Below are 72089 nucleotides of genomic sequence, written 5' to 3'. Positions count from 1 at the left end.
GACTTTAATTCTTTAGAATAAATACTGAAGAGTGGTATAGCTGGGTCATATGGTGGCTCTATTCCTAGTGTTTTCAGAAACCTCCATTCTGAAGGAAAATTATTTCCTTTCATATGGAAAGAATTGATTGGTGGTGATGGCTAATTATCTTCTCTCTATTTTCCAAACCTTTTGAGCAAATTATTCTAAATTTTTTTTGAAATTTTATTACAATTTACTTTCAATCATATGTACATAAGAGTGCAGTGTAATAACTGAAGAGAATTAGCAATGACAGTGAAATTACTTAGTTTTTATCCAAGAAGCTCTAGGAACTCAATCTACTCTAAGGTTCCTGAATCTAGCTAGGTTCAAGAGGACTTACACAAATGGGTAGAAAAATTGTTATTCCTTTAAACCTGATTTGGAAAGCAAAAACATAGATAATTTGATAAAACTGAAAATATATTTGTTGTAAATTTGTAACTTTCTTTTCTTCCTGGTAACGTGGATTGTATTGAGGAATTAATTTTGAATATATCAGTTTTCTGACTGATGTATCTGCTCTATTACTATAATGAAGAGAACAAAAAGGGCACAAATAGTGTGCACAGATGATGGTCACAACATTTGAATTAGAATTTTTAAAGCAGCAAGAAGAAACATAAGTATCATATAAAATATAAAATACTTTGTTTTGGCCACATGACCCAAATGATAGATGAGTAGTTTTTACAGCATTCCTTATGGGAATTTTATTCTTTATTTTCAATCCTAAGTGGTTGTTCTCTTCCTGTATACTCAAATTTACAGGATTAGTCTTCTTAGCAAGATCCAAATTCCTTGAAAAAAAGTTATTTATATTAACCATCACCAATTTCTCTCTTTACCTTTCTTTTGTCACACTCTACCACTAGTCCACCACAACTGTCCTTCCTAAGGTCACAATAACCTCCAACTTGTTACATCCAATGGCCAATTTGCAGGCCTCATCGATCTTCACTTATCAGCAACATTTGATACAGTTGTCCATTGTGCCTTAAAAGGAATATACTTGACTTATAAGATACCAAATGTTAATGGGTTTCCTTCTATAATTTTAGCAGATACTTTTCAAACTTCTTTGCTGGTTTCTCCCAGTCTACTCAATGTGCAAAGGGGATTTAGTCCTTAGGCCATTTTATTTATTGTAAACAAATGAGATGCATGATGTTTCTCTGTTTGTACATGGCGTAAAGGCATACCATTTGTGTAATCATAAATTTACATAGGGTAATGTTGTTTGATTCATTCTGTTATTTTTCCCCTCCCCCCCCACTCCTCCCACCCCTCTTTTCCCTCTATACAGTCCTTCCTTCCTCCATTCTTGACCCCCAATCCTAACTCTAACCCTAACACTAACCCCTCCCACCGCCCAGTATGTGTCATCATCCACTTATTAGCGATATCATTCGTCCTTTGGATTTTTGAGATTGGCTTATCTCACTTAGCATGATATTCTCCAATTTCATCCATTTGCCTGCAAATGCCATAATTTTATCATTCTTTATGGCTGAGTAATATTCCATTGTATATATATACCACAGTTTCTTTATCCATTCATCAATTGAAGGACATCTAGGTTGGTTCCATGATCTAGCTATTGTGAACTGAGCAGCTATGAACATTGATGTGACTGTATCTCTGTAGTATGCTGATTTTAAGTCCTTTGGGTATAGGCCAAAGAGTGGGATAGCTGGGTCAAATGGTGGTTCCATTCCAAGTTTTCTAAGGAGTCTCCACACTGCTTTCCAGAGTGCCTGCACTAATTTGCAGCCCCACCAGCAATGTATGAGTGTACCTTTCTCCCCAATCCTTGCCAACACCTGTTGTTGCTTGATAATCTTGATAATTCTTGATAATCGCCATTCTAATTGGGGTGAGATGGAATCTTAGGGTGGTTTTGATTTGCATTTCTCTTATTACTAGAGATGTTGAACATTTTTCCATATTTTTGTTGATTCTTTGTAGGTCTTCTTCTGTGAAGTGTCTATTCATTTCCTTAGCCCATTTGTCGATTGGATTATTTGCATTCTTGGTGTAGAGTTTTTTGAGTTCTTTATAGATTCTGGAGATTAGTGCTCTATCTGAAGTATGATTGGCAAAGATTTTCTCCCACTCTGTAGGCTCTTTCTTTGCATTGCTGACAGTTTCCTTTGCTGAGAGAAAGCTTTTTAGTTTGAATCTATCCCAGTTATTGAGTCTTGTTTTTATTTCTTGTGCTATGGGAGTCCTGTTGAGGAAGTCTGGTCCTAAGCTGACATGTTGAAGTTCTGGACCTACTTTTTCTTCTATAAGATGCAGGGTCTCTGGTCTGATTCCGAGGTCCTTAATCCATTTTGAGTTTAGTTTCGTGCATGGTGAGAGATATGGGTTTAGTTTCATTCTGTTGCATATGGATTTCCAATTCTCCCGGCACCATTTGTTGAAGAGGCTATCTTTTCTCCATTGCATATTTTTGACCCCTTTGTCTAGTATGAGAAAATTGTATTTATTTGGGTTTGTGTCCATGTCCTCTATTCTGTACCATTGATCCACCTTTCTATTTTGGTACCAATACCATGCCATTTTTGTTACTATTGCTTTGTAGTAGAGTTGAAGATCTGGTATTGCGAAACGCCCTGCTTCACTCTTTCTGCCAAGAATTGCTTTAGCTATTCTGGATTTTTTTGATTCTTCCAGATGAATTTCATAATTGCTTGCTCTATTTCTGTAAGGTACATCATTGGGATTTTAATTGGAATTGCATTGAATCTGTATAGCACATTTATATATATTGGTAGTATAGCCATTTTGACAATATTAATTCTTCCTATCCAAGAACATGGGAGATCTTTCCATCTTCTAAGGTTTTCTTGAATTTCTTTCTTTAGTGTTCTGTAGTTCTCATTGTAGAGGTCTTTCACCTCTTTTGTGAGATTGATTCCCAAGTATTTTATTTTTTTCGATGCTATTGTGAATGGGGCAGTTTTCCTAATTTCTCTTTCTGAAGATTCATCACTTACATATACAAATGCATTAGATTTATGTGCATTGATCTTATATCCTGCTACTTTACTGAATTCACTTATGAGTTCTAAAAGTTTTCTGGTGGAATTTCCTGGTTCCTCTAAGTATATAATCATATCATCAGCAAATAGGGATAGTTTGAGTTCTTCTTTTCCTATTCGTATCCCTTTAATTTCTTTGGTCTGTCTCATTGCTCTGGCTAGAGTTTCAAGGACGATATTGAAAAGAAGTGGTGAAAGAGGGCATCCCTGCCTTGTTCCAGTTTTTAGGGGGAATGCTTTCAGTTTTTCACCACTTAGAATGATATTAGCCATGGGCTTAGCATAAATGGCCTTTACAATGTTAAGGAATGTTCCCACTATCCCTATTTTTTCTAGTGTTTTGAGCATGAAGGAGTGCTGTATCTTATCAAATGCTTTCTCTGCATCTATTGAAATAATCATGTGATTCTTGACTTTAAGTCTATTGATATGGTGAATTACATTTATTGATATCCTGATGTTGAACCAACCTTGCATCCCTGGGATGAAACCCACTTGATCATGGTGCTCTATCTTTTTAATACTTTTTTTATGCGATTTGCTAAAATTTTGTTGAGAATTTTTGCGTCAATGTTAATTAAGGATATTGGTCTGAAATTTTCTTTCCTCGATGTGTCTCTGTCTGGTTTAGGTATCAGGGTTATATTGGCTTCATAGAATGAGTTTGGGAGGGTTCCCTCCTCTTCTATTTTATGGAATACTTTGAGAAGTATTGGAATGAGCTCTTCTGTAAAGGTTTTGTAGAACTCGGCTGAGAACCCATCTGGTCCTGGACTTTTCTTTGTTGGTAGGCTTTTTTTTTTTTTTTTTTTTTTTTTTTTTTGCAGTGCTGGGGATTCAACCCAGGGCATAGTGCTTGCGAGGCAGGCACTCTACCAACTGAGCTATATCCCCAGCCCTGTTGGTAGGCTTTTGATGACTTCTTCTATTTCATTACTTGAAATTGGTCTATTTAAATTGTGTATGTCCTCCTTGTTCAGTTTAGGCAATTCATATGTCTCTAGAAACCTGTTGATGTCTTCGAAATTTTCTATTTTGTTGGAGTATAGATTTTCAAAATAGCTTCTAATTGTGCTTTGTATTTCACTTGTGTCTGTTGTGATATTTCCTTGTTCATTCCGAATTTTAGTAATTTGGGTTTTCTCTCGTCTTCTCTTTGTTAGTGTGGCTAAAGGTTTATCAATTTTGTTTATTTTTTCGAAGAACCAACTATTTATTTTGTCAATTTTTCGTATTGTTTCTTTTGTTTCAATTTTGTTGATTTCAGATCTGAGTTTAACTATTTCCTGTCTTCTACTACTTTTGGTGTTGGTCTGTTCTTCTTTTTCTAGGGCTTTGAGCTGCAGAGTTAGGTCGTTTATTTGTTGAGTTTTACTTCTTTTATTAAATGCACTCCATGAAATAAATTTTCCTCTAAGTACTGCTTTCATAGTGTTCCAGAAATTTTGATATGATGTTTCTTTGTTCTCATTTACTTCTAAGAATTTTTTTTATTTCCCTCCTGATGTCTTCTGTTATCCATTCATCATATAATAGTGTATTATTTAGTCTCCAGGTATTGGAGAAGTTTCTGTTTTTTATTCTGTCATTTATTTCTAATTTCAATCCATTATGATCTGATAGAGTACAAGGTAGTATCTCTATCTTCTTGTATTTGCTAACAGTAGCTTTGTGGCATAAAATATGGTCTATTTTAGAGAAGGATCCATGTGCTGCTGAGAAGAAAGTGTATTCGCTCTTGGTTGGATGGTATATTCTATAAATGTCTGTTAAGTCTAAATTATTGATTGTGTTATTGAGATCTATGGTTTCTTTGTTCAATTTTTGTTTGGAAGATCTGTCCAGTGGTGAGAGAGGTGTGTTAAAATCACCTAGTATTATTGTGTTATGGTCTATTTGGTTTCTAAAGTTGAGAAGGATTTGTTTGACATACATGGATGAGCCACTGTTTGGGGCATAGATGTTTATGATTGTTATATCTTGCTGGTTTATGCTTCCCTTAAGCAGTATGAAATGTCCTTCTCTATCCCTTCTGACTAACTTTGGCTTGAAGTCCACATTACCTGAAATGAGGATGGATATTCCAGCTTTTTTGCTGAGTCCATGTGCATGGTATGTTTTTCCCCATCCTTTCACCTTTAGTCTATGGGTATCTCTTTCTATGAGGTGAGTCTCTTGCAGGCAACATATTGTTGGATCTTTCTTTTTAATCCAATCTGCCGTTTATGTCTTTTGATTGATGAATTCAGGCCATTAACATTCAGGGTTATTATTGAGATATGATTTGTATTTCTGGTCATTTGGTTCATTTTTTAAATTTTATTTATTTATTTATTTTTTTGACACAACTTGGTTCCTCCTTTATTTGACAGTTCCTTTAGGATAATTCCTCCCTTTGCTGATTTGCTTCTTTGTTTTTTATCTCTTCCTCATGGAATATTTTGCTGAGAATATTCTGTAATGCTGGCTTTCTTTTTGTAAATTCTTTTAGCTTTTGTTTATCATGGAATGATTTTATTTCATCGTCAAATTTGAAGGTAAGTTTTCTGGGTATAAGATTCTTGGTTGGCATCCATTTTCTTTCAGAGCTTGAAAAATGTTGTTCCAGGCTCTTCTAGCTTTTAGGGTCTGGATTGAAAAATCTGCTGATATCCGTATTGGTTTCCCCCTGAATGTAATTTGGTTCTTTTCTCTCACAGCCTTTAAAATTCTCTTTATTTTGTATGTTAGGTAATTTCATTATAATGTGCCTTGTGTGGGTCTGTTGTAATTTTGTGTATTTGGAGTCCTATAAGCCTCTTGAACTTGATTTTCCATTTCATTCTTCAGATTTGGGAAATTTTCTGATATTATTTCATTGAATAGATTGTTCATTCCTTTGGTTTGTTTCTCTAAGCCTTCCTGAATCCCAATAATTCTCAAATTTGGCCTTTTCATGATATCCCATAGTTCTTGCAGATTCTGTTCATGATTTCTTACCATCTTCTCTGTTTGTTCAACTTTGTTTTCAAGGTTAAATATTTTCTTCAATATCTGAGGTTCTGTCTTCCAGGTGTTCTGTCCTATTGGTTATGCTTTCTATGGAGTTCTTAATTTGGTTTATTGTTTCCTTCATTTCAAGGATTTCTGTTTGGTTTTTTTTCAATATCTCTAACTCTTTATTGAGATGATCTTTTGCTTCCTGTATTTGCTCTTTTAACTGTCGATTGGTGCAATCATTCAATGCCTGCATTTGCTCTTTCATCTCATCGTTTGCTTCCCTGATCATTTTAATTATGTACATTCTGAACTCCCTTTCTGTCATTTCTTCTACCATGCTGTCGTTGGATTTTATTGATGTAGCATCTAGATTTGTTTGGGGCATTTTCTTCCCTTGTTTTCTCATACTGTTCAGGAATCAGTGGATCATTAAGATATTGCAGATTTCCTCTATTCACTTATAATGTCCCTGAAGATGTCTAGTTTATTCCCTCTTATCCTTCAGTAGCCTGAAGTCTTGGAGGAAGTTAATAATGCGGTGCTCCACAAGGAAGCTGCCTCTCTAGGGGTGGTGACCTTCAGGTGGGGTATATTCCCTGATAGTGGGCAGAGGTGCCTCCACTTGTTGACCAATGGTCATCCAAAGGGGAACTAGGCTACGGGCTGAGGCAAGGCCTGTTTGTGCCTGTGTCTCTGGTTTTACCATCCTTGTGGTAAAACCGCACCCGGCGGGGAAGACTCACCCAGTGGGGAGGTCTTGCTGGTCAGTTCCCCTCCTAGAGGTTCCCCTCAATCTACAACTACTGCCTGGGCTGGGCTGCCTTCCTCTGCAACGTTCCCAGGGTCCTGGACCTACCTCCTGGGCCTGGGAGCCTCACCCTTCGCAGACGAGTCTCCTTAGGCTGCCTCTCCTCAGAGAATCTGCCCGCAGTCCTGGAAACTTCGCTCTGCCCCTAGGTGTGTCTCTGTGTGGCTCTTCCACCAAGAAGCTGCCTAGGTCCTGGCACCCTGCTCTGCACCTAATCGCCTGGCTATTTGGCCCCTCCTCTGAGCCGCCACCTGGAGCCCTGTACAATAGCTCCGAGACCCAGAGACCCGCCACACACCTCCTCCTCCGGACAGCAGCCCGGTGTTCCGACGCAGTCACTAGGAGTCCAAGCAACTCACTTCACCTCTCCTCCTCCCGCCAACCGCCCGTAGCCCTAGGCAGTCACTCTGAGTCCAAGTGACCCGCCCTGTTACTCCTCCTCCTCGGAGTAGCCCCCTGGGTGTTCAGGAGCGGTCACTCCGATACCAAGTGACCCACCGCGCTCCTCCTCCAGGCAGGCCACCGGTGTTCAGGAGAGGTCGCTTTGAGTCCAAACAACTCACCACTCGCCTCTTCCTCTGGCAACCGCCTGTGGCTCTGATGCAGTCACTCCTAGACCAAGCATCCCGCCGGGCCTCTCCTCTTCCTCCGGGCAACCCCCCGGTGTTCAGAAGCGGTCATTCTGCGTCCAAACAGCTCGCCACGCAGCTCCTCCTCAGGCAGCCGCCCGGAGCCCCAGTGGTTGCTCCGAGTCCAAGCGCTGTGCTGAGCCGCCTCCTCTACGATGATCCCAGTTGTCTGTGTTTACCGCTCCAGCAGGGGGAGGGGTGTCTCGTTGGGCAACTCTACTTCACAAAGTTCCCTGCATTCCGGGGCTACCACCCCATCCTGGACGCCTCCCCAATGGGAGAGACTCACCTGGCGGCTTTGAGTTGGTCCCAAGTCTCTCACTATCTCCTCTTTTGAATCCTGCATCCTGGAGCAACGTGAAATGCAGCCGCCCTCTAGTCCGCAGCCTTTTTTTCTTACTGCATACATTATCTCTCTTGGAGATATCAAATATCTATCCTATGACTTTGATTGTCATCTAAAATGACAATACTGAAGACCTCCAAATTTGAAGCTCAAGCAAGGATCTCTGATTTGAATTAGAAACCCATACAGAATTATTTAAACAACATCTACATTCGGATGCCTAGTGGGCATTTCAAGCATAACATATCCCAGACTTAACTCCTGATATTCTCTACTAAACCTTTTTCTCTCAGACCTTCAACCTATTTTTAAATATGCAACCTTTATTGATTTCTTTAAATATTTTTGTGTGATTAAATAGAGACAAAGAAAGTATATAGCCATAGACTGCTACATAACTCTTTAGGTAAGTTATATATAAGATGTGTATCTGGCAGTACCTTTCTATATAAATAACTTTATAAAAGGAACAGTTTGTTCTCATTGCCAAAAGATCATACAACATAAATTGAAAGATTGGAAATTTTTAAAAAGAACACAAACAAGTTACTACCATGGATAAATTCAAGAATTTTAGTTCCCCAGATATTTTCTATGCATATTTTTGCTAGGTCTGTTTGTTTGTTTATTTCGATACCAGGGATTGAACCCAGGGGAACTGAACCACTGAGCCACATCCACAGCCTTTTTTTATTTTTTCTTCTGAGACAGGGTCTTGCTAAGTTGCTGAGGCTGACTTTGAACTTTTGATCCTCCTGCCTCAGCCTCCCAAGTTGCTGGGATTAAAGGTATGTGCCACTGTGCCTGCCTGCTGTGTCTATTTATATGCATAACTTTAAAATTAGAAATTAAGTTTAATTAATAAACTGTATTATAAATCTAACAATTTAGACATTTCATCAATATAGGATTTTCTCAATATTGTTTTCTTGGATATATTCAGATAATTACTGGTTGAAAACTTACTTAGAAATAAAACATTATTATATTATTATTGGAGAAAGGAAATTTTCTTTATTCACAAATGTTAAGATTATCTATTAGAAAATCTATAGAAATTTGGCAAAGTTACAATTTACAAAGTTATTTATATCAACAAGGAATTTGAGAATGTTTGAAGATATTCTCAAAACTTCAAATACCATGTATAATAGCCTCAGTAAACAAAATATCAGGGAGAAATATAACAAAAAATGTGCAAGATCTCTACCGTGAAAACTATAAAATATGGTAAGAGAAGTGAAAGAAGATGTAAATAAATGGATATAATAAGTACATGAGAAGATGCACATCATTAACTGACAATAAAATGCAAATTAAATCATAATGAAATACTTCATAATGAAATACTTCATATTTACTAGAATGGCTAAAATCAAACACACTAACATAACCACATGTTGGTGAGGACATGGAACACCTAGAACACTCATACATAGCTGGCAGGACCAACTTGAAAAACAATGGCAGTTTATTATGAAGTTAAATGTACAGTTATTCTTTTCTTTCTTTCTCTTTCGTTCGTTCTTCTTTCTTTCTTTCTTTCTTTGGTACTGGGGATTGAACCCAGATCTTTTTTTATTTTTTATTTTGAGACAGTGCCTCACTAAGTTGCTGAAGCTGTCCTCAAACTTGCAATCTTCCTGCCTTAGTCTCCGGAGTTGCTGGGATTATAGGCTGCACCACCAGGACTGGTTAATGTGCCCCAATTCTATAACCATTATTCTACTTCTCAGTATTCACGTGGGAATTTAGATAGGAAAACACAAATCCATAAAAAGGCTGGTATAAAAACGGCCACAGCAACTTAATTCACAATAGCCCCAAATGTGAAATAGCTCAAATGTCCCAGCAGGAGGTGAGTAAATACTCTGTGGTATAGTCATATAATGAAATAAAATTAAGCAGTGATAAAAAGGAATCAAGTACTAATACACACAGCAACACAACAATACAGGTGAATCTCAAAATTCACATTGGAAAAAGCTAGAGAGTATACACCCAACAACAGCATTTACAGGAAGTTATAGAACAGCAAAACTAGTCTTATGATAAAATCAGAGGTGCCTGAGATGGTAAGTAAGGAGGGATTCACTTCAGAAAGAATAAAGGAACTTTCTGGGTGATGGAACTTCTTTATACCTTGATGGGAATATTGGTTACATGGGTGCATACACATTTGTCCAAATATATTGAACCAGTGTAATCTACATCAGTTTTGCTCTAAAATACTGTGGCATTAAAGAATTCTTAATAAAATGTGTTCATTTTATTGTATGAAATTACGTTTTAATAAGGTTTTTTTCTGTTTTTCTTTCTTTTATTCAGTGTGGGGGATTGAACTCAGGGTCTCACACATGCTAAGCATTCACTTCGCCACTGAGCTACAATTGCCAGCAAGGTCTATTTTAATACAAAAGCATTTCAGTGTTCTTTCAGACCTTTGTTTGTTTGTTTTGGATTTGGTGAGGGATACAAAAAATACTTTAACTCAAAGGCTTTCAACTGTCTTTAATTATGTACACAGTACATGCAAGTAATGTAACTTGAATCTTTCTTTGTTTGATACCCAAATCTCTTTCATTGGGCGAAATGGGCCTCAAGGATGGGCCTGAGGCCCTCACTGCACAGCTTGTTCATTGGCGCTGCCTCCGGAATTCTGGGGCTTCATCACATCTGGAAGCTCTGGCGGGCTAGAGAAGGGCTCCATGCGCAGGGCCTCAAAGGCATCATCGGCCCTTCATGAAGGCCAGCCCCACTGTGACTGGGGCGTGTGGTCGTGCTGTTTGGCTGGTGAAGCCACACTTGCCCAGAGTTTTGCCATCATCGAGTAGCTGGTCATCCTTGTAGAGCCGCTGCTCGTCGGGCGGCAGCTTGAGGATACCCTCGACGATGTGCTTCAGCTCGAACATGGTGCTCGACTCCTTGGCGTCCATGAAAATGGTGGTCTTGTGGCGGCCAAATCATGAGGAACACGTCCAACGCGGTGACTGCCTCTGGCTCGATGCGCCAGCGCGGCCTCCTGTAACTTGAATCTTAAAGCATCAGTTCTAAGTTCATATTTTACAATGAGAAAACTGGGTAACTACCCTGATTTCAAGTCCAGTGTTCTTTTCATTAATAATATTGATGTCATAAAAACTATACAGCAACTTACATCATTGCTATTGCATGGTTACAGTGTTCAGAATAAGCAGTTAAGATTAACATGTGGAACACTCCCTGAAAGAATGACAGAAAATTACTATTTTGAAGTTGCTAATGAAGTAATGCATTCTATATAATAATCATTGGTGAAAACTACAATCATTAAGTGAATGTTAGGGAAACTACAATATTAAAGCTCAAACTGACAAACTCCTAAATGCACCCATAAAGCATAACATATGTTAGGTGGGAAACCCAGATATCAGGGCCCTCCTGATAGGATGGAATAGGAAGCAGATAGTACCATCAATGCCAAACTTTAAAAACTCCAAACCCCAAATTGATCAACAGTGTAATCAAGTTGCTACATCTAAATGACAGTTTTCAGGAATTACTGGGGGATAGAGGAGACAGTTAACATAACAAGGATAGAGTCCAACAAGATCATGAATGGAGATAACTTTCCAAAACAAATGATGCAGTGTTTCTTTCACAAATAAATGGCATTAAGAAGAAATGGGGCTGGGAGTGTAGCTCAGTGGTACAGAGCATGCAGAGCATGTACAAGGCCCTAGTTTTGAGCCCCAGCACCAAAGAAAAAAAAAAATTAAAAAGAGGAAAAAGAAGAGGAAGAAAAAAGAGAAAGAAGGAAGAACAAGGAAGATAAAGATGAGAAGAAGGGAAGAAGAAATGGAGAGGAGAAATGAACTGTGAGTTATAAGTGAGATTTTCAGGTCAAATGCAAAGTATGGACCTTGGTTGGATATTAATTGAACAAAGAGAAGACATTTTTAAGATAAAAGGAATAATCTTAACATATTTTTTTGTTGTTGAGTGTGATAATGTCATGGTTGTTTGTAAAAAGTCCATATCTGATAGAGATACAGAATGAAATATTTAAGAGTAAAATGATAAACTGTCTTAGATTTGCTCTAATGCTTCAGAAGAAAACATGGATAGATATGGAGATAAAACAAAAATTTCAGGAAATTGACCAGTGTTGAAGGTAAGTGACTGTATTATTCAATTTTCATGTGCATTTGAAATTTTTATGTATACAAAATTTGAAATTTTTGTATTTTTTAAATTCCAAGAATTGGGGCCAGGGGTGTATCTTAGTGGTAGAGCATTTGCCTGGCATGAGGCTCTTGGATCCATCTGCAGCACCACAAAAAAACAAACAAATCAAAAGTAAAAAAAAAAAAATTAGTTCCCAAAAATTTATATTCAAATACCCCAGGTAATTAGAAACTAGAAAGAGGTAGAGGCAATTTAGATGTGAGGACTTTTGAATATGTCTTCTTAAATTAGCAAGAGTGCTACCTTCCTCCCTCAGGGACAAAGAGAAACTTTCATTCTAACATAAAGTTGCCACCCAGTGATATTTGCACCCCACTGCTCACTGGAGTTTTTAGATCCTACCAGTGTAGACACAAGAAAAGGAAATCAGGCTTCTAGCTCTGCTGTTAAGATTCTCATAGCTGATAGGCAGCAGTGTGCTCAGCTCCAGAGGGATGATCATCTGCCAAGGTTCTGCCAGCAAACACTGAAGCTTATCTGTGGGCAAAAAGTCATCCTTTTTGTTAAACAATGCTACATCTTTGTTGATTAACAAACCCTTGGATGAGTTCTTTTTACCAGGAGGGGCCTCTGTCTCATCATCTCTTGGGGCAGTTTTGAAGAACCCAAACAGTGAGAATGCTGGATGGCAATTAGGTGTTCCATTCAGCGGAACCGGCGTGGAGAAAGGAGACACCACCAATCTTTAGTTGACCAGATTTATTGCGTCCTCCCTGTTTTTCTGTCTCCTTTGTTCTGCCACTATCTCCCTTCCCCTACCCTCTCCCTCTCTCCTCCCCCAGGCTCCTAGATCATCAGCCAATTATACCAAAGCTTTCTCTCATGCAGGAGAGCATCTAGAGGAATGTCAGCATAGCACTATATGAATCACGAGCTGTCCACGCGTGGCAAGATATTAGATAGCCAATCCTAGAGCCTGGCATTAACACGTCATAAGTCTCCAAGGAACTAGTAGGCAAGCAACCTTTTTGGGTACTTCCTTATTTTGGTAGCCAGTGCCCTTTGGCTCACTGCCAGGTGCCATCTTGTCCAAGACAGCCCTCAACAGGCTCCCCCTCTTTGTTATAAAAAGAAAAGGGCAGCGACTGTGCCTGTCTTAGGTGCCAGAGTCAGACTTTATCCTCACCCACGTCATTGGGAGTCAAAGAGCTGTTGGCATGCTGTGATCCCTGTCTTAGGTTGGTATAAAGTCCACCCTGTGCTTACCCATCATTGACTACCTTTCCTGTAATTGGGAGAGCCAAATCTGCGGATCAGAGCCTTGGTCCATGGCCATAAGGGCTTGCCACACCACTAAGGCTTGCCGTCTTTGATGACTCCTTAGAGACAATCAATATCTGAGCAGCAACAATAACAGCAAGAACAACAACCACATCATAGCAAAACCTCCCATCCATTGTTTACCAAATAGTAACGCTGACTGTAAGAAACTAATGGCTTCTGATACACTGGGGACCTTGACCTGAGTACTATTTACCACAAATATAGAATTTCTTAATGGGGTAGTCAAATTAGTAAACTCTTTAGTCCATGTCCCATTAAGCATGCTTCCAAGCTGTTTGGACAGATTTGTAGCAGCAGTAATATTAGAATAGGGTATAGGGGTAACACATAGTGCTTGGGCGTGCACTAGGCAGCCTGTCTGTGTGGTAACAGTCAACATGTCCACTTATTCTTGTAGTAAGTCCACTCTTTGGTTTAGAATCAGGGTTCCCGTGGCGAGATGCGCATTGATGTTTTCCTGGGCTGTCAATGTTTTGGCAGTGGCTTGTGACAGATTGTTGAGCGCGTGAGCCGTAGGAATAGCAGTTCCTAGGGCAAATCCAGCAGCAGTGGCAGCAGCCGCAGCAGCCGCCACAGCAACAGCGATGGCTATTATGGCTGAGATACCAAAATCTCTTTTTGCTTTCACGGGTAGGAAATTCCACTCACTATGAATTAAGGTCACTGGGACTGGAATGAATTTTGGAATCCTGGCAATCACAGCCAGAGGAAATAGTGAAGCATCCCAACAACTAGACACATAACACTCTTAACACATAACACAGTTAAGGATCTCAGTATCATTATCATTGTTATTAGTAATGTTAATATTAAACTTAGAACTGTTAGACAGAATGAACACAAATGGAGTCGTGACACATACGGGAATAGGGGGGAAAGCCTGATAAAAGGAAGAGTAATTGGCCTCGCACCCTGTATAACTATAAACAGGTGTATTACTTCCCTTTATATAGGCTTGCTTTAGACTCCACCTTTATTGAATGAGAGAGAGATTGCCTCCCTGTATCACGGCAGTTTCTGAGGTGGCTAACCAGAGGAAGCAAAGAGTACCTCTTAACTTGAAGTTTAGACTAGTAATAAGTGGCTTTACAGTGGAACCAGCTGGTAGGTAAGGAATACCTAGAAGTTCTGTACTAGGAAATAATTGAGGGAAAACTTGTGTGCCATGAGTGATATATCCCCAAAAGTTTTAGGAAGAGCTAACAACAGCAGGCTTACCACCATCACCATCATTTTGTGTTTCAGTGCCATTTTCTTTCTTATGGATAGTTCTTACCAAGCGCTCCGGGACCCAGATAGGTTGTTGTTGGTCCTGAAGAAAAACACAAACAGATCCTCTCCCCCAAATTAATACTGGGTCAGGTCCTTTCCAGGACCCAGTCAAGATGTCTTTCCACATTGCTTGTGGGTGGCCACCAGACTTTCCACTAAAATGTCGATCAGCCGCAGTACGGCCCATAGCATCCAAATTTTAAAAATTGAGGGTGAATAAAGCAAGGTTAAGTCTGTTCTTGGGAGGGGCTAATGCCCCTATTCCCCCTTTTTGTTTAGTTAAGTAGACTTTTAATGTTTGATTAGCCCTTTCCACGATAGCTTGTCCTTGTGGATTGTAGGGCAATCCTGTAGAATGATAGATATTAAACTTTGAGCAAAACTGTTGAAATGAAGAAGAAGTATACGCAGGCCCATTATCTGTTTTATCTGATTTTGGCCTTCCCATAGTAGCAAAGACTTGAAGGCAATGACTGATTACATCTTTTGTCTTTTCCTCTGTATGGGCGGTAGCAAATATATATCCTGAGTAGGTATCTACAGTTACATGTACAAATCTTAAAGTACCAAATTCAGGGATATGGGTGACATCCATCTGCCATAGATGATTTGGAAGGAGTCCTGTAGGATTGACTCCAAAATGAGGAACAGATAAATGAGGCACACAGGCAGGACACTGTTTTACTATATTTCTGGCTTGTTCTTTTGTAATGTTATATTTTATTTTGAGAGTAGTAGCATTGACATGAAAATTTTTATGGAAATTAATTGCTTCTTGTACAATATTAAACACATGAGGATCTCGAGTAGCTGAGTCTGCAGTAGAATTTCCTTGAGCTAAAGGCCCAGGTAAGCCTGAATGTGCTCTGATATGGCCTATATATAAAGGTTCTTTGCGAGCCCACAGAAGAGTTTATACTTGACAAAAGCATTGTTGTAGGTAGATTGAGGACTAATGGGTCCAGCTGTCTCAAGCCAGGGCACAAGCTGGGCAATATAGAGACTGACAGTATAAATATTTAAAGGTTCCTCAGAAAATGTTTGTAAGGCAGTTATTATTGCTTCAGGTTTTTGAGCAGACTTATGAGAAGTAATAATAGTCTGTGCTTTATCAGAAACTACTATAGCTGTACCGGAGGAGGAGCCATCTGTAAAGATTGTATTTGCTGCTGGGATAGGTTGAGACTTAACAACCTGAGGGAAAATAACAGGATATCTTTTGAAGAAGCTGACAATAGGTGAACTTGGCAAGTGATTATCAAATGTGGCCATGGTGGAACAATAGACAATTGCCCAATCTTCATTATTGTTAACTAGTATTTCAATCTGATTAGCTGTGTATGGGACAATAACTGTCTGAGGATGAACTCCAAAAACTCGAAGGGCTGTCTTAAGTCCTAATGTAACTAGATTTGCTACCATCACAGGATACGGGGAAACAACATTTTTGGGGGACACTGGCAAATGGATCCATATCAGGAGTCCAGTTTGCCACAATAGACCTGTAGGAGTATATTTAGAATCTAATACTACGAGATTAAAAGGCAAGGATAGATCAACTCTATCACTATGAGTATTTTCTAAAGCTTGTTCTACTAACCTCAAGGCTTTTCTACCTTCAGGAGTTAAATTTCTGGGGGATGTAGGGTCTGAATCTCCTTGGAGAATATCAAACAGAGGCTGAAGTTGACCAATGGTGATTCCCAAATTTGTTCTTACCCAATTTATATCACTTAATAATTTTTGGAAATCATTTAGAGTCTTAAGCTTTCCTGTGGCTAATTGAATTTTTTGTGGCCTAACACAGGTATCTAATATTTGATGTCCTAGAAAGGTAATAGGGCTATGGGTTTGCACCTTTTCTGGGGCCACATGTAATCCCCATTTTTTTAGGGTATCAATAATATTGTTAAATGCCCTAAATAAAGTCTCCTGTTTTCTGTGAGCCAAAAGAATATCATCCATATAATGGAGACAATAAAGTTCTTTATAATTTTGTCTAATCTGTAATATAGCCTGGCCAACATATATTTGACACATAGTGGGACTATTTGCCATTTCCTGGGGAAGGACCACCCCTTGGTATCTAGTATTAGGACTTTTATTATTCAAAGAGGGAATGGAAAAGGCAAATTGAGGGCTATCTTCAGGATGCACAGGAATGGAAAGGAAACAATCTTTTATGTCTATAGAAATGATATGATAATGTTTTGGAATAGCAGTTAATGAGGGGAGACCCAGTTGCGCTGGGCCCATAATCTGCATACTGGAATTTATGGCTCTCAGATCTTGCAAGAGTCGCCATTTCCCAGACTTCTTTTTTATGACAAAAATGGGTGTATTCCAAGCGGAAGTGGAAGGAATGATATGATTTTTCTTCAATTGTTGATTAAATATTTCCTGGGCCGCCTCTATTTTTTCTTTAGAAAGGGGCCACTGGGGGACCCAGATAGGATTCCATGTTATCTTTAATGGTTCAGTGGCCCCTCCAGAAAACCCAGTCCCTTAGTCCCTGTTTGTCCTTCGGCTTGAATGGGGCAGGTAATACCTTGTAGATTCTTGCCTAGTCCTTTTTCAGGGGTATAACCTTGTCTCACCATGACTGGTAAAATGGTTGGGTTTAGACAGGACATATTTTGTTCAACTGAGGAAGAAATGACAACATTCATCTGTGTTAAAATGTCTCTTCCCCAAAGAGTGACAGGCAGGTGAGCTAATACATAAGGTTGGAATGTCTCCCTTTTCCCATCAGAGTCCTCCCAAGATAACACAGCTGAACTTTGTAATGGGGTTTGGGCAAATCCAAGTCCCCGTAAGGTAGTACTGGATGCTGTAACAGACCATGATTTGTTCCAGTCCTTCTGTCTTATAATAGAGATGTCAGCACCTGTGTCTATTAGACCCTCTATGGGAGTACCATTAACTTGCAATTTAAGCATGGGTCTATTTTTTGTTGATTGTGCCCAAAAGACACCCGATCCCGTGGATCCAAACCTGTTGTCTCCTCCAGTCCTTTGTGAACTGGGAAAAGTCCCATGATGGTCAGGCAATATCAGTATTTGGGCTATTTTGTCTCCTGGAGAAACAACAGATACCCCTTGAGGGGAGGATAACATAATCTTTATTTCCCCAGTATAATCAGAATCAATGACTCCTGGAAATACTTGTAATCCTGACAGAGTGTGGAACTCTGCCCTAACAATAATCCTGCTGTGCCCTCAGGGAGTGGTCCATGTATGCCCATGGGGACCACTTGTACTCCCATTTCTGGGGTTAGAACGAGTCAGGTGGAAGCACAGAGGTCCAATCTCCTGCTCCCTGATGTTCCTTGGGGCAATGAGGAGATAGTCGGAAAGGATTGTGAGTGGGGATCTGGACTATGGGATTCTGAAAGGCCCTGTATATTTGAGGGCCCTGGGTTGGGCCCGCCTGGCCGTTTTTTGACTGGGCTGGCATAGGATTTCTCTCTATGTCAAATCTTGATGTACAATATTTCGCCCAGTGCCTTCCTTTCCAGCACCAAGGACATAGACCTGGGGCAGGTTGATTTGTCCCTTGCTGTTCTCTAGTCTTAGGTGTTCCCCTGGGCTTTAATCCTATGGGCCCTTCAGGGCAGTCTCTTCTGAAGTGCCCTCCTTGCCCACACTTAAAGCATATTATTTCTTTAGCTCTTGATTGCCCCTGATTTGGCCCATGAAGAGCAGCAGCTATTACTTGTCCTGTAATGAATGCATCATTGATATCCCTGCAGACCTTTATATAGGTACTTAAATCTTTATTTTTCCATGGTCTTATAGCTTCTTTACACCATCTATTTGCTTGCTCATGAGCTAATTGTTTTATTAAGGGCAAAGCTTGTTCTGAATCCCCAAATACTCTAGCAGCCGTTTGGATTAGTCTATCAACAAAATCTGCAAATGGTTCCTTACTCCCCTGAATCACCTTAGACAACTGCCCCTGTAAATCTCCTGTCCCTTGAATTAACTTCCAGGCTTTAGTGGCAGCAGCAGCAATTTGTGCGTACACCCCAGGATCATAATCTGCTGTTGAATACCTCCATAGTTTCCTTCTCCTGTTAGCATTTCTACATTTCTTTGGGGAAAGCCTGTGGCAGCGTTACAGCATGCCGTTTCTAATGAGGCTTCCTGCCATGCAGTTTTCCACACTAGGTACTGTCCCCCTGATAGCACAGCTTTACATAGCCTTTTCCAATCTTCCAGTACTAGATTCAGCCCCGATACTGATTCTAACATATTAATTGTAAATGAGGCCTGTGGACCGTATGTAGCCACTGCCTCCTTAAAATTTTTTACTGTTTTGAAATCCAGAGGCTGGTGGAATCTTTGTCTATTTTGGTCCTCTAGCACAGGGCAAAATTGTGGGACTGCTGAGGTTTCCTTAAGAGGGGTTTCTTCTCCCCATGGTGAAAAACCCATCTGATTTATAGCATGAGATAACTCCTCCCAAGGGTACTTTGGGGGATATAGGGGACAGGCTGCTTGAGGGGGAGCGGCTGCCTCCAGGAAGGGATTGGTATTCCTTCCCGATATAACTGATGGGGGCGACCGTGTCCTTGATGCTCTTTCTAATTCCTCCCCAGTAAGCCCCTCCTCCTCTTCTTCCTCTTTATGAGAAGTTACACTTAGTTGTTTCTTTATCTCTTCCAGACACATATTTCCTTTTTTTACTAAAGTTATTATTTTACCTTTTTAGATGTTAGACATTCCTTAATGAGCTGCCACATGGGAAAAGTACCTCTAGGTAATAAGGATTGCTTTTCTGCTTTAATAAGATCCTCTTTATCATGTTCCCATTGTGGAATATTTAGGACTCCCTCTTCCAAAACCAAGGACTAACCTTGGCCAGTGTAGTTACATATGCTGTTACAGTAGATCGTTTTACGGCAGTTCCATTAGCCTTAAGTACATCTTGTATGATTCCTATCATTTGATTTTTTTTTTTCATTTGATTTCTTGACACTTGTGACCCCATCCTGGAGTTACGAGACCTCCCTTTACTGGGGCTATGCAGACTCCCTTCACCGGGGTTATGTGGCCTCCCTTTACTGGGGTTATCCTACAGTTTTCCTATAGCTTACCTAAAGTTACTTACGTGGGAGGATGCAGAAGGAGGAAGAAGCTCCCCGTACGGGCCACCACTTGTTCTGTCCAGCGGAACTGGCGTGGAGAAAAGAGACACCACCAATCTTTAGTTGACCAGATTTATTGCGTCCTCCCTGTTTTTCTGCCTCCTTTGTTCTGCCACTATCTCCCTTCTTCTACCCTCTCCCTCTCTCCTCCCCCAGGCTCCTAGATCATCAGCCAATTATAGCAAAGCTTTCTCTCACGCAGGAGAGCATGCAGAGGAATGTCAGCATAGCACTATATGAATCACGAGCTGTCCACGCGCAGCATGATATTAGCCAATCCTAGAGCCTGGCGTTAACACGTCATAAGTCTCCAAGGAACTAGTAGGCAAGCAACCTTTTGGGTACTTCCTTATTTTGGTAGCCAGTGCCCTTTGGCTCACTGCCAGGTGCCATCTTGTCCAAGACGGCCCTCAACAATTAGACTCACTCAAGGTCTTCAGAGAAGAGGGAAGAATATGTTGTATTTTGAGCCATCTCCTGAAGCTGTAGTTGAGTCTTTTGAAGAGCCATTTGGCATTCAATTTGATTGGATTCAAGGACTATTACTTTGTTTGTGAGTGACCTGATCATTTCAATTCTTTTATGTAGTTCATCTTCTAATTTGCTGCAATGTTCCTCCAAAGTCAACACTTTCAGCCAATCCTCTTCCCATGAAAGAAGTTGTCTTTGATGCACTGCAACCCTATCATTGAGCTCTTTTAATTCTCCAATGTGCGACTGCATCTCCTTCTTTTGTTTCTCCATAATGGAATTCTCAACTTCTGAGCCAATGTTCTGGTAAGGAAGGTCACTGAAGGGTTCATAAATATTGCCTTTGTCCCCAGAGAAAGTCAGTATGGGCAGCATAACCTCAGAAACACCATAGGCATGCCACTGGAGAGGTAGGGGCAACCTAGAGCTGGAGGTCCACACTCTCCACCAGTACCTGTGAGGCCACCCAAATCATCTTTTCAAGGATGCATATATTGCATAATATATATATATATATATATATATATGCCACAATTTCTTTACCCATTCATTTATTGAAGGAAATTCACTTTTTCACTATATATTGGTTATTAGGAATAATGATGGCAATGAACATGGAAATGCAGCTATCTTTTTGTGATCCTGTTTTCTGGATACATAACCAGATATGTGTTACTGGGTCGTCTGACACTTATTTTATTTATTTTTTAGGAACCTCCATACTGTTTTCCCTAATGGCTATAGAAATTTATGCTCCCACCAACAGTGTGCAAGGGTTCAGTTTTCTCCACACCCTCTTGCCTATTATCTCTTGACTTTTGATAATGGCCATTTTAACAGATGTGAGGTGATATCTGATTATAGTTTTTTGTTTTTGTTTTTGTTTTTGCGGTGCTGGGGATTGAACCCAGGGCCTTGTGCTTGTGAGGCAAGCACTCTACCAACTGAGCTATCTCCCCAGCCCCTCTGATTGTAGTTTTGATTCACATTCCTTGTGATTAGGAATCTTAAGTACCTTTTCATATACCTGTTGTCCATTTATATGTCTTCTTTGAAAAAAAATATTAATTTCAAGTCCTTTGCCAATTTTAAAATATCCAAACTATAGCACAGCACTATCTGACAAAGGATCTGGAAGAAGTTACGCCCACCCATACATCAGGTAACCTGCCTGCTATGAACTCTCTAGCAGCCTGTGATCCAGCTCCAGCACTTCCCACCCACAGTCTAAAAGCAGTCTCACGTGCTTTGGGACTCAGAAGGGAATATGTTCATCTTTGCTACCAGGGGTTGGCCTACAGAACTTGGCCCACCTGTAGGCCCTGAAGCAGTTCTGGGACTCAGTTCTAGCCCTAATCAGCAGAAAGTCTAGACCCAGTCATTCCCACCAAGGGAAACTTCTATGACCTGGTAGGAGCCTTTACAAGGTTCTAGTGGAAATCACATTGACTACACACTTGATAATAAGCCTGCCATCTATGGTCCCAACTATAAACCCTGAATCAAATATCTGTCCCAGTTTCAGATCTACTAAGACCCCAGAGCTGATTAATTTCATCTAGGAAGCATATGCCCACCTGAGCCTCGGATAAAATGTCTGCCAACCATGGACCTCACTGCAGACCTAGAAGCAACCATATGATTTGGTTCTAACCCTATTCTGCTATGATCCTGGATACAAGTCTATCATCTCAGGGACCTGATGGGAAAAAAATTTTTACCTGCTGAAACCAGGCTATAAAGACTAGAAGAGACCCTTGCATCCTCAAAATGCACAGGCAATGATACAAGGCTACCTGATTAAAAAAAATGAGTCCAATATGACACCACCAAGAGACACTAATAAGGCCACAGTATCTGACACCAAGGTAATAAATATCTAAAAATAATTCAAAATAATCATCTTAAAGAAAGTTGATAAGATGCAAGCGAACAATTAAAGATAACAAAATGAAACTGAGAAAAAGGGCACAAACAAAATGAGAAGTTTAATAAATATAGAAAAAATATTTTAAAAAACAAACAGAAATCCTGGAGCTAAATGATATGACAGATCTAAAGAAAATCAATAGAGCGGGGCTGGGGATATAGCTCAGTTGGTAGAGTGCTTGCCTAGTAAGCACAAGGCCCTGGGTTCAATAACCAGCATCAAAAAAAAAAAAAGAAAAGAAAAGAAAGAAAATCAATAGAGTGCTTCAGTAGTAGACTTGATCATGCAGAAGAATTAACGTATTGTTCACTGTACAAAACTCAATAAATGATACACCATATTCAAAGAGTGAAGGATAAAACTCATAATCTCAATAGACATAGAAAAAAGTATTTGAGAAAATGAAATATTCATTCATGTGAAAAAAATCTCTCAACAAATTAGGTATAAAAGGAATATACTTTCAATAATATTAAAACCCATGTATGACTAGCCCATGGGTGATCATCATACTTAGCATTGGAAAGTGGAAAGCCTTTACTGTAAGATTGGGAACAAGTATGCCCACTTTTGTCACTTCTGTTCTACATAAGACTGAAAGTACAAGTCAGAACAATTAGTAAAAAGAAAAAAAAAAGAGGGGTTGGGGCTGTAACTCAGTGGTAGAGTGCTTGCCTAGCAAGTGTAAGGCCCTGGGTTCTAGTCTTAGCACTGCACATAAATAAATAAATAAAAAATAAAAGGCTGTTGACAACTAAAAAAATATTTAAAAAGGGAAAAGAAATAAAAGTCATCCAAATCAGAAAAGAAAGAGTAGAATTGTCTGTTTTGCAGAAAACATGATCTTATATTCAGAAAACCCTAAACATTCCATCAAAAAAAAAAGCCCACTAGAACTAATAAACAAATTCAGTAAATTTCAGGATATAAAATCAGCATACAAAAGTCAGTTGCATTTGTGTACAATAAAAACAATCCAAGCAAGAAATGAAGAAAATTACATAATTTATAAAATGATATGATATAATATGATTTTCATTATATCATTTATAGTAACACTGAAGAGTCTTGAGAATAAATTTAACCAAGGAGATGAAAGATGTATACACTGAAAATGATAAAACTGAGCAAGTAAATGATAGAAACTGAGCAAGCCACTAATAAATTGAAAAATATTCTGTGTTCATGAATTCTAATAATTAATTTTCTTAAAATGTCCATACTATGCAAAGCAATCTATAGATTGAAAGCAATCCCTATCAAAATCCCAATGGTATTTTTACAGAAATAGAAAAAAAATCTTAAATTCTATGTGGAACCACAAACTCCCAATAGCCAAAACAATCTTGAAGAAGAAAGAATCTATAGACATCACGTTTCCTGATTTCCCATATTACAAGTCTACAGTTATCAAACCAATATGGTCCTATACAAAAAGAGACATATAGCAACCAATAGAAAAAAAAAACCCTCAAATAAACCCACACATGTATGTTCAACTAATCTAAAAAATGCACCAAGAGCACACAATCTATCAAGTTTGTTTAATAAATGGTACTGGGAAAACTGGACATGTGCATGCTAAAAATGTAATCAAAAACTATTACCCTAGGTAAATGTATGATCACACAAATGGTATGCCTCTACTTCATGTACAGAGAAACAAGATATAGCCCATTTATTTACAATAAAAATGAATTAAAAAATGAAATGAGCAATAAGCTGTTGGAATAATACACAAAAGTACAGAATTTTATTGAGAACTTTTGCATCTGTGTACATCAGGGATATTGGTCTGAAGTTTATTTTCCGTGATGTGTCTTTGTCTGGTTTTGGTGTCAGGATGATACTAGCCTTAGAATGAGTTTGGAAGCGTTCCCTCCTTTTTGATTTCATGGAATACTTTGAGGAGTATTGGTATTAGTTCTTCTTTGAAGGTCTTGTAGAACTCAGCTAAGAATCTGTCTGGTCCTGGGCTTTTCTTGGTTGGTTGACTTTGATGGCATCTTCTATTTCATTTCTTGAAATTATTCTGTTTAAATTGTGTGTGTTCTCTTGCTTCAGTTTGTTTAGATCGTTATGTCTCGAAATTTTTGATGTCTTTGAGATTTTCTATTTTATTTTAATATAAGTTTTCAAAATAGTTTCTAATTATCTTCTGTATTTCTATAGTGTCCATTGTGATATTTCCTTTTTCATCATGAATTTTAGTAATTTGAGTTTTCTTGCTCTTTCTCTTCATTAGTGTAGCTAAGGGTTTATCTATTTTATTTATTTATTTTTTCAAAGAACCAACTTTTTGTCAATTTTTCAATTGTTTCGATTTCATTGATTTCAGCTCTGATTTTACCATTTTTTTGAAGTACAACAATTTTATTTCACAATTCTCTTTAAAATCACAAGATACTATCTTCTTCATATAAAAACCTTTGTATAGCTTTACTTTCTAGAAAGTGATTATATAGAGCTTCACAGAAAAATGCACTCCATTCATTACATGGTTTCAGGGAACTACATTGAATAAAACCCACATTTAGACTTATTTCTAAAACATACCATTTTGCCACTCTGCATTTTTTTTGGTTTGAAGTATAGATTATTGTTATCAGTATGTGTTCCTGAATTCTTACATATTTGATAATATACACATAGACAAGCTTATCACTTAATATTCCATTGGTTCATCAGCCTTTTCTGCAGTTCCATCAGCAGTTTGTTCTGACTGTGCCCTTCTCTGTGGTCTTTCTTTAAGACATTCTAGGAATGGAGACACATCTGCATTATTATAGATTGTAAACTCCAAGTCTTTACCCACAATGGAAATATTTTTTCCAGTTAGTTCCTACTCTGGAGGAAGTGTCTCTACTCCAGTGACCATGTTTAACTAGTTCATTTAAATTTCACTCTAAAAACAGACATAATGTCTCTCCAAGGAAGTATGAGCTGATTGAGAATGGGTTCCAATGGACATAGCTCTGCAGTCCAAATAGTTAGCAGATGGACAGGTTTAGAAAGTGTGAGGGCATCATCATAACTAGCAATAAACTATAAGCAACCCAACACAATACAGTATCCAGCAATCCATTGTGTTGGCATATGGGTCTTGCTTTTAATTAGAGATATAAGATAAGACACAAGAAGTGTTCTGTCAAGTACAAATATGGAGTCCAAACACTCCTTCTATGTTAATTATGGCATAGTCTAGCATCAACAATAAACCCCACAAATGAGATACCAGTATGTGTCAACATGGAAAATTTTTTTCAGTAAACTGCAAGTTCTGACTGTGCCCTCTCCAGTGCAACCAACACTGCATGAAAATTTTCTTTCAGAGCAAACCTTGTTTAACAACTTCCATTGCATATTCAATTTGATGAATCCTGACCTGAGGGCTCCAAACAGTGATATCATTGTCAACATAGTTACAGCCTGGACCTCCTCCTGAAAAATTTACAAATGAAGGAGTGTTGCCCCTAAGGACCCTCTCCAATACTGACCTCCTGGCCCATTTTTAATAGAAATATTTGGCTTTTTTTCCTACTGGTTATGAGTTCCTTATATAGTTGGAATGTCAATCCCTTCTTGGGTGTATGGTTTTTCAGTTATTTTCTCACATTATTTAGATTGCTTTTTCATTTTGTTTATTGTTTCTTTTGCTATTCAAAAACTTTTTAGAATAATGTAGTCACATGTTGATTGTGTTTACTTACCTGTACCATTATTCTGAATATCCAAGATATAGAAATATACTGCTTATGACAGATGAATGGATATACAAAATGTGATCTATAAATTCAATGGAATATTATTCAATCCTGTAAAGAAGGAAATTCTGTCATTCACAACATGATGGAGCTAGAGGACATTATGCTAAATAAAATAAGAAAAAAATTCTGTATGATCTCACTTACTTGTCAAATCCAAAATAGTCAAACTCATAGAAGTGGAGTAAAAAATGGTAGTAGGCAGTTGCTAAGGGAGAGAAAATTAGGTGTTGAAGTTCAAAGCATATGAAGGGTGTTATGCAAGATAAGTAAGTTGAGATCAACTATCCAACATAATGCTAATAGCTAATGAACTCTATTATAAACTTAAAATTTGCTAAGGAGGTGGATATTAAGCTTTCTCATCACACACACATGCATGTATACAGCACAAAATAATTACAGCAGGAAGAAATTATAGCAGGAGGTGGACATATCTATTGTCCAGATGATTAAGAGAGTTTCATGAATGTATCCTTATCCCCAAATTTACCAATTGTACACATTAAGTATGTACTGATTTTAAGAACAAACAAGGTCATTAAATAATGATCAAGGGATTTACTCAAAAAGGAGATATAGCAATTGTAAATGTATATGCACCTAATGACCAAGGACCCAGTTTTATAAAAAAAGCATTCTTAGATCTAAAGAGAGAGATAGGATGTGATACAACAATGGTGAAAGACTTCAACGCTATATTTTATCAATGAACAGATCATTCACACCAAAGAAAAATCAATAAAGAAACATCAGAGTTACATTAAACTATCAATAAACGAACTTAATAGCCATTGAAAGAACATTTCGCCCAATAACTGTAAAATCCACAATCTATTTTTCAGCACATGGAGCATTCCCTAAAATAGACCATATTCTACAGACAAAACAAGTCTCAACAAATTTTAAAAATTGAAATTGTTTCTTATATTTCTTCTGATCACAATGGGATAAAACTAGAAATAACAACAAAAGAAACTTCAGGAACTGTATAAACTCATGGAGACTTAACAACACGATACCGAATTATCATTATCAGAAGCTGCAGCAGGAGGATTGCAAGTTTGAGGCCAGCCTCAGCAATTTAGCGAGACCATGGCTCAAAATAAAACTTAAAAAGGATTGGGAATGTAGATCAATGGTAAAGAACCCCTGGCCTCAATCCCCAATACCAAAATAATAATAATAATAATAATAATAATAATAATAATAATATGCAAATGATATAAATAGACATTTTTCAAAAGAATTATTACAAAGGACTAATGAGTATGAAAAAATGTTAAATATATCACTGGCCATCAAAGAAATGCAAATCGAAAGTGCAATGAGGCATCATCTCACTCCAATTAGAACAGCTATTATTGAAATAAATAATAACAAATGCTGGCAAGGATATGAAGGAAAAATCTCTTATACACTGTTAGTGGGAATGTGAATTAGCACAACCATTACAGAGATATAGAGGTTCTGCAAAAAACTCAAAAGAGAAATACCATATGATCCAGCTATCCCACTTCTGGGTACCTACATAAGGGAAAGAAAATCAGCATAGCAAAGAGATACCTGCATTGCCATGTTTATTGCTGCGCTACTTACAGTAGTTAAGATGTGTAGTCAACTTAAATGCCCATCAATGGATGAATGGATAAAGAAAATGAATGTAGTGTATATACACAATGGAATATTATTCAGTCATAAAGAGGAATGAAATTCTGTCATTTGCAGCAAAATGGATAGAACTAGAGGATATTATTTTAAGTAAAATAAACCAGGCACAGAAAAACAAGTATTGATGTTCTCACTCATATGTGAAAGTTAAAAAAAATTGACATGAATGTAGAATAGCGATTACTAAAGGTTGGGAACAGGGGAAAGGGGGATAAGGGGAAGCTGGATTTGATCCATGCATGCATTAAATATTACTCTAAAACCCATTAATATGTATAATTAATATATGTTAATTGAAAATAAAATAAATATGTGTTGCTTCTTACATTTCAGACAGACTTCAGTAAAATGTTTTTTTAAAAAGTAGTTAGTGAAATGGGAGCAATGTAAACCCACAGCAAGTTAAAGAAAGAAAACAATAAAGGAAAGTACAAAATTAAGTGAAGTATCAGATAAGTAAGCCAATAGAAAATGTCAACAAAATTGTAAATGTGATCTTTGAAAATCTTAATAATATAGATAAATTCTGGTGATACATGAAAATATAAATACTTGTACATAAACAATATCTGAAATATCCTGAATTTGATTTCAGGACCTCAGAGACAATTAGAAAGATAAGAGAGCATTATGAAAACCTTTATGCCAACAAATTAAAATTTTAGATGGTCAAATTCTTTAAAAATAAAACATAAACACATTTCCATAAAATGTATATGAAAATATGAAGTACTCTAAATCATTTTTTGTAAATCAAATCTATATTTTTAAAACATTTCCAGAAGGAAAACTCCAGATCCAATTGTCTTCATGAACACATTCTTCCATATATATAATGGGAGAGGGTGTTATACTCACAAATTGTTCTCTGAAGTAGAGAAAAAAAATTTCACTCCCCGAGTCATTTTATACATCTATCATTTGGCCCTGATATTAAAATACATCAATGAGAAAATAAGAAAAGATACAGAGCAACCTGAAACATAAAAACAGATATGAAAACATTAAACCAATTTTACCATGTCAAAGCAGCAATTAGAAAGGCTAAAACAGTATGCCCAAATTCATTTTATTGTAGAATGCATGTTTGGTTTCACATCAATAAATCAATAAAAACAATTGTGCAATAGAATTTATGTAAGAAGAAAATTGAATACTCACCATAAGGAATAAGAAAGGATATTTGAGGTATTATGACTCAGTCATTTATAATTTTTTAAAAAGTTCTCTTAGAAAATAAGAATTAAATGGACATCCTTAATTTTATGAAGAATTTATGCAAAACAAAACAAGGCAAAAATTCCCCAAACAAATGAACATTCTTAAATCAAACAGCACAATTAATGGTGAAAGATTAATGATGATTACAACACAAAATGAAATGGGAATAATTGCAGTGAAAGTATTCTAAAATTCTAGCGTTTTCTAGAAAGTTGTAAAAAGTCAATGAGGCTTACTGGAATCTCTTGGGCAATCACTAATACAATAATAAAATACTACAAAATTGAAAAATTACTAGAGATAAAACTAGAATGATAAAAATAATGATTAATCCAAAAGAAGCCAGTGAAGAAGAAAGTAAGGATATACAAGGTGAGTGATATTAGTAAGGTTGCAGAATAGGAATTCCCATTTCTTCTTCCCCTACAAAATGCTGATTCAATCCATAGACAAAAATACTGTAATTAGAGTTCCAGAATTCAGATGAGATAATGGTTTACTGATAGAGCCCAGAAACAAGAAAAGGTACATTGAAAAGTAAGAGAAACAGTTTCACTTACCTGTAGCCCATTTCACCCAAGACTTCACGGCTTGTTCTCCCACAATGGAAAGACAACCAAGTGAATGTCTGACTTTCCTCACCTTTCAGGGAACGGTCCCTCTTGGCCCACTTCTGTCATACCTCTCAGAACACTCAAAGAATCAACATGGCTAGATTCCCTGGGGGTAGCTAAGAACAAAGGATCAGGGGTTCTCAAGGAGAAGCTTGTAAATCTTGACATTCAGGCTGTGGCCTCCAGTGACCCAGTAGCAGACATATCTCATGTATCCCCTACCTATAGATTCTGGCATAAGACCCAACCATCTGCACATGGACCCTGGCAGCAGGCCTGCATACCCACTTAGCCAGAATCAGGCCTATCCACGATTTCTGGTCAGAGTGAATGATGAAAGATTTTTTGTTACCAAAGTTGGTCTCTAAAGACTGGAAGATGGAACTACTTCTTCACACAGACACCAACATAAGCCTAGGAAGATCACTGAAAATCAGGGAAACATGAAACAAACTGTCTTAGATTGAATACCACAAACTGAGTAATTTATAAAATTATATTCCATGCATTACGATTATGCAAAATTAATCCCAATATTATGTATAATTGTAATGCATTAAAAAAAATAAGAAGAACAGATAAAATATGAAATAAAATAACAGTCTGAAACAAACAAAAAAAGAATAAATATTGATTCAGCTCATTACTCTGCAAATCCAAGGTCAAGGACTGTACCTGGTAAGATCCTTCTTGCTGATGGGGGCTCTATACAGATTTCTGAGGTAGTGCAGGGTATCACATGGTGAAATAGAACAATCTTGCCAATTTGAATCTCTTCCTTTTCTTGTGAAGACTCTCATACAATCATAACAGTCCAGCCCTCACAACCTCATGTAATCCTAATTGCCTCCCAAAGGGCCTGCCTCTAAATGCCACTAACATGTAATTTTGGAGATCAAGTTTCAATATGGGTTTTGAAAGGGACAAATATTCAGACCATAGCATTCCACCTCCCCCCTCAAATCATGTCCTAACATATAAAACACATTATTCCAACCCTATAGTCCCAATGTTATATTTCATTCTAGGACCAACTCAAACGTCCAGAGTATCTGAGTCAAATATAGGTGAGACTCAAAACATACCTGAAGCAAATTTAATCCAGTCATGAATCTGTGAAATGAAAGAATTATCTACTTCCAAAATACATAGGACAGACATTCTTATTTCAGAAAGGAGAATTAGGTAAAAATAAAGGAGTAACAGGTCTCAAATCAGTCCAAAGCCCAACAGGGAAAACCACATTAAGTTTTAAGGCTCCATATAAACCTTCCTGAACTCCATGCCCTATTTCCTGTATACAAGGTATGAAGATTGGGCCCCCAATGCCTTAGGTAGCCCAACCCCTATAGTTTTGGTGGGCTCATCCCACACTTAAATTCTCACAAGTTGGAGTCCTGTGTCTGCAACTCTTCCACGCTTGTGTTGCATGCTGGCAGCCTTAAAGTTCTGGGGTTTCATCAAAGTCCTGACCTCGAAGCTCCTCTAAGCATTTCAGAGGCTCTGTTCCTAACACAAGTGTCTGCCTTGGCCATCTTATCCTGGACATCCTTTGAAACCTACATAAAGGCCTCCATGCCTCCACAGCACTTTCATTCTTCTTACCTTCAGAACTAGTACCACAAGGATGCCATCAATGTTTAAGGCTTTTGCTCTCCAAGTGGAGGGTGAGGCCATCCTGAGGTCTCTTGAGCTGAAATGGACAAAGAGTGTTGCAGCATAATGTAGGCAGCAGAGTCTGGACACAGCTTTAGATAGTGAACCCCTGGAGGGGAGCCTAGGCCTGTTACCTAAACCATTCTGTGTTCCTAGAGCTCTGGACCTGTGCTGTGATAGAAGGGGCATCCTTAAAGATCTCTTAAATGCCTTTGAGGTCTTTGTCCTGTTGTCTTGATGATCCCTTTGATGAGTATTAATCTCATTAATAGACAGTTGCCAGGTCACACCTTTGGTTTCCCCCACTGAAAATGTTCTTTCATTCTCTACCATATGACCAGGCTAAGGGTCTTTCCCTATCTTTATACTTTACTTCTTTTTTGAAGTCTGTCCTTAAGTCATTTTCCCCTGTTGTAGCTTAATGAAAAGAGTTAATAGTAGCCATTCAGTACTTTACTTTACTGTTATATTTTTATAGATATTTCTTATGCCAGATAGTATAATTCATTGCCGTTAAGTTCTTCATAACATTAAACCCTTGGTAATGAATACAATTCAGTCAAGTTATTTGCTAGTTTATATCAAAGATGGTCTTCTCTCTAGTTTCTAATACCTTGTTACTCCGTTCCATCTCAGACCTCAACAGAATATTTCTATCAGCATCCTAGTCACAACAATTTATGCAATCTCTATGGAATTCCAGAACTTCTCTAGTCTCATCTTCTTATGAGCCCTCATAAAAATAATTCTGAATGCTCCAGTCATGTAATAAATGCTACAAATGCTTCCATCCTCTTCCTATTACTCACTTCCAAATCTGATTCCATATTTTCAGGTATTCTTTATTATAAACAGTCCCACTTCTCTCAGTTCAATTTTTGGTCTTAGTTCATTTTCTGTTGCTATAATTAAATACCACAGATTAAGCAATTTATTAAAAATACAACTTTATTCAGCACATGGTTCTACAGATCCAAGATCAAGTGGTCACATCTGGGGAAGTCCTTCTTGCTGGTGGGAGTTCTCTGCAGGTGAACCGAAGGTGGCGCAGAGTATCACATGGTGAGACAGAGCAAGCATGCTAACTTGGGTATCTCCTCCTCTTCCTATAAAGTCACTAATGCAATTTTGAAGGTCCAGCCTGTGTGACCTCATGTAATACTAACTACCTCTCAAAGGTCTAAAATGCCATTAACATGTACTTCTGAGGATTAGATTTCTACATGAGTTTGCAGGGGGAAATCACCAAGACCATAACACAAATGAAGAAAATAAAATGCCAGCAGCCAATTCTAAAGAAATGTATATTAATAAACTATCTGAAAAAAATTCAAAGCAATTTTGTCTTTTAAAAGCTGTTAGTTTCAAGGTAACACAGATAAACATATCATGAAAACAAAACATGGCAAAAAGGAGAAATTCAATAAAGAGAAACCATAAAAAGAGCCATAGAGATATTATGGAGCTGAATAACATAATTATTTAATTTATAAATGTGATAGAGAGCTTCAGTAGCAACTTGATCAAGTCAAAGAAAGAATAAATGAACTTGAAGACAGGTCAGTAGAAATTATCCAGTCAGAGAAACAAAAAGGAAAAAGAACAAAAAAGGTGTAATGAAGCTTATCAAAAAATATACACAGGAAACAAACATACACACTTGAAGATATTCTCAGAAGGAAAAGAGGAAGATAAAGTGGCAGAAAATATTTTAAAGAAATAATGACTGAAAACTTCTCAAATTTGGAGAGAGGAATTTACATCCAGATTCATGAACTTCCCCAAAAGCTTAAGGTTTACACTGAGAAAAAATATAATATTTTCAAAGCCAAAAGAAAATTTTAAAACGAGAGAAAACAACTCAGTACATACAAAGGAGCTTCTGTGTAACTATCAGCAGATTTATCAGCAGAAATCTTGCAGGACAGGAGAAAGATGGTATATATGAAATGCTGAAAGAAAAAACATGCCAATCAAGAATATTATATCTGGCAAAACTGTCCTTTAAAAAATGAAGACTAGATAAAGACTTTTCTAGACAAGCAAAAGCTATCTAGAAGTGTGCCATCATTGAATGTGTCTTTAAAAAAAGTGCTAAAGAGACTCCTTAAAGTGGAAATGAAAGAGCATTAAATAACAACAAGAAAGCATATGAAAGTGTAATTCTTACTGCTAAAGGTAGATATATAGCCAGATAAAGTCTAGTGTAAATAACTGTAGTACATAAATCACTTTTGATCATATGCTTTAGTTAACTTTCTGTTGCTGGGATAAAATGCCTGAGTAAAACAACTTAAAGGAAGAAAAGATTTGTTCGGGCACATAGATTCAGAGGTTTCAGTCTATGGTCATTTGACTTTGTTGTTTCTGTGCCTATAATGAGGCAGAACATCACGGGGCGGGGGGATGGTGTGGCTGAACAAAGATGCCCACATCAAGGTGGCCAAGAATCAGAGAGAATGAGAAAGAAGAAAGGGTTGAGGACAAAATAAACCCTCTAAGGCCATGCTCCCAATGATCAACTTCTTCCAACTAGGCCACATATCCTAAAGTTCCCACCACTTGTTAAGGCCTGCATCCATAAATAGATTAATCTAAGGATGAGTTAAGAGACCTCATGATCTAATCACCCCTTAAGGCCTAACCTCTGAATGCTGCTATCTTGGGAACCAAGCCTTCAACACATGAGCTTTTGGGGGACATTATAGACTCAAACCATATCAATCTAAAAATCAAAGTTATTAAGAATAACTAATGACAAAATTTTGTTAATGAATATACAATACAAAAAGAAGTAAATTCCAGCAACAGTAATATAAAGGTTGGAGGGAGAAGTAAAAGTATATAATTTTGTATGCAATCAATGTTAAATTGTTTTCAGCTTAAAATAGACCTTTATAAGTTAGTATAAAAACTTTGAGTAAGCCCCATGGAACCATGAAGAAAAATATCTGTCTGTATAAGACACAAAAGAGAAAAAGAAGAATCAAAGTATATCACTAAAAAGTTATAAAATCACGATGATAGAAAGCAAGAGAGGAATAGAGGAACAATAGAACCACAAAACAGAAAGTAAAAAAAATTATTATAAGAGATAAAAATGCTTACATAATAATAAAAGGCTCCATTCGATGAGAAGATATAATTCTAAGTATATATGCACCCAATATGAGAGCACTTAAGTTTATAAAACAAACATTGACAGATCTAAATGGAGGAAGGATCATCAGTAAAATAATAGCAGTTTACTTGAACACCCCACTTTCAATAAAGGGTTGATCATCAAGACAGAAAATTAGTAAGAAATTAGCAGATCTTAACAACACTCTACACCAAATGAATCTGACAGCTTCTACATAAGAACAGCAGAATAGGATAGGACACATGCTAGGTCATGAAAAAGTTTAAACAAACTGAAAATGTTGAACGAATAGCAAGTAATTTTTCTGACTACAATGGAATAAAACTAGAACTCAATAAAAAGAAAAATGGACCAACACGGTGGCACATGCCTGTAATTCCAGCAGCTCAGGAGGTTGAGGCAGGGGGATCAAGAGTTCAAAGCCAGCCTCAGAAGAAGTGAGGCACTAAGCAACTCAGTGAGACCCTTTGTCTAAATAGAACACAAAATAGCGCTGGGGTGTGGTTCAGTGGTTGAGTGCCCCTGAGTTCAATCCCCAGTACTCCCTCCAAAAAAGAAAAATGGGACAATTCATGAATAGATGAAAACTGAAAACACATACTTGAACATCTACCAGAACAAAAAATATTATAAGGGAAATTCAAAGGTATCTTAGTGCAAATAAAAACACAGCAAGAGAATACTAAAACCTATGGGATACAACACAAGCAATTCTAAGAAGGAAATTCATAGTGATAAACATGTTAAAAAAGAAAGCTCTCTAATAAACAACTTACCGTTTTATCTCAAGAAGTAAGAAGAACAAACTACAACTAATCTTAGCAAAAAGAAGACTATAATAAAGATTCAAAGAGGAGTAAGTGAAATAAAAATTAGGAAAACAATAGAAAATATCACAATTCTGAGTTTTTTTAAAGAATAAATAAAATCAATAAATCCTTAGCTAGATTATGATGAAAGACAGAAGATTCCTATAAGTAAAATCTAAAATGAAAGAGTAGATATTACAAATGATGCCACAGAAACACAAAGTTTCAGAAGCGACTATTATAAACTATACATCAACAAATTCTACAATCTAGAAGAAATGAAAAATTCTTAGAAGTAAACAACCTACAGTGATTGAATTAAGAATAAAAAGAAATCCAGAACAAATGACAAACGAGATTGAATTAGTAATAAAAAAAACTCCCAATGAAGCAAGCCCAACATCAGATGCTTTCACAACTGAATTCCACCATACATTTAAAGAATTAATAACAATTCTTAATTACTATAAAAAATAAAAGAAAGGAACACTTGCAAACTCATATTATGAGGCCAATTTAACTCTGATACTAAATCCAGACACACACCATAAGAAAAAAATACAGCAGGCCAATATCTTTGATTAATGTGGATGCAAAAATCCTCAAGAAAATGTTAACAAACTGAATTTGACAGCACATTAAAAGACTTATGAACCATGATTTCATGAGCTTCATCCTTGGGGTGTAAGGAAAGTACAACATACAAAAATTAGTGAAAGTGATATATGATATTGACAGACAAAGGATAAAAAAGCATGGTAATTTAAATAGATGCAGAAAAGATATTTCCCCAAATTCAATATCTATTCATTATAAAATCTATCAACAGCAGAATCGAAGTAGAAGAAAAAAACCTTAGAAATCAAAGATAGGTCTTTTGGAAAATATATAAGCTGAGAGTGAAAAAAATATAGAAAGCCTATGAATTGGGGCTGGGGAGATATCTCAGTTGGTAGAGTGCTTGCCTTGCAAACACAAGGCCCTGGGTTCGATCCCCAGCACCGCAAAAAAAAAAAAAAAAAAAAAAAAAAAAAAAAAGCTTATGGATCTATGGGACAACATACAGAGAGCTAACATTTATTTGAATTAAAAGAGTTTTTAAAAGAGAAGAAAAAGACAGAAAGCTTAAAGAAATAGGGGTGCTCGGGTTGTGGCTCAGTAGTAGCACACTCACCTAGCATGTATGAGGCCCTGGGTTCGATTCTCAGCACCACATAAAAATAAAATAAAGGTATTGTGTCCACCTACAACTTTAAAAAAAATGAATTAAAGAAATAGGAACAAAACACTTTTAAAATTGAAGGAAAGATAAAGATATCCAGGTACAGAAATTTCAAAAAATTCCAATCAGATTAAAGTACACCAAAATGTATTATAATGACAAGGAAAGAATCTTGAAAGCAGTGGGAGAAAAAAAAAGGATCCTTACTTACAAGTGAACGCCCATAAAACTGTTGGTTGATTTCCCAGCAGAATCTTAGCAGACCAGGAGAGAGTGGGATGATACATTCAAAGACAAATACTGTCAATCATGAATACTTAACCTTGCAAAGCTATCCTTCATAAATTAAGGAAAGATAAGACTTTGCAAGAGAATCAAAAGCTGTGGGAGTTCATCACCACCATACATGTCTTGCAAGAAATGCTAAAGGGAGTTTTTCAATTCAAAAGAATAATAATTAATAACATGAAAATACATGAAAGTGGAAAACTCACTAGTAAAAGCAAGTGCCCAGTCAAATTCAGAATACTATTAAAACTGCAATGGTGGTGAATACATTACTTCTATCTTTAGTATGGAGGTTAAAAGATGAAAATATTAAAAATAATAATGGTTCTCATCATTTTAAAGGAATACACAGCATAAAAATTTGTAAGCATGACATCAAAAGCATAAAATATGGCAGAGAGTTTAAGCATACATGTAGATTTTTTATGTAATCTCTGGACCAATGTTAGGAGAAAAATCTCAAAGATCACTGAAATGCCTTCAGGTCTTTTGCCCATTGTCTTGATCAATAAAACCTGGCTACTTTCTAGCCAGATGAATCTCTTTAGCAATCTCTTAGCCACACATGTAGTACTCTTTTGCAAAGACACTTTTTCATCCTTTGTAGGTTCAGATTACATATTTTCTGGGTTTATTTCTCCTTTAATTATAAATTCCTTCTTTAAATATTCTCTTTTCTTTCTCATATCTCTTAGATATTCTCTTTTCTCTCTCATATCACTATAATTAATTAAAAGTAGCCATGCAGCTCCTTTAATATTTTGCCTAGAAATTTCTTTCACTATATATCCTGGTTCATCACCCTTATTCTGCCTTCCACAAAACCTTCAAGTATGCACATGATTCAGTGCAGGTCTTCGCTACTATATAACAACAGTAGCCTTTACATCCAATTTCTAATACTTTGTTTCTCATTTCCATCTGAGATCTTGTCAAAATGAACTTTATTGTCCATATTTCTACCAGTATTGTGATCATGGCCACTTCAGAGACCCCAGACTTTCTCTAGTCTTCTTAACCCTCATCAGAATGAACCTTAATGCTCCACTCATGAAAATCTAGGCTTTTTCTAACCACCTTCTCCGAATTCTTCCAGATTTTACCCATTGCCCAGTTCCAAAGCTGCATCCACATTTTCAGGTATTTTCATAGCAACAGTCATTATTCCTGATACCAATTTCTGTCTTGGCAAATTTTCTGCTGCTATAACAAAATACCACAGACTGGGTAATTTTTGCGGGGAGGGTGGTATCTGGAATTAAACTCAGGGGCACTTGACCACTGAGCCACATCCCCAGCCCTATTTTGTATTTTATTTAGAGGCAGGGTCTCACTGAGTTGCTTTTGCTTTTGCTCGCTTTTGCTGTGACTTTGAACTTGCGATCTTCTTGCCTCAACCTTACAAACCACTGGGATTACAGGTGTGTGCCACGGTACCTGGATGGGTCATTTATTTTTTAAATATAGATTTATTTCTCACAGTTCTGGAGGCTGGCAAATTCAATATCAAGGTACTGGCAGCCAGTGAGGGCCTTCTTGCTGCATCATAACATGGCAAGGGTATCAAACAGTGAGAGGGAGGAGCAAATATGCTCAAATCTCTCTTTCTCTTCTTATGATGCCATTAATCCCACCTTGGTGGTTCCACCCTCATGACCTTATCTAATCTAAATTACCTCCCAAAGAATCTGACCTACAAATCTTATCAGCATATGGATTTAAGGATTAAGTTTCCAACACATAAATTTTTAGGGGACACAAACTACAGCAGTATATGAGGTAATGTATGTGTTAAGTAGCTTGATTAAGGCATTCCACAATATATACATATATCAAAGCATCATATAATATCCCATAAATATATATAATTTTTATTTTTCAATTTAAAAATAAAAATAAGAAATTTTTAAATTGGTGTCTTTGCAATTAAGTATGAGATATATATTTTCTTACTAAAATAAGAAAAATAAATTAAAAACAAAAAATAGAAAGATGAAAATTATAAATAGCAGAAATGAATAAAGTAGATAGAAAACACACAATAGAAAATACCAAAAAGTCAAATATTGTTTCTTTTAAATAGATGATTGGTGATAATATGTGCTAGGAAAAAAAATAAAGCAATGAGGAATATTATAAAGTTAATTTCAGATAGAATATCATTACTAAGAAGAGCATGTGTATATGTGTGTACGTTTGTATGTATACATATATGTGTATATAGATATGTATATGTGTGTGTACATATAAGTATGTATACATACACGTGTACACACACATATACAGTGTGTATATACATACATATATATATTGAACCCAGGTGTGCTTTAAAACTGAGTTACATCCCCGGTCTTTTTTTTTTAATTTAATTTTGAAACAGGGTCTCACTAAGTTACTTAGGACCTCACTAAGTTGCTGAGGCTGACTTTGAACTTCCAATCCTCTAGCTTCAGTCTCCAGAGTCACTGGATTACAGGTGTGGGCCAACACACCTGGCTCTGAGCATATTTTTAGCAAAGTCATAAAAGACATGAATAAGTCATGCATATATCCAAGGAACTCTTGGCAATTAGAACAGCAAGTACAAGAGCTTAGAGATGATATGTCTGGCTCGTTCAAGAAGTAGATTGAATAAAAGTGTGATTGAGGGGCATGTAATAAGAGATGAAGTGAGAAAAAAATTGTGGGTTATATCACATGGCTAAAGTTTCTTATGTGAACAAAATAACACATTGGAGGGGAATTGAAGTCACACTTAGAAACTAAATAAATTCTTACATAATCCCTCTGACTATTGTGTTCAGAATAAATACACTAAAGCAAAATCAGAAACAGAGAGAAATTCTAAGACCACTGCAATAATCCATGTGAAATATGATCACAGTAGTAATGCTGGAGTTGATGAGAAGTTATCAGATTCTGGACTTATTTTCAGGATATAGCCATCAGAATCTACTTACATATTGGATTTTCCAATGTCCTTGAAATGAAAGAGGATTCAACTGTGAGCCCAAGCATCCATGCTGAGCAACTGCAAGAAAGAACTGATTATTTATTAAGATAAGAAAATCTATAGAAGGGATACAGGAAGTTAATACCAGGAGCTCAGACTTGGGTATGTTAGAATTTAATGTGTACCACACATGCCAGTGAAAATTTTGAGAAATCAGTTGAATATGAGAGGAATTCAGGGTAGGGACATATACTCTGAAGTTTGAGATACAAATTCAGGATTCTCCAGCATATAAAATTGGTTTTTCTTAGATCTGGGCAATAGATGGATGAGACTAACTTCCTAGAGAGAATCCATGAATTCTTAGGGAGAAAAAAAAAGTAGAAAAAAAAAACAGGTCCAAGGATTAATCCTGGAGCATTCCTAGAATTCTGAGAGAATGAGAGGAAACTGCAATAGTGACTGAAAAGTAGTAAGTAAATAAACAGGAGGAAATCAAGAGAGTATGGTATCATGAGTGCACTATGTTTCAAGGAAGGAAAAATATTAACTATATCAAAAGCCACCTATAAAGACAATGTCTGAGAAATGATCAGTGAATTTATCAAGTTAGAGGTCACTGTGCATATTGAGATGAGCAGTTATAGCTGATTGGTGGAAGAAACACCAATTGTACTGAGCAGAAATGAACAGTAGGAGATGTCAATTATATGCATTCTTTCAGGGAGTTTGACTTTTGCTGGAAAGAAGACACTGAGTTCTACTAGGAAGAGTAATCCTATAAATCTGACCACACTAGAAGATAATTTCAGTTAAATATTGAATGCCAATAATAACACTTCGCAGAAAGAAAGCAATAGAGACTACTCTATTAAAACTACTTGTTTTTAAACTATTATAAAAACTACTTGTTTTTCAATGTTAGCAAGTGCCTTGATAAAATACTTAGCTACTCTTTTTTCACTCCTGTTTTAGTTATTTTTTTCTTCTTGTTAATCTTTTAGTTTTTACATTGTGTCTATAATCTGAGGCCAAAGTGTTTCATTGTTTCACATATTTTCATCCAAGTCTAGTGACTGCCATTGGCTTACCTGCTTTTTATCACTGTCAGTCTTTGAAATACCCTAATTGAGGAGGACAGAACAAAGCTATTTCACTCAGGAAAAAAATTACACTCATCACAAAATGACTGCTTTCACAAAATGATCTACTTAACCCATAAACTATGACACTTCTACATTCCCATAATCATACTATCTATTTCATCCACCAGTTTTTAAAGTTGTATACCAAATTCAACTTTGGAGAAATAAAGTTTTTCAACAATTTTGATGAATCATCATTTGAAAAAGTAATCACCTGGAGAATATAAACTGAAACTTTACTAATTAGGTTAGATTAAGTGGCTATTTGATTTCTTTGACAAAAAGGGAAATATTACAGAGCCATTCATCAGTAAGATTGAACCAAGAAGACAATAGAGTCCTACCCATGATTCTGTTTCATGTAAAAAGAAGAGACATCTGCTATGGAGTTCAGAAATTTTATGCTCCATCAGAGATAAGCACTGGAATTAGACAACTGATGATCTTTGCAAGGGTGTAACTACACAGGCCTATTATTATTATTATTATTATTATTATTATTATTGGTATTTTTATACCAATAATAAGAACCCAAGGGTGCTTTACCACTGAGCTACATCCCCAGCCCTTTTTATTTTTTTATTTTGAAGTGGGGTCCAAGTTGCTGAGGCTGGACTCAAACTTGTGATCCTCCTACCTCAGTCTCCTGAATTGTTGAGACCATAGGCATACATGTTCCACCTGCCTGGCAAATGATCATTATCTTAATACAGAATGATTGAGACTCATTTCAGCAAAATAGCACACATTCCTATGATCACAATAGCAGGATCCTCCACTGAGTACATGGAATCCTGAAACAAAAGCTTGTGTCCTCAAACCCAAATAAATACAATTTTCTCATACTAGACAAAGGGGCCAAAAATATGCAATGGAGAAAAGATAGCCTCTTCAACAAATGATGCTGGGAGAATTGGAAATCCATATGCAACAGAATGAAACTAAACCCATATCTCTCACCATGCACGAAACTAAACTCAAAATGGATTAAGGATCTCGGAATCAGACCAGAGACCTTGCATCTTATAGAAGAAAAAGTAGGTCCACAGCTTCAACATGTCGGCTTAGGACCAGACTTCCTCAACAGGACTCCAATAGCACAAGAAATAAAAGCAAGAATTAATAACTGGGATAGATTCAAACTAAAAAGCTTTCTCTCAGCAAAGGAAACTATCAGCAATACGAAGAAAGAGCCTACAGAGTGGGAGAAAATCTTTGCCAATCATACTTCAGATAGAGCGCTAATCTCCAGAATCTATAAAGAACTCAAAAAACTCTACACCAAGAATGCAAGTAATCCAATTGACAAATGGGCTAAGGAAATGAATAGACACTTCACAGAAGAAGATCTACAAGCAATCAACAGATATATGAAAAAATGTTCAACATCTCTAGTAGTAAGAGAAATGCAAATCAGCACTACTCTAAGATTCCATCTCACCCCAATTAGAATGGCGATTATCAAGAATACAAGCAACAACAGGTGTTGGCGAGGATGTGGGGAGAAAGGTACACTCATACATTGCTGGTGGGGCTGCAAATTAGTGCAGCCACTCTGGAAAGCAGTATGGAAACTCCTTAGAAAACTTGGAATGGAACCACCATTTGACCCAGCTATCCCACTCCTTGGCCTATACCCAAAGGATTTAAAATCAGCATATTACAGAGATACAGCCACATCAATGTTCATAGCTGCTCAGTTCACAATAGCCAGATTGTGGAACCAACCTAGATGTCCTTCAATTGATGAATGGATAAAGAAACTGTGGTATATATATACAATGGAATATTACTCTGCCATAAAGAATGACAAAATTATGGCATTTGCAGGCAAATGGATGAAACTGGAGAATATCATGCTAAGTGAGATAAGCCAATCTCAAAAAACCAAAGGAAGAATGATATCGCTAATAAGTGGATGAGGACACATAATGGGGGGTGGGAAGAGTTAGTGTTAGGGTTAGAGTTAGGGTTAGGGAGGGGGGCAAGAATGGAGGAAGGAAGGACTGTATAGAGGGAAAAGAGGGGTGGGAGGGGTGGGGGAAGGGAAAAAATAACAGAATGAATCAAACATTACCCTATGTAAATTTATGATTACACAAATAGTATGCCTTTACGCCATGTACAAACAGAGAAACAACATGTATCCCATTTGTGTACAATAATAAAAAAAAAAGCTTGTGTCCTAATCCAAATAGATATATTTGAACAGAGATGCATGAGAACCAAGCAACAGGGTCAGTAAATATCTTCAATTTTATGAATGAGTCGTTGGAAGCAACAGTTTTCATAAATATCCACATCTGCTATCAGTACAATTCTCATCTTTAGGACCTATTGATGATTGTCTTAAATTGACATTACTTTCATTTATAATAGTTGTTTAACTGTTTGTTTGGGTCTGTGGGTGTGTGTATGTGTTTCTAGGGACTGAACCCCAAGCCTTACACATGCTAGGCAAATACTATACCACTGAGCTACGCACCCTGTTCTCATTAGTAATGTTTTTTTAATCAACTGTTTCCTTTCCTGTTAAGAGATTTGCTTAGGTAAGATCTCCTGGGAACAACTTGACAAAGACACAAGTCTTTGAGATCCTCTTGGGAGTTTTCCTTCAAGAGAGTAATAGAAATTGCAAGATGTACTTATTAATTTTGTAGTATTAGTTTCCAGATATTTCTATTTAGAATAAGTGATCAGATATTTTAAACATACTTTTAATTATTAGTCATCTTCATTAACTTGAATAGTGTACTGAACAATATTTACATTTTGTTTGTGTTACTATGTGTTTTTTTCCTTTATGAATATCTGATTAAATGCATTAAATTCAGTAAAAATATTTTCTATTAAAATAAAGTCACTATTTTCAAGGATTGGGTCAGTTATAAGTAAAGTCAATCTTGCTAGAGCATTGTTTTTATTTTTACATAGAGACATAATTATGTGTCTATATAAGGGTTTGCATACAGTGGCAAAACAGGAAATAATTATGATTCTATTGTTTGACTCTGGAATGTTCCCCAAAGGTCTGTGTGTTGAAAGCTTGGTTCTCAGTCCATAGAGTTTTTTTTTTCTTTGAGGGGGTGGAACCATTAAAAGGTGGGGCCTAGTGGGAGGTCTTAGGTCACTGGGGGCATGCTTTTGAAGAAGACTGTGAGATACTGGTCTCTATCTTGTCTGGGTCATGAGGTGAATAGGCTTCCTTCACCATGCAATTCCACCCTGATGTACTGCCTTGCCACGGCCTCAAAAGTAACAGGCCAATTAACCATGGACTGAAACCTCCAAAACTGTGAGCCAAAATAAACCTTTTTTTCTTTATAATTTGATTATCTCAAGTACTTTGTTATGGTAACAGAATGCTAACTAGCACATATGAGAATGTAAATTGTTCCAAATATTTTGTCCACACACAAACACACAGTTTTAACTTGCAAACACATTACTTTGGTGAAATAGATGCTTCAATTTTATTTATAAGAATTTCAGGATAATAATTTTTTCTTTCTTTAAATCTTGAATATTTAACCAGACATTTTCTCTGTGTCCAAATTGTCATTTCTGAGAGAAAAGCAAGAAAGAGTATATTTTCTACCTTGGTTGTCCTTAGAGGGATATTCTGAATATTTGTGCATACTGATAAAGTTTATCTGAAATCAAAATATTTCTCAAGATTTAAACAGCAAATAACCTATTGAGAGACTTATTTAGGTAACATTTCCTGGGAAAAACTTGACAAAGACACAATTCTACTAAGAAAATGGGAAAAATAGAAAACTGACATAGAACTTAAGGAGTAAAAAGGAACTCTATTATTAAAAGTCTCTCTTTTAGGAAGGTTGTACTAAATGTAAAATTACTCAGTGATGTGTGTGCTCTATCCCAGGAAAAGTGATGAGAAGATATTTCACCTTTTTGAATGAAAAAAAAAAACAGTAGCAATAATAACAATAAGAAGAATTACAGAGAATGAACAGGAATAGAAAGAAAGCAACAACTGTAGTGAATATTGTGATATACCACCAGATGCCCTTACTCTTCAGGACTGAAGTGTTCATTCCTCCAGCTCTTGAGGGTCTTGACCACTGCTGCGTCTGTAGTTGAATATCTTTCTCACATATTACTTGTGGCTAAAAAGAACTGACTTTCCCAAAGTCATAGCCCCTTTACCAGGAGAAAGCCTGCGTTCAGTGACTGGTCAGCCTGGGGATATAAAAGTTTGACTCCCTTCTCCTAAATTGGGACAACTCTTTAAGACCACCCCAACCTAAACACTCCCTGTGGAATCAACTAAATTATTTGTTGTGACAGTGTCACTGCTCAACTTCTCTCTCTGCATATTTTTGGTTCCTTTGCTTTCCCCTAGGTGTTGAATGTAAAACCAGTCCCCAGTAAAATTTCTCAGGAAAATATCCCATTTCATAGCCCCATTCCCAGAAAAATCAACCTGCAACATCACCTATATATTGCTAAATATATGTTAAGTCCTGTCTGTTTTATATGTTAACATATTTAATCCTCACATTATGGGCTAAATAAAATTATTATGCCATTTTACAGAGAAGGATATTGAAGCACAAAGAGATTAAGTAACTTTCCTAAGTTCTCATATCTAGTATCAGAGAGTCAGGGTTTGTACCCAGGCATCTATGACTCTAGACTACTAGGCTATGCCTTTTATACTTGATACTATGGAGTTTGATTTCTGAGGTGTTTTTTCAAAAGTAACAGGTTGTCTGACTTCAATTCATTTCAACTCAGTTTTGTTTGAAAAATAACACCTCTTTTCATAAGAACATTAAGAAGGAACTGCTATGTTAAAATTACTCTTTTACTCTACCTACCCACTTTAATTTTCAATACAAGAGCCAATGTAATCCTGCCAAAACTAAGTTGTATCCTTCCATTCCTCAGATCAAAATCCTTTAATAGTTTCCCATCGCAGCCATAGCAAAAGCAAAATTTTATATGGTTGACTGAATTTATTATATATGTTGTTCCTATACTAGGTCCATCCCTACTCCCCTGTGGGAGGGAATACACTTCCCACCTCACTGAGAGCAAGCTTGGTCATGTGACTTGCTGTTGCCAGTGGGCTATGACTATAATATGTCTGAGCAGAAGCTTTAAGAACTATTGCATGGTTTCCTGTACATGGGCTAATCCTTTGGCTTGGTTACTTCTTTGACTGATTGAAGACAATATAAACAGAATCAAAGACAACCCATGAAGAACACATAAAATGAGCTAAAAATTTGTTGTTGCATACCACTAGGATTCGGAGATTTAAAAAAAAAAAACTACAGTATAACTTGCAGAAAGTTGATTCATGTCTTAATGGGACAGTTTATGATATATAAAACATCTCACCCTATACCCTTAAATCTTTGACTTCATTTCCTATCAGCAATCATGAAAATTGAAATCCAGCTTTGAAACAGTTTAACTCATGATTGTATTAGGGATCCAGTCTTGCCCCCCTCATCCTCTGCACAGCCATCATCTTCTCCAAGGTCCACTCTGAACACCCCAGGGATTAGGTTAGGTATATCTCCTCTTAACTCTCATAGAATACTTGGTGCACCATATTAAAATTGCTGGTTTAAATGATCGCCCCCTACACCCCAGTCCCTGTGTTCCAGCGTAGATATTATACCTTGTATATTTGTATACTTGTATAACCAGAATAATAACACTATGCTCATTGCTTGAAAGAAATTTAATAAATGTTTGTGGAATAAATAGTGCATTAGCATTATGTTTGATTTATTACACTTTATTTTTCATTACATTTTAGTACAGCAAAGCAAATACAGGTAAACATTGGTATTCTTTACACAATAGCAGACAGAAAGGGAGGCCAGCCATAACTTGGAGTGCTTTTTCAGTTGTTGATATATTTGCTTGTTTGTTTAACATCAGAAGCTAGATCACTTTACGGGTGAATTTTTTTCAAGCTTTCAAGGAAAAGCCTATATCTATAGCTATATGCTATATATTCTCTTCCAGATAATGCAACAAGATGGAAAGATTCCCAAAACATTTTATAACACTATCAAAACTCTTATACCAAAATACAACAGAGACAGCAAGTAGTCAATCACATTTACCCTACTGGACAATATATTAAAACAATTGAAACTTTTCAAGATACCAAACAAGAACTAAATGTGAAAAGACATAAATGGAACTGGAACACAAATACAAATACAATACATACCCCCCCACCCCAATACATGAGGCATAGGGCTCTAGGGCCCGGCCTTGCAAGGCCTCTCTGACTGCCACATACTCCTCTATCTGAAGTTGTGAACAAGGAATTGCCTGTGACCAGCATCAGCTCTATTAGCCTCATCTTCCATTGCCTCCCTGTACTGCTCTGGCCAGTCCTGCGGCTCCTTTCTGTGGATTCTGGCCACGTATCGCAGCGCTTTCATCTTAGAGGTTTCCAAGCGGGCTCTAGGGCCCCATACAAACTCATATTGTACTGGATCACTGTCGGGAACCCGTAAACTGTCTATGTAGCGCTGACTCAAATACCTACAGGTAATCACATGCTTTCTCCCAGCTTGAACCCCTAAGCCCCGCAGAAAGGCCCACACTGCAGACTCCCTAGCATGGTTGCCCATTATAAAGATGAAGCTTAGAACCTGCATCAAGAAGTTGTTGCCAGGCCTATTTGGACTGTCTACAATCTCTTCAGTATCTTCCATTTCCCTTCGGTTGTACAGGGTATAGGAGTGGTTTCTTGGATCAAGTACCACTAGCTCTGTCCCATACACGTGGTTCAGGGTGCGAGCAGCACGATTCAGGAGGTCAGGGAATACTTTGCTGCATTCTCGGCCAATGTAGTACAGAATTCCTTTCTTTGGTATAGGCAGCTTAGTTGAATCCATCAGCAGAAATAACTGCACCAACTTCCTTGCCTTGCTCTCCATTCTTGACTCAGGCCATGAATGTGGAGGATATTTTGAGGGATAGGCAGAAACATCAAAATCAGGAGATGCTACCTCTGCAGCAGCTTCTTCGAAAAAAGGCCTCCTAAAGGGAGGGAGAGCTTGCCAACCTTCAGCATAAGCTCTAGCAGCCTCTTCTTCCAGAGCCTCATTGTATTGCTCTGGCCAGTCGGAAGGATCTTTGTTATAGATCTTAGCCATGAACTTCAGAATTTTCATCTTGCTGGTTTCTATGTGGGATCTTGGGCCCCAGAAAAATTCGTACTCCACTGGTGTACAGTCAGTTATTGGCCTGTAGTCCAAGTAGCGCTGCCATACAAACTCTACAGATAGAAGTCTCTTTGGGTTCCCAAAAATGGAAAGCCTCCTCTCTCGCTGCACCCCCATCCTCCAGAGCATTTCCCAAATCTCAGCTTCCTTGGCTTGGTTGCCATTCAGGAATATTTGTCCTAGGATCATCATCAGGAGGCCCATCTTTGGCCCATTTGGGCTCTCTTCCAGTCCTTCAAAGGGCACAGGCCCCAGCTTGTTCAGCAGGATATATGTGCGCTCTTCAGGGTCAAGCTCCCTCAATTCAAACCTAAAAATGCACTCCAGGTGGGCTGCTGCTCGCCTGAGGATCTCAGGGAACTGGCTGCGATATTCTTTAACAATATATTGCCGCATTTCGGATTCTCGGATAGGATACTTGCTCTGATCTTTCACCAGCAGAAACTGTAACAACTCAGCTACATTCTGCTCCATAGGGTCTTGGGGCTTCAGGGTGAGAGCAACCTGGGAAGTGCCAAGGCCCATAATGGTAATGGAGTTGGAGTTCTCACGGTCTCTCAGGACCTGGAATTCCATGGGGCCTTCTGCACCCTTTGGGCGCTTAGAGTCCGAGGAAGCCTTGGCGACGCACGAGCTTGGCAAAGCAATAGGGCACTTGGAGGAGTTCGGGCTCACAGAAGCACTCAAGCTCAACGATGCAGCAGGGTTCGCAGAAGCCGCGAGCATACCGGAGGTGCTCGGGTTCTCAGCGGCGGTGATCATCCTAGAGGTGCTTGGACCCTCAGCGGCGGTGGCCATCCCAGAAGTGCTCGGGCCCTCGGCGGCGGCGGCCATCTCAGAGATGCTTGGGCCCTTAGCAAAGGTGAGCATCCCAGAGGTGCTCGGGCGCTCGGTCGCTGTGGCCATCCCAGAGGTGCTAGGGCCCTCAGCGGCGGTGGCCATCTCAGAGGTGCTCGGGCCCTCGGCGGCGGTGGCCATCTCAGAGGTGCTCGGGCCCTCGGCGGTGGTGGCCATCTCAGAGGTGCTCGGGCCCTCGGCGGCGATGGCCATCCCAGAGGTGCTTGGGCCCTCGGCGGCGGTGGCCATCTCAGAGATGCTTGGGCCCTCAGCAAAGGTGAGCATCCCAGAGGTGCTCGGGCCCTCGGTGGCTGTGGCCATCCCAGAGGTACTCGGGTCCTCGGCGGCGGTGGCCATCTCAGAGGTGCTCGGGCCCCCGGCGGCGGTGGCCATCCCAGAGGTGCTCGGGCCCTCGGCGGCGGTGGCCATCCCAGAGGTGCTTGGGCCCTCGGCGGCGGTGGCCATCTCAGAGATGCTTGGGCCCTCAGCAAAGGTGAGCATCCCAGAGGTGCTCGGGCCCTCGGTGGCTGTGGCCATCCCAGAGGTACTCGGGTCCTCGGGGGCAGCGGCCATCTCAGAGGTGCTAGGGCCCGCCGCAGTGGTGAGCATCCCAGAGGTGCTCGGGTGCTCCGCAGCTGTGGCCATCCCAGAGGTGCTCGGGCCCTCGGCGGCGGCGGCCATCTCAGAGGTGCTAGGGCCCTCCCCAACAGTCAGCATCTCAGAGGTGCTCGGACCCTCGGCGGCGGCGGCAGCGGCGGCGGCGGCGGCCATCTCAGAGGTGCTCTGGCCCTCCGCAACCGTCAGCATCTCAGAGGTGCTCAGACCCTCGGCGACGGTGGCAATTCCAGAGGTGCTCGGGCCCTCCCCAGGGTTGCGCGACACTGAGGTGCTGGGGACCTCACCGCGGGTGGGAGGATCCAAGGCGCCAGGTCCCTCAGAGACAGTGGGCGGTACCGAGGTGATTGCGTCCTCACCAGCGGAGGGCAGCACGGAGGTGCTCTGGCCCTTACTGGAGGGGGGCGGTACGGAGATGCCAAGTCCATCAGAGGTGGTGGGCGGCACGGAGGTGCTCGGGCCTTCACCGGATGGGGGCAGCACGGAGGTGCCAGGTCCCTCAAAGGTGGTGGGCGGCACAGAGGTGCTCGGGCCTTCACCGGATGGGGGCGGCATGTCGATGCCTGGTCCCTCGGAGAGGGTGGGCGGCACAAGATTGCTCAGTCCCTCACTGGAGGTGGGCGGCACAGAGATGCCCAGTCCCTCAGAGACGGTGGTCAGCACGGAGGTGCTGGGGCCCTCAGCGGGGGTGGGCGGCACAAGATTGCTCAGTCCCTCACTGGAGATGGGAAGCACAGAAGTGCTTGGGTCGTCATCGGAGAGGGGTAGCTCGGAGGTGTTCGGCCCCTCAGTGACAGTGGGCTGCTCGGAGACGCTTGAGCCCTCCGAGGCAGTGGGCGACACAGGGGGGCTTAGGCCCTCATAGGCGTTGATCAGCACGGCTGTATTCAGTCCCTCAGAGACCGCAGGAGGCCCAGCGGTGCTTGAGCCCTCAATGGGGATGGGCAGCTCCGAGGTGTTCGGCCCCTGGGAGACGGTGGGCTGCTCGGAAGCGATTGAGCCCTCAGAGACGGTGGGCGGCACAGAGGTGCTTGGGCCCTCATCAGGGGTGGGCGGCACGGAGGTGCCTGGGCCCTCAGAGGCGCAGAGGCCCGGGAGGATCTGGAGATCGCTGGGACCCTGGGGGACGTCTGGGCCTGGCATAGCAGCGGAGAGACTGGGGGCATCAGGGGCCTGCATTTCACCCCAGCTGCTGTTGTGCGCAGTGGCCTTTGCACTGCGGCGGCGGCGGCGGCGCGAATTCTGGCTTACCAGCGACATGGTCCTGCCGACCGGCGTGTGGGAGCAGACACCGAAAGGCCCGCGATCTAGCAGAAAGAGGATGGCAATGCTGCTGCTGCGGCTGCTGCCAGAACCAAAGTTCCAAGCAACTTACTGGAGCTGAAATTGGAGGTGGTGAAAAAGAAGGCAGGTACTGGCCAACACTGAACGCTAGTCTCAGTATACTCTGCTTGTCACACCCCGCCTTCTGCCGCAGTCCGCGCAGGCGCAGTCGGGCTCTGCGACAAGGCGACCCCGCCCAGCCCAGCCCCTCCCCTGGGTCTGAGAAAGTGGATGCGGTGATTCTGCACCAAAGCAGCGCAGTGGCGAGAGGGAGGCTTTGGTAGGGTGAGACAAGGAGCTTGGAGCAGATGGGTAGAGAATAAAAACAGAGGTAATAATAGCTGCTTCTCAGAATTAGGATAGAGATTAGAGGGCTTCAACACACAGTGGCAAGCTTCATAGATTCTCAAATTTGGTAGCTAATATCCTTGGGAATTGCCTTTTCCCCAAAAACATTTCAGAGAAAATGTTCATGGTCTCTGGAAGGGTGCAGTCATCATCCCTGCCCCTGTCTCTTCTATTACTTTATTCATTTATGTCTTTAGTAACTCTTCTCCTACTGCTGTGAGCTAGGAAGAACTCTTCTCTAGAGGGTCTGAAGGCCTGGGATTTAGTCTTAATTAAGAAGTCTGAAACAGGCCTGAAAATTTCACTCTTGCCAGTCCCAACACTTATCAGTACAGATAATTACAATCTGACTTGGGAAAGCCACTAAAATTCAAAGATTTGTTTAATCCCCTCACCCCCCAATCACCTGCCCATTTAACAGAGTTGCTGTGAGGGTCAATTGAGTGTTAATGACTGTTGCCTACTCTGTTTTACTCTATTATTCTAGCACTTTTTATTTGTTCTAATTAGTTATGCATGATAGTAGAATGTATTTTGACATAGTATACATACATGGAATATAACTTCTCATTCTTCTGGTTATACATGATGTAGAATTATGTTGGTTGTGTAATCATATATGCACATAGGATAGTAATGTCCCATTCATTCTACTACTTTCCTATTCCCATTCCCCTCCCTTCCCTTCATTCCCTTTTGTCTATTTCAAAGTACTTAAACTTTAGCACTTTTGGGAAAATCCAATCTTGACCCCCTAGTTCATTCATTCAGTGAATCCTGATCATTTGTCCAGAAGTTACAGAGTTAATTTCTTTGTCTTCAAGGAGCTGGCAGTGTAAAAATGGGAGTCAAAGATAAAGTGAAGTAAATTATTCTAGAAGTTTGTACAGAGTACAGTGGATCTACCTGTGGATCCAGAGAAGACTTCATAGAAGAGTTGGGTTTAAAGGTGAATGGGTAGGTATATACCAAAAGGACAGGGATGAGAAAAGCATTCCAACTGAAAATAGCACTGTAGCAGTGAGTTAGGAGGAAGACAGTTGAGTGCAGAGACAGGTTGTTCTAGAGGAAGGAGAAAAGAAGAGGGGGAGAGAGAGAGAGCAGGAGTGCCCATTGCAGCATGCATACCATTGTTGAATCTCTACCAATGTGTTTATACCTTGCTCCAAACATTTACAACTATGTGGTTTTTCTTAATGTCCCCACAACAAACTGGAAGTTGACTTTCTTTACACTTGTTTGGGGAGGGAAAATAACTGGCTGTAGCCACATCTGCACATCTGTCTCCAGTCATGGAAGCAGTCCCACCTATATCATGCATCCAATTCCAATTCTGGAAGTCAAATGCAGATGATGTGCCCAGAGACCCATTCAGAGAGGAATGACCAAAGATTCTGGGCTATTTCTAAGCCTCAGAAGCAAATAATTCAGTGATTTCTAATGGCGCTGACACTGTTCGAATCTTATAAGCTAGCAATTCTACCTCTGGAAATAGATTCTAAGGAAATCATAAGTTATATGTGCAAGTATTTAACTAGTTTTCATTATGAAATTTACTATAGTTGAGAACTATATGAATGTTAAATTTATTATTTAAACAAATCATAGTACTGAAAAATGAAATGCCAATAAGTCTTTATGATGATGTTGAATAGTTTCATTTCTGGTAAAGGAACTTCATTTAGGGCCTGCCAAAAAGCAACTCAAACTTTTGGGCAAAGAAACTGAAGGCATCATAAACTACCATGAAAGTTGGGGATGTAGCTCAGTGGTACAGTGCTTGCCTAGCACAAGTTCAGTCCTCACCACACACACACACACACACACACACACGCACACACACACACACACACACACACACACTACTAGGATAGCACCAGAAATCTATCAAGGCAATGAAATCTTGAAAAGGCATGATTTCAGAAGAAAAAGGATGTGCAAAGAGATGAACCATATATTGCATGCAATTTTGTCACTCAAGAAATTTTATGATTTCCAAGCTGACAATTTGGAAGTCTAAACCTACTGAAATCACCCATCAAAATGAAAATGCAGAAAACCAATTAGCTGGGCATGGTGGTACACACCTGTACTATAGGTGGTACTACAGGTATAGCCCCAGTTACTTGGGAAGCTAAGGTGAGAGGATCGCTTGATCCCACAAGTTTGAGATCAGCCTGGGAAACATGGCAAGACCCTGCCTCGAAAAAAAAATTTCCAGAAAACAAAGCTGAGTATGTTGATCATTGACGAGCCCACACTAAAGGAAATACTGAAAGGACAGGTTCCTATGTGAAAATGAAGAGATGCCAGGAGTGAACAATTATAGAAAGGATAAATGTGTAAGGAAATACACATGTTGACAATGTAAAATAAAGGTAATGCTATGGATTTCCTGTGTGATTTAAGTTATATATAGAATTAAAATAGGTAAAATTGTAGTGAGTTCAAGGGACTTGGTGACTGATCAAGGACAAAGATATGACCACAAAGTGGCAGAAGTACTAAGTTTTATTTGTTCCCTTTGACAGATTTGCAAGGGGTTGGGGGTGAGGGCTCATCAAAGCCTGAGACCTACCAGAGGCTGGTTGGAGGACACCATTCACAAGGTGAGAGGAGAATCCCAGAGAGGTTATGTATCTATTTGATGTCTCAGAAGCACAACAGGGAGTCTTTGGGTCTAGAGCTCTGAAGGGTTGTAGAGTAGGATTTTTTTTACTTCCCCCAGGTTATCTTATCTATGGCTAGCAGAGTAGTTTCACAGGGGCATGCAAAGCAGGCAGTCTCTAAATGGCTAAAAAGCTGGGGGTGGGTATGCTCTATTTAAAACAATTGGTTAAAAATTGAGTTTGGGGGGCTGGGGAGATAGCTCAACTGGTAGAGTGCTTGCCTGGCAAGCATCCCTGAGATCGATCCCCAGTACCGGAAAAAAAAAAAAATTGAGTTTGGGTATTGGCAGAATTTTGAACTAACAGATCTTACCTCTTTGAAGAAGTAAATATAGGTGCTAATAAACAGAGGTTTGCTTTGGCTCATGTATGTAACAATCTATCCCCTGGCCTCATGTTACTTTACAATTTAAGTAGTATGTTATTTTGTAATTCCTGCATTTGAATGAAGCAGACAAAATTCGTGTAAGAGTACAAAGTGGGATTTAAAGTCCCTTTCACAGCCAATTTGCCCACTTAGTAGGAGAAAGACAGCAAAATAGGTCAGAAAAGGAGGATTTTGATATGTTCAGTTGTTTAGTCAATACAAGTTACATGATGATCCCTTTGGTACATATCCCTGGCTATCTGTAAATCTTGGTGTTACCTACCATGTACAGCAAGATAATATGCTAAGTTGCACCAACTTCTCCTTCAGCAGCCAATAAGTAATCTAAGCCAATAAGTATCTACCACCACAGACTGTAAATAATGATGAGATTCTGCCAGGAGTTCCAATCCTTGGACTGTTTAATTAGTATGGATAACTCCTTAAATGTAGCTATTTGTATGTCTTTTATGGAATCCTACACTTGTGTTATTCCTATTGCACCCAAAATTTGTGATCCTGTCACAGTTAGTACCCTAGGGTCTGCTAGGAAACCCACTTGCACAGTTGGAAAGTTACAGAAAGCAAGTTTGTGGGGGCAAGTACTTGGGAGGTAACATTGGTGAATAAAAATCTACTGAACTTTTTTTTTTTCTTTCTTTCTTTTTTTGGGTGCTGGGGATCGAACCCAGGGCCTTGTGCTTACAAGGCAAGCACTCTACCGACTGAGCTATCTCCCCAGCCCCTCTACTGAACTTTTGAGCCAAACCTAAGTATGGGAAATATTGTCCAGGGTTCAGAGGAAGCTTGCCATAGAGGAAATAATTTTATTTCCTTAGCAACCTGCTTGGCACCCTCTCCTGCCAATATTCTCTGTGTTCCTATGAAGACAAGTTTTGTGTGGCTTAGTGCAATTCCAGCTGATGCTAATCAGAACATATAATGTCATATTCAGACAAGCTTGCATGCTTTCCACCCTGAATTCTGTACATGGGTCAACTAAATTGATCATAGGCCCAGTACACTAATGTCCACGTATTTGTCTCTGAATACTATTTGGATGTCAGTAATTAGGGGAACAAGCTTATCTTGATAAGTGAGGTTTATTGGGGAGCTTGTCAAGGAGAGAGATATTAAGCCATGTGTACTATAATCAGGTTGACAGAAGCAAGCACAGCATGCAGTTAAATTTGCTATCTTATCTATCACTGTGGCCAAAGCCATATGCAATTTGGGAAATTAAATGTTCCTTCTTGTTCTGATGAGTGTGCATTGGTGATTGAGTTTCCTGATGATTACCAATAGTAAGTATCGTCAGTGTTTCCATGGATCTGGAATAAGCTTTGCAGGAGCTCTTGGCAGTTTGAAAAAAGTTGTTAATTTAGCCACAGACCAAATTAGATCCTGAACTGTGGCACAGCAGTCACATATGGGGTTCTCAAAGGTGGACCAAGTTATTTAAAAAATAAACATCCATTGTATCATACATTTGATCCATTTCTGTTTTGTTTATCATGATGTATTTTGGTGGGGAGGGGGACCACTTGCTCCATCATTTCCATTCCCAGAGAAACTTTTCTAGGGGGTTCATTTGTATAGTTTTAATAACCTCAAGTATTAGGACTTGGGAGGTGGCAGTGTGATAACACTAATAAATTTCTTCCCAGGTTAGCTTAAATACCAGTCTTCTCATTATTGTTTCTATCTCTTGTAAGGTGGGATATGTACTAAGAGAATGAATATACAAATGTACAATGGTTGAAACATACGTAAAAATAGAACTCTAACCCATGACTTTCAGCAACCTGTTCAGGAAACCAAGCCTCATATCTACCATGAGCAGTACAGGAATCTAGCTTGCTGTAAGTCAAACTTACAGGATGTCAGATGGCTATCCTTAGTAACAATTTAGGAAACCAAGGAATAACTTCCATAATAATCAGTCTCAAGTGGCCAGGACTTAATAACTAATTAAGGACTTCTCTAATTTTTGTCCCTGCTTCCAACTTAGGTTCAACCAGAGAAAGCCAAATATGCAAATCTAAGTAATCACATAGGATGTTCCACTGCTTATTAGTCGACCTGTAGCCTCCTCTACGAATGGTTTCAAATCAGCACATACCCAACTCCTTACATTTTTCCATAATAAAGACTACTCACTTCACCACCACCACATTTTAATCTTTGTTAAAACCCGTGACAGTGGTTGACTCCCTTGCTCTAACAAACTTTTATAAATAACCTTTGCTCTTTTCACCTCTGAGTTGTTATTGTTATTTTCACATTATGTTATTTTAGGACCTCTAGAAAAGTAATATGAGAAAGAAATTTCCCTCAAATGTTTCCCAAGCTTTTATTAATAGTGATTTTGGTTGGCCTAGCAATTTTTTCTTACAGCTGTAAGCAAATGATTATTAATTTGTATAGAGAAATTTCCATGCAGAAAGCAGTTAGAGTTCTCCATGGGATCAAATATGTTTTTAGTGTTTTGTGGTAACACCCGAGAGCTGATTATTATGAAAGCCAGCCTTGCAATTGTTGGAAAGCCAGCTTCCACTGAGTATTATGTAAAACTTGCAGTTGGTATTGTGAGAAGATTAGGCTCTAGAAGAACTCTCAAGCTGATTGTAGTCCCTGACTTTTCAGACATGCCTTGACCTAGCTAATGTTATATAGTATACATTGTTTTACTTGTTCCTAGTGATTAGCAACCAGGAAGGAAGTCGGTGGTAAGGTGTCCCTGGCCACTTAATTAGTATGATATTTTTTTGACTTAGTAAATGGGGTTATGCTGGAGAGAGGAGAGAATATTGTGATTAATAAGAGATGAAGTCAATAGTTGTAAGAACTTACATTATTTGCATTTATCATCATCCCACAAATATTAAAAATCATATTTTTATTTTGGAAATATTTTAGGGTTTGTTGGTATCAGCTTTGGATTGCAGAATTTTTAATTAGATTGCAACAATTATAAACACCTGGATGTAATATTGAGTACATATTATCCCTGTGTGCTCCTTTTTTGGGTCTTAAAAATAGCAGTCCATTGTTCTGTTTATTTGATGGTAGTAGTTAATAATGGTGAATTTTGTCTGATTTGAAGCAAAAGTTGGGCAATAGGATTTAGAAAACATTTGAATCACAAGCGGTTATCTTATAGTCTGGGATAGCCAGAATAGGTGCTGCTAGTAGTAGTAGAGACAAGGAGTGCTAGCCTCTGTGTCGATGTCCGTGGTTATGTCAGTAGGATTAGCCAACCCAAATAGCCAACAATGTGGTTCCTATTGTCCCCCAAACTGACCAATGTTGTGTGTCTCCCTGTGGTGAGCCTGTGGTGTGTTGCTTCTAAACATACTTTATGAACAGGAAGGTAGAGAGTAGCAGGATTAGGGTGATCAACCAATGGGTATGTAGTCAACACTAGGAAGAGCAAGAATTTCTCAAGTAAGGAAGAGCCACAGCAAGAGCAGGGGTTAAAATCAGAGGTTATCTCAATCAGCATTAGGGTGGCTAATTGTTCCCTAGGTATCACTAAAATGGTGTTATCTGGTCCATGAGGATTAGGTACATTTCCTGGGTGCTCAGAACAGTTTCAGATTTGTTTTATAGTGCCTTTAATAAAGAACATGGATGAAGATAAGAACCATCTCTCTCTTCAAATAGCGATGGATAGTTTGTTCAGCTATTTCCAGGTAATGGGTAGACATGGGCTGAGAATAGCTCCAGAGTCAATTGTCCACAATGAGGAAGAAGTGGCTAGGCTTTGGTTTTCTATGAGGGAGAAAGGTGTTCCTTTGCTGTGGGTGGCAATGTCAGGGCTCTTGTGTTCATAAAAACTGGTAATGGGTTATGTCTGGTGTGAGTGTATACTCTAGGAAAAGGTCACAACATCAATATTGGTGGTTTCCTCATTTGTTGTGAAATCCAACATAGTGTGGTTATACCACAGGGGCATGAATGTCACATCATTTAGACTATGGGAAATATTTTTGACCACTTGAGGGACCATTTTCCTCCAAGTTCTCTTGATTGCCCATGTTATAAAAGCCTGTTAACTTTCTCTGTTACTTTTTTTACGCTTTCTTTTTCTTTTTTTCTTTATTTTTGCATTTTCTTTATGGTGAAGTAGAAGACTTAATCTAACTGTATAACTGGTGGTACTTCCAAAGGCTGTACAAGCTGTTTTGTTAACAACTGAATAACGTTAGTAGAGGTTGGTGCCTGCCATGGGTAATCCAATAAAAGACTTACAGAGGCATACACCATTGTTAAGGGCTCCTGCCACAACAGAGAGAGGCCCAATAAAATGGTTTTGCCCTTTGATTGGCCCTTCTCCTCTGTAAATTTCTTCTAAAGATAGGCCCAACGTCTAGATTTCTGGCATTTGGTAGAGTCCATAGTGGCTTCATGTTACTCTCTTTTTGACAGGTTCGATCCTTCATTAATAATCCACTTTTGCAAATCCATGATGTCTAAATGGCCCATGTGCCCACTGATAGAAGGATTAGAATTCTAGAAATTCTTTCTCCTTCAAGAGATCTACCTGGGTTGTGGCTCAATGGTGGAGTGCTTGCCTAATATGGGTGAGGCACTGAATTCGAACATCAGCACCACATAAAAAATTAATTAATTAATTAATTAAAGTTACTGTGTCCATCTACAACTAAAAATAAAAAGACACCTATCTGTCTTATTAGTGTGGATAGTTTGTTGACTTTGGCATTATATACTGCCTACTCTGTGTCTTGTTTGACAAGAGGCAAGGTATGGTGCACTAAGAAAGGCAGATGGGAGCCATTTGTTGATTTTACCCCATCTCTTTACCCCAAATTTCCATTGTCTAGATCCTTTTATAAATTCCTTTTTAAAAGTAAAGCAAAGTATACCATTGCTTTTTTTTAGTGCCAAGCATTCTCCCGCTAGTCTCCACTGAGCAAGAGGTAGAAGTATTTCTGGGGATTTTGAGGAGTTAACATCAATGACATGGTATGTGGCTATTTTATCATGGAATTGAGGCATTCTAGTAGGGCTGAATTTAGCTCCATCCTGTAGATATCATTGCCATTTTCATAAAGAGGGTGATGGCAACAAAAAGTGGAACAGGAATGCTCTGGCTCCACTCCCTGTCATAGAAATTCAAGTAGCAACTATTCATAATAAGAATCCCTCTTGGACTGCAGAACTGAAAAAAATGCTACATTGGAAGGTAGGAACTGTTTCTCTTTGACCATGTTGGCTCTCCTCCAAGTTGACACAGCAACACACATGAAGGATTACCCTATGCACATAGTTTCTACAGTGGAAAAACAGAGTTGAAGGTGTACAGTCCATTGACCCATCATTCTGAGATCCTTTGCAGGAAGTCCAATCCTGTCTCACACAACAGGAAACATTGGAAGTATCAGCAGAAATATAAACCTTGGGTTAGTTAGAAACAGAAGGATACTAGGTCTCTCTCACTGATCAGTGCACAGAGCTTGTTAGTGGCTCTGCATTCTGACCGATGGGAACATGACATCAGAGGGACTAATCAATAGCATCACTCTTCAGGACACATGACCTGCTTGTCTACCAGGCTTCAGTCCATAGTCAGCCCCAGTCCTCTTCCTTAAGCCTTCCCCAGGCTGGCAAGCAAGTGCAGGTCAGCAATTATTCATGGAAGAAGCATCTGGCACTGCTCAAACCCAGCAATTAAGTGGCAACCCAACCAAGTCCTGATGATTTCCTTAAGTTTTTCCAAGGCCAGGAGACAAGTGCAGGTCCTTGGTTATCCATGGAGGGAGCATTTGGCCCTGTTGAAACCTAGCAGCCAAGTGGCAATGCAATCAAGCCTCAGTGCTCTACTTGAGGCTATACTGTGCCAAGAGACAAGCCCAAATCCATGCGTTTGCCCATCCTAAGTGGCCTAGCAAAAACCCAGAAACTATGTCCTATTTTGCAGCTGAGCACATGCACTGCCCAACTACAAATTTAAAAAAAAATACCATTCAACCAGAGAAGACCTCTTCTCAGTCAGGTGATCACAGAGCACAGCTAGCAGTTCAACATAACCAGAGTCCATTCAGTGGTTTCACAGGACTATGGAACAAAGCTAACAACATTCAACCTCTAATCATAGGCAGCATCCCAGCCCAATTGGAGAATCCAACACCAAAGTCTGCCTATCTGGAGTCACTACAAGAGGCCCATCCAGCATATGGGGTTAAACTAAATAGTGAGTGCCTATAACCACCAAACCCTGCCTACAAAGGTCAAAAAATGGCCAATTTTTCAAATGCAGAGGCATGAATACAAAGATAACAGACCTATGAAAAATCAGAGAAATATCACACCACCAAAAAACCTAATAAACTTCCAATAATAAATCCTGCAGAAATGAAGAGATATGAAATGACTGACAAAGAATTCACAATAATCTCAACAATGATGTGTAGGGAACTACAAGAAAATATAGATAGAAAACTAAATAATATTTAGAAAATAATTCATAAACAAAACGAAAATTTGACAGAGAAAAAGAAATAAAAGAAATCCTACAGATAAAGAAGATAATAATTTAACTGTGAATTCAACAGAAAGTTTCAGCAGCTCACTTGATCAAGCAGAAGAAAGATTAAGGAAGTTCTAAGATGCTTGAAATTATTGAGTTAGACAAGCAAAAATAAAAAAAGAACAAAAGAAGTTTATAGGAATTATGAGACATTATCCAGAGAAGTGACCTTTGATTAATAGAAGTTCCTAAAAGAGATTAAAAGGTCCAAGAAGTATATTTAAGGAAATAATGACTGAAACTTCCCAAATCTGGAGAAAGCATAGATGTCTCCAATCCAATTCAACCCAAGGAGGAGTTCATCAGAACTCAATTTGATAATCAAATGATCAAAAATCAATGACAAAGAATATAGATAACAGCAAGAGATAAGAAATTCAGACCATTCAAGGAAGTTCTAACATGGATATCAGCAGATTTCTTAGCAGAAAGTCTGCAGGCCAGGTGATATTGGAGTGATATATTCAAAGTACTAAAGGAATAAAACTGAAACAAAAACTTTATCCAACAAAGCTTTTCTTCATCACCACTACGATGGCTTTAAAGGAACTGCTAAAGGGTAATCTTTCAGCTGAAATTAAAGGTTCCTAATTAATCACAAAAATAAATGAGAATAAAACAATGGTTTAATAATACATAGAAATATTCAGAATTCTCTGATATCATAAGGGTGGTGGGTAAAGCAATTTTATCTCTACTATGAGGATTGAAAGACAAAATTATTAAAGATAACTAACTATAAAAATTTACCAGAGATAGAAATTATAAAAAATGTAAATTTTGATATCAAAATCATAAAAAGTGGCGGGTAGTGAAAGTATATAACTTTTACACATGATTAGATTATTGTCAGCTTAAAATAGTCTGTTATAAGGATAAGGATAAGATGTTTTGTGTGTGCTTCGTGATAACCACAAAATAAAAACCTATAATAATTGCACAAAATGTAAAAAGAAAGAATTCAAAGCGTATCAACACAGAAAATCATCAAACTATAAAGGAGACAGTAAAAGAGGAAGGAAAGGAATATAGGATCTATAAATCAACCAGAAAACAAATTTTGAAATGGCCACATTAAGTCCTTACATATTAATAATTACCTTGAATGTAAATGGATTAAAAATTCTCCAATAAAAAGACAGAGTATGGGCTGGGGTCATAGCTCAGTGGTAGAGCACTTGCCTAGCACGTGTGAGGCACTGGATTCAATTCTTAGCACCACATATAAATAAATAAATAAAACAAATGGCCATTGACAACTAAAAAAAATTATGTTTGAAAAAAAAGACACAGAGTAGCCAAATGGATAAAAATACAAGATCCAATCATTTGTTGCTTATAAGAGATTCACCTTAAAAGTACAGAACAAAAATGAAGTGATGGAAAAAGTTATTCCATGCAAATGGAAAACAAAAGAGAGCAAGGTAGCTAACATCATATAAAACAGACTTTAAGTTTAAAAAACTATAAAAAGAGACAAAGAAGTTCATTATATATTGATTGTTATGATTTGGATCTGGATTGTCCCCCAAACGCTCATGTATTTAGGACTCGATCTCCAATGCAGTAGTGTCCAGAGGTGGGACTTTGGGAAGTAAATGGATCATAAAGGCTGTGACCTCATCAGTAGATTAATGCCTTGATAGCTGAATGGACTACTGGTAAGTGATGGAGACTGTGGGAGTTGGGACCCGGATGAAGGAAGAGGGCCCTTGGGGCATGCCCTTGGAAACTATATCATGTCCCAAGCCCCATCCTCTTTCTCTCTGTCTCTCCTTACTGGCTGTCTTATGGTGAATTGCTCTGTTCCACCATGTCCTCTCTGTCGTGATGCTCTGCTTCACCACAGGCCCACAGCAATGGAGCCAACTGACCTTAAACTGAAACCTCTGAAACCATAAGCCAGAATTTCCTTCTCTAAGTTGATTTCCTCTGGTACTGGTCACAGCACAAAAAGTTGACTAACAGCAAAAAGGGGGTCAATTAACCAAGAGCACATAACAATTGTCAAAATATATGCACTGGCTGGGCACAGTGGTGCTTGCTGGGTGCAGTGGTGCATGCCTGTAATCCAAGCAACTGTGGAAGGTGAGACAGGACGATCACCCCTTCAAGGCCACCCTCAGTAACTTAGCAAGGCCCTAAGCAGCCTAATGGGACCCTGTCTCAAAATTTAAAATTAAGAGGGATGCAGAAGTGGCTCAGTATTAAAGTACATATTATGTGTGTGTGTGTGTGTGTGTGTGTGTGTGTGTGTGTTTGTGTGTATGCACTCAACCTTAGAGCAACTAAATACATAGAGCAATTATTAAATGTTCTGTGGGACAGCTAAATTTCAATATAATGATGTAGGAGAATTTGCTGCACTTTCAATAAGTGACAGATCATAGCAATGGATACAGAAAAATTTGACAAAATTTAACATTCTTCTAAGGTATAGAGGAAATATACCTCAATATAATAAAGGTCTTGTATGACTTACATCATGATCAGTGGCAAAAAGCTGAAAGCTTTCCCTCTAAGATCAGGGACAAAACAAGATACCCCATTTTTTCACTTCTATTAAACACAGTACTGTAAGTCCTAGCCAGAGGAATTAGGCAAGAGAAAGAAATGAAAAGCATCCTAATAGAAAAGGAGGAAGTATAATGGTCTCTTTTGCTGACAACATGATGTTATACATAGAAAATGCTACATAAGGCAGTTCCATTTCAGTAATGGGAAAAGGGATAGTGTTGGTGGATAACCTACCAAGACAGAGGCATCTTTTAGCAAAACCATGCCAATTTCAATGCCTTTTACTATCCTCCTCCCAAGCCAGTCACCTCCTGAGGGGATTCTTTTAAAGTATGGATGCTTTCTGGGATTAGGAATTTTTAGGTACCTGTGCCCAATAGAACTCTCCAGCGCTGTGTATTACCACTATTAACGCAGGAAAAGGGTCACTTCCTGCCAGAAGAGGCCACTTCAGTTACCACTGCATCCTTAAGTAGGGCAGTGCAGGTCCCCTGGCAGAAAGTAGGGGCAGGCACGTAAGTTAAGGTTGCCTCTAAAGTACAAACCTACTACACACCGTACTCTGACCTTAATAAGTATTGTAATTACTCCACTAATTTAACAATCTATCCAACTTGGGTCTTCCTTGTCCTTTAGGGTCCTCTATAACCTCTCTGCCATCATGAGTTTCACCCATGGTTATAGGTGGTTTGTTTGGCCTAAGAGTGGAATAGCCTCATTGTTACAGTAATTTGGTGGGGTGGAGGGTACCAGGAATTGAACTCAGGGGCACTCGACCACTAAGCCACATCCCCAGCCCTATTTTGTATTTTATTTAGAGGCAGAGTCTTACTGTGTTGATTAGTATGTCGCTGTTGCTGAGGCTGGCTTTGAACTCACAATCCTCCTGCCTCAACCTCCCGAACCACTGGGATTACAGGAGTGAGCCATCATGTGCGGCTGTTATGGTAATTTTTAAGGTGTCAACTTTTTTCACTTTTTACTGGCTCATATTAGTTATACAAAACATTAGGATTCATTTTGACATAATTATAAATGCATGAAATATATTTTGCTCTAATTCAGTCCATAGTACTTTCCTTTACTCTTCCCTCCTCCCTTCCCCTGTTCCCTTTCCTCTACTCTACTGTTAATAGGAATTTTGACTTAAGCCAAGTTAAGTATTATTTATAGAATTAATGGGCAACAATCAAATCTAAGTTTGTTTTGCATGATTTTCTATTAAATCCAGAGTAGCTATGGCTTGTTGAATTGTTTTAGTATTAGCCATCATTGCCAGTAAAGACAGCTTACGCACGTCAAAAACTCCCCTGAGAAACAAGTGGATGGATTCAATTGAGCCCCTTGTGGGCTTGCTAAATCATCATGCTGCACAACATCTGTTGTCTGATAAGCCTGTTCCATCCTAGCTGATGGAAAAAATCTTTGACCTAACTAGCAATTAACATTGACAGTTTGACAAGCCTGTTATAAGACCTAATAGGGCTTGGCAGTCCTCCAGGCCTTAAAAATCCACATCAGGTGAACTCATAGAAGTAGAAAGTAGAATGGTAGTTACCAGGCAGAAAGGGGGTTGGAGAGATATTGGTCAAAGGATATACAATTTCAGTTAGATAGGAGGAATAAGTTCAAGGATCTATTGTATAACGTGACGACTGCAGTTAATAACAATATATTGTATCCTTGAAAATTGCTATGACAGATTTTAAATGTATTCACTCCAAGAAAGGAGAGGGGAAGAGAGGGAGAAAAGAGAGAGAGTATGTGTGTTACGGTTTAGATATTAGGTGTCCCCCAAACGCTCATATGTGAGACAAGTTTTATAGGAGAAATGATTAGGTTGTGAGAGTCTTAACCAAATCAGTGAATTAATCCCCTGATGGAATTAACTGAGTGATAACTGGAGGTAGATGGGGTGTGGCTAGAGGAGGTAGGCATTAAGGGTGTGCCTTTGGGTTATATATTTTGAATCTGGCTAGTGGAGTCTCTCTTTCTCTGCTCTCTGATCATCATGTGAGCTGCTTCCCTCCCCCACACTCTTCTGCCATGATGTTCTGCCTCCCCTGGAGTCCCAAGGAATGGAGCCAGCTGTCTATGGACTTGGACCTCTGACACTGTGAGCCCCTAAATAAATTTTCCTCCCCTAAAATTGTTTTGGTTGGTCTTTGGTGACTACAGCAGTTAAAAACCTGACTAAAACAGGGGAGAGAGAGAGAGAGAAAGAGCCCACAAGTTATATCCAGACTAGAATCCAAAGTCTCCTCCATGGATCATTCCCAGCTCTCACACTAATTGTGTGAGATCCTTTAGTAAGGATACCATTTCTCCATTCTTTACTGTGGAAACCAGTTGTTCCACTTAAGCTCCCATTAGGTGAAACTTGCTCCTGACCATATGTAGCTAGGCAGACCCTTTTTTACTTGTTTCCAAAGCTAGATCCTTAAGGAAAGATTGAACTTCAGGACAAGAGGGAGGACATGTCCTCCTTCAAGTAAGAACCAGTCCTTTCTCCAGGCGCAGTGGCACATGCCTGTAATCCCAGCAGCTTGGGAGGCTGAGACAAGAGAATCGCAAACCAGTTCTTCCTACTTAACCTTCCCTGTTTGCATCTTAAAATTTTTTAAACAGAGGATCAATTATTCAATCACTATCATGATGGTATTATGTTGCCTTTTTCTCCAGAGAACAAGTCCTCTTCCAAAAGATCCTTCCCTCCAGCTGATCTCCCACAGCAATTTAAGCTTATACCTCATCTCCAGGCGGTGTCCTGGTAAGAAGCAACCTATAGCAGAGCTCAACATACATCTGGTGGTCTAGAGCATCTGTTCAGTAGGATAGCCACCTCTTTGGAATCCCAAGGGGGACAAAAATGAAAACTTTCTTGTCTTTAGTCAATTTAACTAATGTTTTAGCTGGCTTAGTCCAAGAGTCTTACAGTGTTCACTGCCGCCCTACTGGGAGACCCAAGCAGGCAGAATGAGGCCTCTCTCCAGGCAACGGGGTGCCTCTGACCCCAAAAACCAATTCCAGTGGTATAGGTTCATGCAAAATCTGGTGGTACCACTTGGCCAGGCTAATGCGGCACAAGGGGAGACTACAAAAATGTAGAATGCAATACAACACAAAGCACCATGTCAAACTGATGAACAGACATTCCAAATTTTGAGTCCCAAACAAAGGCCTTCCAGGATCAATATGCCTACTGACAGGCAAATCAGCTATTTGCCTCCGTATCATCACTAAAATATTCTCCTTTCTTCTTTGCCACTTGTGATTTTCAGAACTGTTTAAGAAGAAAGATATGACCACAAGGTGGCAGTAGCACACAATGAGCTTTATTTGGGAAATTGACAGATTCAGGCAGGGAGTGGGACAATAGGAGGGCTAAGGGGAGGAAATATCACACAGCAAGAGACCTTCCAGTGGCAATGGGTGCAGAGGAGGGAAAGGGAATAAGAAAGGGAAAGGATGGTGGAAACTCAGGGGGAAAGGGGAATCAGAGGACTTACATATCAAGTTGATATTGCTTAAAAATATGATGGGGAATCTCTGGATCAGAAAGCTCTGAAAGGACAGTCTTAGCTTGGGATCTTATAGAGACCAAGTTTATCTTATTTATGGCTAGAAGATATTGGGTGCAGTTTTATAAGGTATGTAAAGCAGCAGGCCTCTAAATAATTAAAAATCTGTTTATTTGGACTATTATATTGTTTGATATAATCGGATCAATAAAATTTGAGCTTAACTGGTTTGTGAACTAATGGGTTCTAACCTGCTTTGAATAAATAAACGTGTGACCAATATACAGAAGCTATCTTTGACTCATTTATATAAAATATTCAACAGCATTAAAGGGTGGAAAAGGGAAAAATGGAGTTAAATGTTCCACAGACCTTGGATTACCTAGGAAGTGGTCAAAGTACCAATATAAATCAGTAAATAAGTTAATGATACACAGTAACATGAAACATAAACAAGAAACTGTTTCAGTTATCCACTAATATATAACAAACTACATTAAAACTTACAGGTTTAAAACAATGACCATTTTCTATGCCCTCTATTCTATGGGTTTGGGCATGGGACAAATTATTGCAGACATTGTCATGTTAGAATTGCTCCACAATATCTGGTGTCGTCAATAAAATGGCTCAAACATTTAAGGAGTAGATGGGATGAACTGACAGGGGTCATATATTTGGACATGTGGTCTTGCTATTTGTTGGCTCTTCAGTTATCTTACATGTGGTTATTTTATGGGGATACCTTGGGCTTCATTATAGCATGTTCTCACAGGATAGTCAATTTCTTTCATAGTTTTTACTTCCCCTAGAACAAAATGGAAGTTTCCAGGTCTAAGGTTAAGCCTGAAGTTGGCATAACATTCTTTCTACTATATTTTATTCTTACGGCAAGTTCCAAAGATATCCAAGATTAACAGGGTAAAGCAGATTCTAACTCTTGAAGAGTGAGAGACACGTACATAAATGGAAGGAATTGGTGAGGGCTGTCTTTGGAAACTTAAAAAAGCTGATAGAAAGAAACATGAAGAGTAATAAAAATACCTGAATAATTGAAAAGAAGACAGGAAAGGAAAATGAAGGAAATAGGATTGTGGGAAAAAAAGAAAACAAATAGTAAGATGACATAGTTAAACCAAATACAATAGTGATTATATTAAATTCAATTAAGCCAAAGATTACAATTGAAACACTATTGACAGCATGAAATTAGAAAAATAAAACCATATGTGAACTCACATACACACATATGTATTAAATATATCTTAAATATGAGGTGATAGAAGGGTTAAAAGTAAAATGATAGAAAATATATGCCACACAAACACTAGCAAAACAAAGCTGGAGTAGCCATGGTAATAGTAGATGTGAGCTTTTTTGAAGAAACATTATGAGAGATAAACAAAGATGTCACAATCATAAAAATGTTAATCCACCATGAAGACATAACAATTCTAAATCCGTACACCCCTAGTAACATAATAGCAAATTATGTTAGGCAAAAGTCGACAGAACCCAGTATAATGTATACCTTTCAAATATGTCCACATCCCAATTCCCAGGACCTGTGATCATATTATGCTACATGAAAAAAAAGAAAATTAATATAGCAGAAAAATTCAAGTTACTAATAAGCTGATCTTAAAATGAAATTTATCCTGGTGGACAAAAAATAATCACAAAGATTCTCAAAGGCAAAATAGGCAGAAAAGTTAGTCTCAGAGTGATGTAGTATAAGAAAGGCTGGATCAGCTATTACTGACTTTGAAGATAGAAGAGGAACATAGATCTCAAAAAATAATAACCACTCATATCAGGCTAACCTTGACAGTCTGCACAAATAGGAAATGAGAGTTAGGGTAGAGGTGTAAAGTGGTAGAACAGTGAACAAAGGATGGAAAACTCTTTGATTCAATATGTTAAAGAAAATATCTGTATTAGCTGTAGACTAAAGTTAACCTACCACAGACATCAGAGGTTGCACATGACAAAAAACAGATTTCATGGACATGATTTAGAAAAATCATTAAATAAGTAACAATAATAAACTGGGGGGCAGTGCATCTAATTTCCAGAATGGAAACATTCTATTATTTGAAATGTTTAGTTTCAATAAAAATTTGTAGGACAAGCAAAGAAATAGGAAAGTATCACACAGAGTCCCAAAGAATATCATATATTTGACTTATTAAACAAGGGCTTTAAATCACATATTATAAATATATTTCAAGACCTAAAGGCAACCATGTCTAAAAAATTAAAGCATGAAGATTATCTCATCAAGTACCAATAAAGATAAATCACTTTATAAACACAATTCTAGAATTAAAAATATAAAAACAAATAAAAATTCCCTAGAGAATACAAGAACAGATTTGAACTGACAGAAGAATCAGCTAACCAGAACAAAGGTCAACAGAGTCTGTGCAGTCCCTCTTCTAGAAAACCCTAAGTTACAAGTCTTGGTAGACCATGGGCCCCAATAACATCCCCATTTCCCCTGACAGTGGGCTTATAGATGGTGAGTAGTATTGTTGGAGATCCGCATGCTACTTTGTTAAGTGTGGAGGTCTGACCAGTTGCAGAACATTGTCTTTTGAACATATGTTGACTACTTACCCCTTGATGGGGTAAGTGGTTCTAGTAGTGATTGAATTGTCTTTGGTTAAGGGCTTAGTTTGGAGAAGCCAGTTTATACTGCAAATAGTTGCTGTTCTGTCCTAGAAAAACACTGTTCAGCTCTTTAGCTGTGACAAACATCTAAAAGGAACTTACCTTGTTGCTGCCACAGTATCCATCCCATTCCAGTTTTTGTGATAGACACATCTAATTCATTAGGGCAATCCCACCTTGCCCATCCCTAGAATCTAAACATGTTGTACCAGAACTTCTGCTTTTTCCAAGGTCTGTTGCTCTTCCTGTATCTGATACCAGACAGTTCCCTTTCTAATCAGCTGATAGAGAAGCCTAAGACATTAGCCAGGTGTGGTACTCTCCCAGAAAAGATCGTACCTCTTTTGCTGTTGAGGGCATAGAGTAGGTCTGGAGGGTATCTATTACCACTTCAAGCACTATTTGACTCTTACTCAAGCAGACATCTCCCAAGAACTTTACAGTAGTTCTAGGTCCCTGCACTGAGGTTGGGAGGGGTCAAAAGGAGAAATCCTCAGAGGGTCACATGATATCATCAATGTACTATGACGACACTCTATGGGGTAAAGGGGAAGAAAATAGACTCAAGTCACAGACGGTCATCACATGGCAGACTGTCTGGCTGTGTCTATTTAGTCTTCCTACCTTCTCTATCTCCCACTGTTACCTGGTTGGTCTTGATCCATGAAGCATGAACCTTAAGGCTTCCCTTGCATGTACTGGAAAACCTCTTGTGGCAACAGGTAGGTATTGCCACTGATCCTGAACTATGGTTCTTGGTAAGTGCCAAGCTCATACCCACAATAACAATGAAATTCAGGTGACATGAGATCAAACCAGGTATTAGGAGGAATGGATGGTATAAAGACAGCCAATGTAGCATCCTCATGGGCTTCAGAGAAGGGTTCCCTCACCCCATACTGGAGATTGAACCCAGGAACAATGTACTACTGAGCTACATCCCCACCCCCTTTTATTTTGAGACTGGATCTCTCTAACTTGCTGATTCTGGCCTTGAACTGGCAGACCTCCTGCCCCAGCCACTCAAGTCTCTGGGATTACAGGCCTGTGCACCATGTCTGGCCTCAGAGATTTTAAGTACCAGCCATGGCACCTACAGCCACCCAGCCTCTTGTGGCCCCTACTTTAAGCCAAAGGCCAGACCCATCTAAAATTTCACAACACTAATAATTCACTCTTGGCTCCTGTACTTCCACTTCTCCTTTCCAACATCCTTCTTGCCTTGTTTCTATTTCCTTCACGCCTGTCTCCCACTTACTGGTTCTTTCTCTAAATCCATATTTTCAGTCTCAAGTAGTATGTCTCCTTCTCTCTCTTGGTCCCTATGTCTCAAAACAAAGCATCCTTATTATTTGTAGTTTTAATTACCATATATTAATTGTAATTTTGATGCTTAGTAATTTTGAACCAACATTCTGTAAAATAGTAACATTTTGTAATTTCTAGAAATATGTCTTCCTCAAGTACATTTGTTTGTTTAACAAATATATTTAGCCTCTTGTGTCATATAAAAATAAGTGAGAATCATGGCCACTAGGACAGGAGTCCCCCATGCTTCTCCTTTGCTAGCCAAGCAATAAAACTTCTTTTTCATTTCTTTCAAAATCATGTCCTCATTATTGGATTGGCATTGGGGACAAGGACTGAGCTTTTGGCAACAAATTTGGCCCCCCACAGGGGACCCAAGAGCAGCCCCAAATCCAGCTTTCTTGGACAAGCCTGGGTCTCCAAGCTGAGGATGCAAGCTGGCTGGCGAACCTCCTGCCCAGCCACTCAAGTCTCTGGGATTACAGGCCTGTTGAGAGCCAACTGCAGGAGAGTTAGGAGACCGGGTGAGTTTGCCTCAGGTCCAATGGAAGGAGCTGTTCCTGTGAGTAAAGGGAGGGGCTAAACTATCATCCCAACAGCTGCCAAAGCTCCTTTTGCTTCGGGGAACTCTTACCTTCTCTCCCTGAATGGTACAGGTTGCTTCATTTTGGTCCACTTTGAGAAAAAGGAAACTGAACTCAGTAAAGTTGGGACACCCTTGGCTATCTGGTAAGTCCTCCAGTGTGCACATCTGATTCACATCTTGTTCCTCTTTGTGAGGACATCTTTGGCACTGCTGGGGTAGAAATCATGGTTAAGAGGGACTTAAGAACCCAGGAGATATTTACTCCCTTCTGGTCTGTTCTAGGTTCTCATCTATTTCTTGGCCTTGGGTGTGGGAATGTCCTCTGGTTATCTGTCTGCATTTTTGTTTGTATCTGTTACTGCCCCTTTTAAGACATGGTCAGTACTGTGTTGATCTTACAGGTAATCTCTTGGGAAAGATCTTGACTGGTCTGTTTTAGAGGTTCCTGTCTGTCAGCCATGATTTGGGGATCTTTGCTGATTGTCCATTTGTTTCTTTTAACTTGAGTTGTTCTGTTAGAGGTAAAAAAGAAAAAGTTGAAGAGTCACCTAAAGGTATAAGTCTGTCTAAGAAAAAGTTATTGTTTTACTGTAACAATCCAGCCTTCAAATAGCTTTCTGGATTATTATACAATCTTGCTGTTGGGGTTGGTCTGCCTAAAGGTAAAGTAAATGGAAGAAATTCGTATGTGCAGGTCTGTATGTTTTAAAGTTTCCCATTGGTCAACCATGGTTTCTGGTATCCTCTCTGGTTATTTGTCTCTTAAGTTTCTATTTTGTATCTGTTACTGACCCTTTAAGACATGGATCATGCTATATTGATCTTACTAGGGATCTCTTGGAAAGAAAGATCTTGACTGAATGGGTCACCTATAGGCATAAACCTACGAAAAAGA

At 38.8% G+C, this 72089-nt stretch overlaps 1 protein-coding gene and 1 pseudogene across 1 annotated transcript; both read right to left on the bottom strand.

Moving 5' to 3' along the window:
* Positions 1–24828: 24828 nt before the first annotated feature.
* LOC124971510 (proteasome subunit alpha type-1-like) lies at positions 24829–37712 on the bottom strand (annotated as a pseudogene).
* An 8654-nt stretch (positions 37713–46366) lies between these two features.
* Magee1 (MAGE family member E1) lies at positions 46367–50788 on the bottom strand. The gene has a single exon (XM_047535841.1). The coding sequence runs from the start codon at positions 50587–50589 to the stop codon at positions 46948–46950; it is 3642 nt and encodes a 1213-aa protein (XP_047391797.1). The 5' UTR covers positions 50590–50788; the 3' UTR covers positions 46367–46947.
* Positions 50789–72089: the final 21301 nt, after the last annotated feature.

This window comes from Sciurus carolinensis, chromosome X (assembly GCF_902686445.1).
Source record: "Sciurus carolinensis chromosome X, mSciCar1.2, whole genome shotgun sequence".
NCBI classification, from domain to species: domain Eukaryota; kingdom Metazoa; phylum Chordata; class Mammalia; order Rodentia; family Sciuridae; genus Sciurus; species Sciurus carolinensis.
This window is presented reverse-complemented; position numbering and strand designations above follow the sequence as displayed.

Excerpts from the sequence above, each read along its gene's own strand:
- Magee1 (XM_047535841.1), bottom strand. The coding sequence starts at position 50,589 with ATGTCGCTGGTAAGCCAGAATTCGCGCCGCCGCCGCCGCCGCAGTGCA.